Source organism: Centropristis striata, chromosome 11, assembly GCF_030273125.1.
Source record: "Centropristis striata isolate RG_2023a ecotype Rhode Island chromosome 11, C.striata_1.0, whole genome shotgun sequence".
NCBI classification, from domain to species: Eukaryota; Metazoa; Chordata; class Actinopteri; order Perciformes; family Serranidae; genus Centropristis; species Centropristis striata.
This window is the reverse complement of record NC_081527.1, coordinates 36,693,518-36,765,606: the sequence shown is the minus strand read 5'-3', so window position 1 is coordinate 36,765,606 and position 72,089 is coordinate 36,693,518. Positions and strand designations below refer to the sequence as shown.

At 36.3% G+C, this 72,089-nt stretch overlaps 1 protein-coding gene across 1 annotated transcript; it reads right to left on the bottom strand.

The window, feature by feature from the left end:
* Positions 1 to 34,139: 34,139 nt before the first annotated feature.
* On the bottom strand, positions 34,140 to 64,965 carry kiss1ra (KISS1 receptor a). Its single transcript, XM_059343967.1, has 5 exons — positions 63,767 to 64,965; positions 56,263 to 56,387; positions 37,597 to 37,732; positions 36,425 to 36,663; positions 34,140 to 35,402 (listed from the first exon to the last, which is right to left on the bottom strand). Exons 1-5 carry the CDS (start codon positions 64,020 to 64,022, stop codon positions 35,022 to 35,024), a joined length of 1,137 nt encoding a protein of 378 aa, XP_059199950.1. The 5' UTR covers positions 64,023 to 64,965; the 3' UTR covers positions 34,140 to 35,021.
* Positions 64,966 to 72,089: the final 7,124 nt, after the last annotated feature.

The following is a 72,089-nucleotide window of genomic DNA, read 5'->3' as shown; positions in this document are numbered from 1 at the left end:
ACACAATACAGTTTCAGTTAATAATCATTTTTTGTAACCTTAACCCTTAAAACAAAGTCTTAAATCTCAAAAAAAGTTTGCTAGTTTTAATTTAGTATTTATTAGTTTTAGTGTTAGTTTTAGTTTTTTGTAATGGGGTATTTGTTGGGTGGGAGATTAAAAGAGGTCACAGTAAATTTTGCCTTTATTTCCTTTGTCTTATCCATCTTAATTATGTATGAAAAAAAGTTGATAAAGACGAAAACGAAGGACATTTTCACTATAATTTTAGTTAGTTGTGTAACCACACAATACAGTTTCAGTTAATCATCATTTTTTGTAACCTTAACCCTTAAAACAAAGTCTGAAATCTCAAAAAAGCCTTTAAAGAAGTGAGGACCGGCCGGAATGTCCTCACTTTGCAAAAATGTCCTCACTCTTGGATAAAAACGTGTTCCGGTCCTCACTATGTAGGAAGTACAAGAACACACACACACACACACACACACACACACACGCCAGAGTTGTTCCATTCATGCAATTTGTGGCTTGTGTTTTGGAGAGCTGGTAGGGTTTTGTTATTTTCTTCAGGTTAGAACATGGCAGAAGTTTTTTTTCGTTTCACTTCAAGCGCAATTATCTGTCCTGAAAGATAGATTCAGTTTTACTCAGCGAGTCGAGAAATCCACCGCTGAACCTGCCGCCATGACAGTTCCTGACAGTGTGTTTAAATCTGTCCTGGAGAACACTTTTCTTTTCTACCAAACAAGTGGGTTTTTTTTTTTTTTTAATCCGTAAAAGGTTTTTAAAAGTCATTTTTCATCACAGAATTCAAACAGAACTATCTGCTCTGACATGTGTGTTGTTATGATCTCAATACTTTGAATTTGTCGTCAAAGTGTGAAGAGAACGTTTTCTCTCACATCTATCTTAACAAATTGTGTTTCTGCACTGTAAAAAATGTTTGTAGAAATTACAGTAAAACACTGTCAAATTATATCAGAAATAGAGCGTGAAATTAAAAATGTAATATCACCATAGTAGACACTTTTAATTACCGTAAATCAAAGAATAGCACAAAACTTTTACTTTTTTCTGTCATAAATTTTAGAAAACACAGTTTTGCTGTAAAAAATATTAGATTTTTCATTTAAAATGAATGGAGAAATACCATAACGTCACAAGGACATAACTACCCTAAAAATAATAGCAGACCAAAGGACCTAACAAAGGACCTAAAATGACCAAAAGAGTCACAAAACGACCAAAAAAAGCGACAGAAAACGACCAAAAGAGACACAAAACCATCAAAAAAGACACAAAATGACCAAAAGAGACACAAAACTATCAAAAAAGACACAAAATGACCAAAAGAGACACAAAACTAACTTAAAAGACACAAAATTACCAAAAAAAAGACAGAAAACGACCAAAAGAGACATGAAATTATCAAAAAAAAGACACAAAATGACCAAAAAAATACGTAAAATTATCAAATGAGACACAAAATTACCAAAAAGAGACACAATAGGGATAAAATGGCAAGTGATTTTTCAGTCTAAATGACAGATTTAGCTGATATTTACATTTAAATTTACAGTAGAAAACCCCCTCACTGTATTTTTTACGGTAAAGTTCTGGCAACCACAGCTGCCGCTATTTTACCGTAAATTAAACAGAATATTTTTTACAGCAACCACACAGAAGCTCGTGTGTCTTGACTGAGTGTAAAATCAATACTCATCCCTGGAAATTGTGAGATTATCTCCAGAGCTGTGGGCGGTTTGTTCCACGGCGCAGCAGTGTACAAATCAAGCTGCTGTGGTGTCACTATAAAGACTTCGCTTTGATAATAACTGGAGTAAAACGTCTGAAAATGTTGAATTGAACCATTCCGGAGTGAGACATGATGCACTTAGAGGTTAAAAGAAGCTTTTAACGTTGTGAAAATGCCCAGTTCATTACCAGAGACATAGATAGAGATTTAAAAAAAACAACAACCTTGAAATAAATACATATCTCCGAGAAAAAATAAGTAGAAGTTCCTCATCCTCAGTACAACTATGAGAAAAACGCTTTGAATTGAATTGAATTAATCATTTTTTTCCTTCTAAGAGCTGCTTCTTTGTCCATGTGGTATTTCATTAGTAGACTAACTTTATTAAAAATGACTAAAAGAATGTGGCTTTCTTTGCTGCTAATAAACTTCCAATTCTATGTGTGAGGGACAAAAGCTATTTAAAAGCTCTGAACCTCGGTGCAGACCAAGGTTATAATAGTTTTGGATTTTTCATTAGTTTTAGTTTTAATTTCCTTGTGAATTTTTGTTTTCAAATTCAGTTAGTTTTAGTTAGTTTTTAGAGTGAGTTTGATAGTTTTAGTTTAGTTTTTATTTTTTGAAAAAAGGACATTTTCACTATAATTTTAGTTAGTTTTGTAAACACACAATACAGTTTCAGTTAGTTATCGTTTTTTTAAAAACTCTAGTTTTTATCTTTATTTCAGTTAACAAAAATCTTTTTTCAATTCGAGTTTTCGTTATTTCGTTAGTTTTCGTTAACTATAATAACCTCGGTGCAGACTGGACCAAACTCACCTCAACGATGACAAGTTTAAGTTTTATGAAAAAAAATCTGAAACATTATAAAGGGGAAGAAAATGTTTATACAACTTAAATCATTGTTAGATTTAGCCGTAATACGCTTTTACTTATATTAATTTATTTAGTTAAATAAATGTATTTGTCTTTAATTTATATGTACAAATGCTACATATATTAAGTAAAAAAGGCTAGCAAGCAGAAATCAATTTTTTTTAATTATTTAAAAAAAAGAAAAATTCACATTTATTCATGTAAAAAGTTCATAATTACTGAAACAAATTGTTTATAAAAATAGAAAAATATTTTCAGATTTCCTAATAATGATAATTTATCAAGGGCACCGTCTATAATCATCTAATGATCTTTAATAATGGTGTAATTAGACAGATGTGTTAATTTGCTTGCCTTGCCTACTCACCTGCCTTGTTTTCTTGTTTTTTAGTTAATTTATTTTCAGATTTTGTATTTTATTTTATTTATTCATTAATTTATTTATTTATTTACTATTATTATTATTATTTTTTTTTTTTTTTTATGACCTCCATCCTGTCTGGTTTGTTTGATGTTCGTTTGTATGTTGTAAAAATGAAAAGATAATAAAAACTTTGAATTACAAAAAAAAAAAAAATTGGTGTAATTATTTTCACAAACTTGTGAAGTTTAGTAAAGATATATTACCTTAAAAAAACTATAAAACTATAAAATTAAAAATAAAAGTTTTAAAATAATGGGTAACACTTTAAAATAACCATCTAAGTGATGTTTATAGATGGTTTATAAACCAATTATTAACCATTTACAAAATTCTATTCATATTTAATCTTTAAATGTTTTCAAACAATTTCTTAAAGGTTTATGAATCATTTTGTAATCATTTACACACTTAATATGGTGTTAAAATTGTTATAATGAGTGCAAAACTATTAATAAACTGATAATTATAATGTAATTGTTTGTTTATGATAAAGTAACTATCAACTTACATTAATATACCTTCTATTTGGCATTGATAAATTATAGTTCAACATTAATACATTTTCTATTTACCATTCTAAATGGCCTATATACGGTTTAGAAATGGTGATTAAACTTTAATAAACTATCTGCTTACCATTTATAAATGGTCTATTTACCATCTATAAATGATGGTTATTGTAAAGTGTTACCAAATAATGTTTAAATGAATCCAGTTTAAAAGTAAAAATCATTGCAACAAACAGGTACAACTTACTGCTGCTGATCAAAATCACGATAACAAAAAAATTCCAGCAGTGTTTCAGACACTTGATACTGGTGTTCAACCCGCCCTTAAGCCTCTTTACTGACAAAAAAAAAAATCTTTAGATGTGTCTCTTCTGTGTCAGTTCTACCTGAAAGCCGACACCGCGGCCTGGCTGCACGGAGAGCACAACACAAAAAAAAAACGTGTACATGAGGCGATTATCGGGACCACCCTGCTGGATTAAACAGCAGATGGAAATATCTAACAAATTCAGACAAAAATAAACTTTTCCTGCAACTTTACAAACAGGGGAGGAAAACAGAGGGTGCAATTATTGAAGCACATTATTACCCAGGCATGTAGAGAGTGTTAGTAGTAAAAGTGACAGATGGTCTGTGTATGTTTCACCTTGTGTTTCATCAGCTGGGTGCATTCTAACACTTCAGGAGATGATGGGAGGTTGGGCTGGAAAACTGGGGGAAGGAAAATGGCGATATTAGTGCCAACAGGCAGTTGAGTGATAAATTCCACCATGTCTAATAAACGTGCTCTCCAGCTGGCTGAGTAATTTCTTCTGTTGTTTCTAAAAATACGGAAGGTGACAGGGCTGGACACGCCCTGTGAACCTGGTCTCACAGAAATCAATCCGTGGAATAGCCACGGATTCACTCAAATTTCCGTGAAACTGACACGGATTTCGCTACAATGCAAGTTAATATTTGTTCCTATTGGTTTCAGCGGTCAGAACAAAAAACATGGCGGACAGTTCTCTCATTTTTAGTAAAAAAAATCAATATTTTGACTTAGTTTCTGCATAAAAATGGATTTTGATCACATTTCTAGTGAGAAATATATGTTTTATTTTCTAAATATTCACTCAGTGAATGTACATAATCACTTTGTACACTGTAAAAAATAATCTGTTTAATTTACGTTAAAATACCGGCAGCTGTGGTTGCCAGAACTTCACCATAAAAATTACAGTGAGTGGGTTTTCTATTCTAAATTTAAATGTAAATATCAGCAAAAACTGTAATTTAGTCTGAATAATCCTGTTATTTTTAGGGTAATTGTGTCATTCATTCACACATCATGGTATTTCTCCATAAATTTTGCATGAAAATGTTATATTTTACAGCAAAACTGTGTGTTTCTTCCAGTTTATGACAGAAAAAAGTAAAAGTTTTACGCCATTCTTTGATTTACGGTAATTAAAAGTGTCTAATACGGTGATATACAATTTTTCATTTTATGCCCTATTTCTGATGTATTTGACAGAGTTTTACTGTTATTTCTACAAACCTTTTTTACAGTGTATGTTGGAATAGCCACGGGATATGACTGTCATTAACTTGCATTGTAGCGAAATCCGTGTCAGTTTCACGGATTCCTGTGAGACCATGTTGTCCCTGTGCACTTCTAATCAAAGATAGAACATAAAATGTTGGGTGAACTCGGGTAGCGTGTAATACCTGAGCTTTGTCAGGCTTTCACAAAGGTGCAAACACACACACACACACACACACACACACACACACACACACGCCTGATCTGTACCCAGACAGGCGTGTTTGTACTAGACAGAGTGGCTGCATTTTAAGTGTCTCTTGGCACCATCAATAATAATACCTGCCCTGCTCCAGGTGGCTTGGCATGCTCTCCTACACACACACACACACACACACACACACACACACACACACACACACACACACACACACACAGACAATGACTACATGTCCTCAGTGCTGTATGGCAGGTTGACAGCTTCTCGTGACTGCATGCAAAGATCTCCTGAATGTGATCTGTACATTAATAGGTGGTAAACAGTTGTTTTTTCTTTTGTTACATCAGAGTTTTTGTTGCCTTCAGCTGTGCTCTCTGTGCCTGCATGTGTGTGTGTGTGTGTGTGTGTGTGTGTGTGTGAACAGAGTGTATCTCTAAAAGTATGAAACATGCAAATGGGAGGCCATGGGAATTTTTTCTCAACTCTGCCTTCGGTGCTGCGTGACGTGAATGCAGCGCTGCTGATCTTTTATACAGTCGAGTCAAATGAAACACAGCTGGTACCTCACTTTCATTTTTTTAAGAGAATCGCTGGTGAGGAGCATGAAAAAAAATACCACAGCTGACCAGGGACAGGCAGGTTACATGCAAAATATCAAATTTAAAATAATCTTCTTTGGATGAATTACTTAGGTTATAACAAGGTTTATATACATTTAGCTACATCTGTAAGACGCAATAAAATAGATTGCAAACTAGTTCTTACTCGTGTTAGCTTGCTAATATATAACATATTTGAATAAAGAGTATACATAGTAGACTAATGGAATAGGGTCAACACGTTTGACCTGATACTTGAAAAATGCTTAAATTGGCAGAAAATTCGTTATTGAGTGTTTAAGTTAGCATAACCAGGTACATCATATTGAATAATGACGTAAAGATTAAATATCGGAAATTGCTCACCAATATGTAATGCTAATGTAAGACTAAATGACAAAGTAACATTGAACAAAGGTAAATAAAAGGTCTAAATATGACCAGACATAAAGTATGTTATGTATGTTCTGTTGTGTATTAACATTATCTAAATGTTTCCATTTTCAAAATTCAGAATAATTGTAATTGTAATCAAGGTAATGGTTTTCATTTGGTCGCCTGTCAATGGTGTCATATACCTGTTGTGCATGCATAATCTCTCTCTAAATTCACTTTATCTAGTTTCAACCACATTTTTGTGATACACATTTTAAGTCTGGGTCATTTTTCAGGATGTATTTTAACCAGATTAAGCATTTTAGCCATTGGACGCCTGGATCCTAATTTATCAGAGAACCATACTTACTAGAAACAAGGAAGAAAGGTGGAACGACAAAACCATGTAAGGAAGAGCTGTCACAAAGCAAAGAGGACAGAAATGAGTGATTCTATTGATGCCAGTAACATTGAGATACATAGCATATAAGAAAATGTTCAATTTGATTTCAGTTTTTCCGAACAAAGTGTTCATGTAAGCAGCAGCTTTCCCCGAACAGCGTCAAAAAAATAAAATAAGAAAGAACACTATTCAGTGTTTTACCACTTTTAATCACCTGATCCGCTCTCTGCACATAATTTGACTTGATGAAAACTGAAGGAATCCTAAACGGGATCCTGAACAAAATGTTCAAATAAATTAAGTAAATTAATTAAATTAAGTGAAAATACAGTGAAAGGGTCAAAGTTATGAGACCAAACCACTAAACGTCCTCTTTTCTATCTATATAACGTTAAATAAATAACTTTATTAACACACGTTGCCGTGGATACGCATTGTTCTGCTTCTCTCCTGGTGACGGCTCGCCCTGTTAGTGACCTGTCAATCAAAGGTAGCCCCGCCCCAAATCATACGATTCTTTATCTTCTATTTTCTTCTGAATGGGGCCATTATTAGAACTATTGACATCAAATTGTCTTGAAGAAGATTTTTTACTAGCAATTGAGACTATAATGTTTCTGAGGTAATAAATCAAGTGAGAATTTTCTCATTTTGCACTGAAATGAATGGACAGAATCACAGCCAAACTTAGCGCCCCCTGCTGGAATTTTCGGTAGGATGCAGCTTAATAAGGCACTTCCTGGTTTGCCTCCATGCTCAGACACGGAGGTTGCCGCCTGTGTGAAACACCCTTTGCGTACTTTATCACTCTTTATACTAAACTTCCTTTGGACTTCCACCACCAATGGCCACATCGAGCCTCGTAGTTTATAGCAGTAGTTCTCAACCTTTTTGAGTCGTGACCCCCAATTTAACATGCATGTTGTCCGTGACCCCCGCTCACTGAACAGAATCTCACACGCACAGTTCAGATCACCCAAAAAAGAAACAAAATGACCAAAAAAGTAAACAAAATGACCAAAAAGGACACAAATTTACCACAAAATGATCAAAAAAGACACAAAATGACCAAAAAAGACACAAAATGACCAAAAAAGACACAAAATGACCAAAAAAAGACACAAAATGACCAAAAAAAGACATTAAATGACTAAAAAAGAAACAAAATGACCAAAAAAAGGAAACCAAATTACCAAAAAAGACACAAATTGACCACAAAATGATCAAAAAAAGACACAAATTTACCACAAAATGATAAAAAAAGACACAAAATGACCAGAAAAGACTCAAAATGACCAAAAAAAGACACAAAATGACCAAAAAAAGACACAAAATGACAAAAAAGACACAAAATGATCAAAAAAAGACACAAAATTAACAAAAAAAGACATTAAGTGACCAAAAAGACTAAAACAAATGATTTGGCGACCCCCAGAAATCATCTCGCGACCCCAATTGGGGTCCCGACCCCAAGGTTGAGAATAGCTGGATTAAAGCACAGGTCTTTAGGGAATATTTGTAGAATATTTCGAGATATTTGGCAGCCTTTGGCAGAGTGTGGGAGGAACGGGCTGGTTCTGCTGTATAAATAATTAATGTTATTGTGACACCTTCGTCTTGGCGCATTAAAACTCCAGCAGAGAAAAACTTTACGGAGCCCTACCTGTCTGTGAGTAATTAGTAATTATCAGACACATGCACACACACTCTTAGAATAACACTGAGGGAAAATATGCCGCTCTAAAGTTTCGGGGTCACTATTTAATTGCTTGGACTCAGTCTACCATTTAATTGCCTTTACAGCGGAGAGTCGATGGCCTGTTTCGTTTCCGTAATCAAGCTGACATTACGCGTTCAGCCAGCGCTGTTACCTCACCTCTTCATCTGTTTATAAGTGTGTGTGTGAGCTGCAGCGGGGGGGATACAATGTTCATTTTCAGCTCAAATAAACCTGCGAAATGAATACGTCTCTCTCACACCTCTCTTCGCCTGTACGTCATACACACACATATGAAAACACACACACACACACACACTACGTTGTGTTTATGTGCTCCGTATATTTTTAGACCAGAGGCAGGATATTGGGTTTCATTAAATGTCCCAGACCCCTTTCTTTCTTTTCCCTCCTGCCCCAACCACTCCTCCACCTCTCTCTCTCTCTCTCTCTCTCTCTCTCTCTCTCTCTCTCTCATTCATTCCCAGGGGCAAGGTGGTGGTGCTGGTGTGGTTTCCTGCTTGTGTTGTGACGTGAGGCAGTTTCAGCTCTCTGGTAGAAAGGCCTCTTTGTGTCTGACCGTCTCTGCCTTTTCCACCGCTGACAATTATTTTCCCCCTCCAACCTTCAGCTGACAATTTGGTGCATGTGCTAAGCCGCTGTCGTCATTCCTCATCCTATTTGAGAAAGAAAGCTGGGAAAAAGACAGAAAGAAAGAACCTCAGCAGCTGTAAATGTGCAGTGTATTACTGTATTCTTGTAAATTTACAACACAATACAGTTTTGTCAGTAAATTTCTGAGTATTTGCAGTACACTGCAAAACTTTTCAAAAAGTAAACAAAATGACCAAAAAAGACACAAATTTACCACAAAATGATCAAAAAAGACACAAAATGACCAAAAAAAGACACAAAATGACCAAAAAAGACACAAAATGACCAAAAAAAGACACAAAATGACCAAAAAAAGACACAAAATGATCAAAAAAGACACATAATGACCAAAAAAAGACACAAAATGACCAAAAAAGACACAAAATGACCAAAAAAAGGAAACAAAATGACCAAAAAAGACACAAATTTACCACCGCTGACAATTATTTTCCCCCTCCAACCTTCAGCTGACAATTTGGTGCATGTGCTAAGCCGCTGTCGTCATTCCTCATCCTATTTGAAAGAAAGAAAGCTGGGAAAAAGACAGAAAGAAAGAGAGAACCTCAGCAGCTGTAAATGTGCAGTGTATTACTGTGTTCTTGTAAATTTACAACACAATACTGTATACAGTTTTGTCAGTACATTTCTGAGTATTTGCAGTACACTGCAAAACTTTTCAAAAAGTAAACAAAATGACCAAAAAAGACACAAATTTACCACAAAATGACCAAAAAAGACACAAAATGACCAAAAAAAGACACAAAATGACCAAAAAAAGTCACAAAATGACCAAAAAAGACACAAAATGACCAAAAAAAGGAAACAAAATGACCAAAAAAGACACAAATTTACCACCGCTGACAATTATTTTCCCCCTCCAACCTTCAGCTGACAATTTGGTGCATGTGCAAAGCCGCTGTCGTCATTCCTCATCCTATTTGAGAAAGAAAGCTGGGAAAAAGACAGAAAGAAAGAAAGAACCTCAGCAGCTGTAAATGTGCAGTGTATTACTGTATTCTTGTACATTTACAGCACAATACTGTATACAGTTTTGTCGGTAAATTTCTGAGTATTTGCAGTACACTGCAAAACTTTTCAAAAAGTAAACAAAATGACCAAAAAAGACACAAATTTACCACAAAATGATCAAAAAAGACACAAAATGACCAAAAAAAGACACAAAATGACCAAAAAAGACACAAAATGACCAAAAAAAGGAAACAAAATGACCAAAAAAGACACAAATTTACCACAAAATGATCAAAAAAGACACAAAATGACCAGAAAAGACACAAAATGACCAAAAAAAGATACAAAATGACCCAAAAAAGACACAAAATGACCAAAAAAGACACAAAATGACCAAAAAAGACACAAATTTACCGCCAAATGATCAAAAAGACACAAAATGACCATAAAAAGACACAAAATGACCAAAAAAGACACAAAAATGACCAAAAAAAGGAAACAAAATGACCAAAAAAGACACAAATTTACCACAAAATGATCAAAAAAGACACAAAATGACCAAAAAAAGGAAACAAAATTACCAAAAAAGACACAAATTTACCACAAAATGATCAAAAAAGACACAAAATGACCCAAAAAAGACACAAAATGACCAAAAAGACACAAAATTACTACATTACAGTGTAAATTTACAGTAAATTCCTGTAAATAATGGAATTGGAATCAGGAATTGAGTGATTGCTATTGACTATATGACTTAACAGGACAAATGTAGCAAATTGTCTTGCAGCAACACATATAATCTCACACTGCAAGACAGAAAAGACAACAGTGTGATGAAGTTTAATGTTGCAAGCCGCGACATTAAACTTCAACTTAAACTTCTTGAGATGAAGGTGAAAATGTAACACAAATTGTCACAGAATTTCCAAAAAATCAGCTAAAGAGAATTAAATTCTTTGTGCATCTATAGTCTATCTACTACTGTTATGCACAGCTAGCAAAACAGAAGATGGCACAAATTGTCTGTATCTGTTCAATTAATTAAATTACAAGGCGGAAAAATCAGTCTAAATTTGAACCTGGTCTCACAGGAATCCGTGAAATAGCCACGGATTCGCTTAACTCAAAATCCGTGGAATAGCCACGGAATCACTCAAATTTCCGTGAAACTGACACGGATTTCACTACAATGCAAGTTAATATTTTTTCCTATTGGTTTGTTCCAAGTCACGTGACTTTTTAACAAAAAACATGGCGGACAGTTCTCTCATTTTTAGTGAAAAAAATCAATATTTTGACTTAGTTTCTGCATAAAAATGGATTTTGATCACATTTCTAGTGAGAAATATATGTTTTATTTTCTAAATATGCACTCAGTGAATGTACATAATCACTTTGTATGTTGGAATAGCCACGGGATATGACTGGCATTAACTTGAATTGTAGAGAAATCCGTGTCAGTTTCACGGAAATTTGAGTGATTCCGTGGCTATTCCACGGATTTTGAGTTAAGCGAAATCCGTGGCTATTTCACGGATTCCTGTGAGACCAGGTTGCTAAATTTATAGTAATTAACTGGCCTGCAAAGTACTGCCTTTTAAACATTTATTTTATATTTTTTATACACTTCCTTATTGTATTTTAGAAATACAGCGTATTAGTATCAGCTACCAGCAGTAAATGTGCAGTGTATTACTGTATTCTTGTAAATTTACAACATAATACTGTATACAGTTTTGTCAGTAAATTTCTGAGTATTTGCAGTACACTGCAAAACTTTTCAGTGTAAATTTACAGTAAATTCCTGTAAATAATGGAATTCTCTTAAAGCACTTTAATCAGTTTCTCTCAGATTGCATTGCAATATACAGAACTACACTGTGTGGCTTCAATACAGTAGAATATTGTTCATATTTCATTGTAAACTTACATCATTTTTATACTGCATATTCATATTTATTCTGCACTGGAATTCTACTCCTTAATACATACTCCTTCTTTAGACACTTTATTTGTATTTTTACATTACATTTTATTGTATTTTATTGTATTTTTATATTTTATTGCTTGAAGTATGCCTAGGTTGTTCTTTTTATTTAATTATTTAATTGTGTTGTTATTGTCTCTGTGTGTAATGCTGCTGCTACACTGTAATTTCCCAGCTTGGGATAAATAAAGTACATCCATCTATCTATCTATCTATCTATCTATCTATCTATCTATCTATCTATCTATCTATCTATCTATCTATCTATCTATCTATCTATCTATCTATCTATCTATCTATCTATCTATCTATCTATCTATCTATCTATCTATCTATCTATCTATCTATCTATCTATCTCATACCTAGGGCTGGGCGATTTAAAAAATATAGTAATATATATTTCCAAATGTGATATGGAATTACACCATATCTGATATATTGATATCGTTCATTTTTTTTCTTTTTTTTATATAAATGCTGCCCTTACTAGGGTTTGTCATATTTAGTGTTTGTTATTCTTTTCTCATATAAATATATTTCTTTCAGAAAAAGATTTGCCTATTTAATTTCATAGGCAATTTATATTTAAGATATTTTTTTATTTAAATGTGCACTTTATGGAGCTTTGGTTTTAAAACAAAAGGTACTCCTGTTGTTATACAGTATTTATGTTCACTTAAATAAACGATTTCAATAAAACTACTTGTGACATGTCATATTTGGCTTGAACTTTGACTGAACATTTGCTCTCACTTTGCGATAAAAATATCAGGATATATATCGTATATCGATATTCAGCCTAAATATATCGGGATATGACTTTTGGTCCATATTGCCCATCTATCTATCTATCTATCTATCTATCTATCTATCTATCTATCTATCTATCTATCTATCTATCTATCCATCCATCTATCCATCTATCCATCTATCTATCTATCTATCTATCTATCTATCTATCTATCTATCTATCTATCTATCTATCTTATTTTCCCCTCCAACCTTCAGCTGACAATTTGGTGCATGTGCTAAGCCGCTGTCATCATTCCTCATCCTATTTGAGAAAGAAAGCTGGGAAAAAGACAGAAAAAAAGAGAGAACCTCAGAAAGTTCAAAAAGTAAACAAAATGACCAAAAAAGACACAAATTTACCACAAAATGATCAAAAAAGACACAAAATGACCAAAAAAAGACACAAAATGACCAAAAAAAGACACAAAATGACCAAAAAAGACACAAAATGACCAAAAAAAGACACAAAATGACCAAAAAAAGACACAAAATGACCAAAAAAAAGACACAAAATGACCAAAAAAGACACAAAATGACCAAAAAAAGGAAACAAAATGACCAAAAAAGACACAAATTTACCACCGCTGACAATTATTTTCCCCTCCAACCTTCAGCTGACAATTTGGTGCATGTGCTATAAGCCGCTGTCGTCATTCCTCATCCTATTTGAGAAAGAAAGCTGGGAAAAAGACAGAAAGAAAGAAAGAGAGAACCTCAGCAGCTGCACCTTTAATTTTCTCTACTACTTCATGTGTGAATACAGCTCCGGGGGGCTCACAGGCTGGAAACGATCTCAAACACTTTTTTGGTCTGAGGCTTCTTTTCATCAGCTTTATTTGCTGTATTTAACAAGGCCAGGCCACCCAGAATTATATTACTTTTACTTTTATAATTTTTGTTATTTTATGTTTATCGCAAGGCCATCAAGGCGAAGACCACAAGGCAATTTCCATCTCCACACGACAAGAAAAGCATTCTGCATGTAACGCCCCACATTTCAGAATCACCAGCCAGTGTATACAACATGCAACAATCCTCTAAAGCAGAGAAATCTGTCAGTCGAGTCCAGTTGCTCCATTACACACCACTCGCCCCGTCTCATGGGCCCCTGCGAGTCATCTGATGTGGTTTTTGGGGCCAGAGCAGAAGCCTAAGTGTCAACAGTCATACTGGTGTTTCTGTTGTAGTTTGACTATTTTTCTGTCCTCACAAACACACTCGACACACAACCGTTTTGTTTCACAGAGCACGCACAGTTGCCAAGAAAAGCTACCACAGATCATTAGCCGTCTCTGCCAGACATCCAGTTTTTCTCACAGTGATTTGCTGCTTTGCAACCAAAGTGTTTCCCCCCAAAGTGACTCTGGCTCTCTGTCTCCCTCTTCAGGAGCAGCAGCTCTCAGGAGATCATGCCGCTGATATTTGCATTTCTTTTGACAATTCATTTATATAAGGTCGTCTTTTTGTCTGACTGCTTTCCTGTGATGTGCTGCAGAGCTGAAACCTGTGCTGTTAAACAAGCTCCACCACAGTGCTGCCACTCTCATCACAGTGGCAGGAATGGGACTGAAGGATCCCACTGTGAGAAAAGCTTTTCTATTCTTTTTCTTACTTTCACCTGATGCAGCTCAGGAATTGAGTGATTGCTATTGATTTTTGACTTAACAGGACAAATGGCGCGAATTGTCTTGCAGCAACACATATAATCTCACCAACCTGGTCTCACAGAAATCTGTGAAATAGCCACGGATTTCGCTTAACTCAAAATCCGTGGAATAGCCACAGAATCACTCAAATTTCCGTGAAACTGACACGGATTTCGCTACAATGCAAGTTAATGACAGTCATATCCCGTGGCTATTCCAACATACAAAGTGATTATGTACATTCACTGAGTGAATATTTAGAAAATAAAACATATATTTCTCGCTACAAATCAAAATGATCAAAATCCATTTTTATGCAGAAACAAAGTCAAAATATTGATTTTTCACCTAAAAATGAGAGAACTGTCCGCCATGTTTTTTATTCTGACCGCTGGGACCTTGAAAGTCACCTGACTTGGAACAAACCAATAGCCACGGGATATGACTGTCATTAACTTGCATTGTAGAGAAATCCGTGTCAGTTTCACGGAAATTTGAGCGATTCTGTGGCTATTCCACGGATTTTGAGTTAAGCGAAATCCGTGGCTATTTCACGGATTTCTGTGAGACCAGGTTGAATCTCACACTGCAAGACAGAAAAGACAACAGTGTGATGAAGTTTAATGTTGCAAGCCGTGACATTAAACTTCAACTTCAACTTCTTGAGATGAAGGTGAAAATGTAACACAAATTGTCACAGAATTTCCAAAAAATCTGCAAAAGAAAATTGAATTCTTTGTCTACTCTTTGTCTACTACTGTTATGCACAGCCAGAAAAACAGAAGATGGCACAAATTGTCTGTATCTGTTCAATTAACTAAATTACAAGGGGAAAAATCTGTCTAAATTTATAGTAATTAACTGGCCTGCAAAGTACTGCCTTTTTAAAATGTATTTTATATTTTTTATACAGTTCCTCATTGTATTTTAGAAATACAGCGTATTAGTATAAGCTACCAGCAGTAAATGTGCAGTGTATTACTGTATTCTTGTAAATTTACAACACAATACTGTATACAGTTTTGTCAGTACACTGCAAAACTTTTCAGTGTAAATTTACAGTAAATTATTCCTGTAAATAATGGAATTCTCTTAAAGCACTGTAATCAGTTTCTCTCAGATTGCATTGCAATATACAGTACTACACTGTGTGGCATCAATACAGTAGAATATTGTTCATATTTCATTGTAAACTTACATCTATCAGCGTATCTATATCTGTAGTCAGAATGGCTTAAACTTGAAGTCTGTGTGACCTTGATTGAAATTGAAATTAGTTAACTGATCAGAAGTTGCAACATTTATTACAGAAGAGACTCAGTTAAGCTTCAGATTCTTGTTTTGATCACTGAGACACACTAATAGATTTGCTGGAGGTTGTTTTCAAACTGGTTGTGATTGGAAAAACCAGTTTTGGAAAAACTTGGACAAAGTCACGGGCCAACATTGATATTTATTGAAAAAATTGACCTAAACAAGTTCAAACGAAATGGAACAAGCAAAGCTTGATATGACTTAATATTGCAAACATGCAAAATCGAATATCAAATAAAACAAACAAACACATCAATGGCATTTATTTCTTAAATAAAATGTAAATAAAAATCGTATGTCCCTTTATTTTATATGCGGCCTAAATTTAAATTTAACAGTAATCTTTTTCCACAGGCTAAAAATAAATGTAAGAATAAAATAACTATAATAAACCAAATGACTAATAATAATATCCTTCAATGAATGTGCAGCCATTCAAGCCTTGGACTAGCAAGAAAAAGTGCATAAAGACAACTTTAATTGTTGCTCAGTTTGCTCCACACTGATCTACTGTGTTCAAGCCAGAACACCAGCAGAGCATTCTGGGATTTGTAGTATTATTATTGGTATTTCCTCGCGGGCCAAATATAATTATACTGTGGGACAAATTTGGCCCACAGGCCAGAGTTTGACACCTCTGATTTAGGGTGTAAACTGTGTGAAGATTAATTCTTGATAGGTGGTTGCTGCAACAGATATGTCAATATCTGTTGCAGCAACAGATATTGACACATTTCATTCGGATGACAGTTGTGGTGGAGAAAAAAACAAACAGAATCCATACCAGATTTGTTTTTCATCTGATTTCGGCCTCAGGCGTTGGAAAACCTGACAGCATCTTCATGCATTAATTTAACCCTATACAGCCAAGTGTATCATATTAGATACAGTAATTTTTGAGACCTCTACATCATCAAAAACCTGATGTATCTATGTGTTGAAGATAAACAAACTGAGCAACAAATTGCACAAAAATATCAGATGTAGCAAAAATGATATGCAGGTTCCACAAGTGGATCAGTTATTGCTGCATTAAAAAACTTCATATCAGCTGATGTATGATGTTGTGTTATATGGAAAAAATATGTATTTTGCATGTTTGAGGAAAAAGGAAAAGTCAAAGTCTTAATAGGTTAAAAATGTTAGGGTTTATATGTTTTTGTTAGCTCAAGAAAAACAATCTGTGAGCAACAAATTGCACAAAAAGACCTGATGTATCAAATATGATACAAATTAGAATTCATACATGCAATTTATTTATTTTTTTAAATTCGTCAGCAGGTTAATAAGCACTCGGTTTTAAAAAAATAACAATTTTCTGGCAATTATTTCATGGTTCAGGCTTTATAGGGTTAAGGATGGTTGCTGTTTCTGTCCACACAGATCTGATGTTTTCATCTTGCACAGTTCTCTGTCTCTCCGGTGGAGTGAAGGCTTCAGAGTGCTGCGTTATATAAAGTGAACAAAGTCTTTTTGAGACGACAGGCCAGGAGGGGAAACCATTATTGGACAAGTAAAAGAGATCAAATTGCTTTTAACAGTCATTTCAGGTAATTGCTTTGTACTTTATAGCCACTGACACTGAGGCACTCAAGTCCTTGAGGCTTTCATCCTGGACGTATTATACTGCGTTAACATCAGACACAATAAGAGTTTGAACTTTGATTGACTGATTGCCTCGTCTCCTTCACTCACTGATGGATTGCCTGTTGATCAATTCACAAAATGAGCCCTGAGACTCATTTAGCATACTGTCTAAATTAGTAGTTCTCAACCTTTTTGAGTCGCGACCCCCAATTTAACATCCATGTTGTCCGCGACCCCCACTCACTGAACACAATCTCACACGCACAGTTCAGATCACCCAAAAAAGAAGCAAAATGACCAAAAAAGACACAAAATGACCAAAAAAAGATGCAAAATGACCAAAAAAAAAGATACAAAATGACCAAAAAAGACACAAAATTACAAAAAAGACCCAAAATGACCAAAAAAAAAGACCCAAAATGACTAAAAAAACACAAAATGACCAAAAAAAGACATTAAATGACCAAAATGACTAAAACACAGTGGAGACCCCCGCTCACTGAACAGAATGTCACACGCACAGTTCAGATCACCAAAAAAGAAACAAAATGACCAAAAAAGACACAAATTGACCACAGAATGATGAAAAAAGACACAAAATGACCAAAAAAGGAAACAAAACTACCAGAAAAGAGACAATATGACCAAAAAAAGACAGAAAATTACCAAAAAAAGAAACAAAATGACCAAAAAGACAGAAAAAGACTAAAAAAGGACAGAAAATGACCAAAAAAAGGAAACAAAATTACTAAAAAAGACACAAATTGACCACAAAATGATCAAAAAAAGACACAAAAAGACACAATATGACAAAAAAAAAAAGACATTAAGTTACCAAAAAGACTAAAACACATTAACACATGAACACTTTAACACAGTGGAGACAGAGCTGACTTCCAGAATGATTTGGCGACCCCCAGAAATCATCTCGCGACCCCAATTGGGGTCCCGACCCCAAGGTTGAGAACTACTGGTCTAAACAACCCTTCTTACCAGCAGGCACTGGCAGGGAAATAATGGCCATGTCAGAGTGACATTAAAATTAATTTTTAGACTCTATCACACTTACAGTTTATGGCCAAGCAGGAGGTTTTAACCAGGATGGTAAATAGTAGCTCAGGAATCTCTTGCGGCTTCTCCCAGACCGTTTTTCATCATCGTTGTTACATTTTCTAATCTGAAGATTAATTTCCTGAGGGAGCCACACATTCAGCCAGGTGAAATTATTAATCATGTCGAACACTTGGTGTTATATTGAGAGGAGCAGGTTTATGAGAGCTTAAAAGTCTATCAGATAAAACACAACGCCATATTTGGACAGACAGATAAACACTTTGGTAACACTTTACAATAACCCTCATTTATAAATGGTAAACAGATAGTTTATTAATGTTTAATCATCATTTATAAACTGTATATAGGCCTTTTAGAATGGTAAATACGTAATGTATTAATGTTTAACTAACTAAATAATTTATAAATGACAAATAGATGGTATATTAATGTAAGTTTATAGTTACTTTACCATAAAAAATTATAATTAATAGTTTATTAATAGTTTTAGTTGCACTCATTTTAACATTTTTAACAGCATATTAAGTATGTTAATGATTTTTAAATGATTCACATACCTTTGAGAAATTGGTTGAAAACATTTAAAGATTAAATATGTATAGCACTTTGTAAATGGTTAATAATTGTTTATAAACCATCTATAAACATCACTTAGTTGGTTATTGTAAAGTGTTATCAACACTTTTAGTGGCTTTTTGCTTCAATAATAATAATAATAATACATTTTATTTGTAATGCACTTTACATTACAGGAAATCTCAAAGTGCTACAGGTTAAAAGCATAACAGTCTAATTATAAAAAGGATTAAAAAAAAGGGGGAAAAAACAGCTAGAAACAGAAAACATAATCTAAAAACCATCTAGATGGGAGGAACCAAAGGTTTTGCTAAAAAGGAATGTTTTTAGTCCTTTTTTAAAAGTGTCTATAGACTCAACACTGCCTGTAGTCTGCTTGTCTAAAGAGCTGCTGCCTAGGTAACTGAGAGGGAGCTCTGCTTTGACAACAGGTGAGAAATCTCAGTTGAAATGAAGCCCACAGAAACAAGAACGGTGCTATTTGTCTGTCAGGACCACAGACACCCAGACAACAAGTACGGGCGAGTTAAGGAGAGACGACAGGGATGTTGATGTGTGTTATTATTTGTTCGGAAGGAGGAAACGAATGTTAAGGTCATGATCTAATGGGAACACAATGACTTCACACTTCAACACATTATAGAGCTGCGGAGAAAGAAAAAACACGGTTTCTCCATCCATCAGAACACGCACCACAAGATTCATGAACAGTTATCCTGCTATATAATTACAGTATTGTTTTAATGCATACAATGGCACTAAGTTGATGGTACAGTGAATGAATGACATGAATATACGAAGTGCTGAGAGAATGAGAATGTATCTTTTCTATTTACTATTTATTGAGATGAGATGATAAGAATGTATCTTGTCATTTACTATTTATTATGCTTTTTTTCCAGTCCAGTACCTGAGTGCATTGAATTTCGTTGTATTTCTGTGCAATGACAAATAAAATCTAATTTAATCTAATCTTCTTCATAGGGCTGGGCAGACTGTTGACATGATATTGTAATATGAATCTAAATATTGCTTTGGTTTCGAAATTAGAGCCTGGCTGATATGGGATTTTTGAGAAATTTTTTTTTACTGATTTTAGAGGGGAAAAAATTATCGAAAACCAGTATGGTGACTGATATAGTAATGTTTTGAGCTAGAATGAAAAAAGACCTTTTTTATGTGTATTGTGCAACGATTTTTCACTCTGCAAATGTACCCGGAGAGCTACTTTCTCAAACATAAAACTTTATTAATAATTAGGGCCACGGGGAAATCGCACCGAGCACTACTGTTATACTGTGGATTTTTTCTTCTTCCTCTTTCGGACGCAATTTAGTCCTACAACTTGAAGAGTTGCAGGACAAATTATATATCAAAACGTGCGGTTTGATCGGCATCGATGTGCTATTACTTTTCTCTATGGAATACGAATTTTTTCGCGAATAACTGCCCAAAATTTTGCATTGAAATGAATGGGACGGACGGAAAAAAATGAGCGAAAAAGATCAATAATTGGAGATTTTCAAATGTCTACTTCTCCGGCATAATTTCACCTAGAGACTCCATTTAAACTTTAAACAGTAGACACAAGTCTTGTGTATCGGTGTATTAATCCATGTTTCGATAGGTCATATAGTTTTTTATCAATCCCTGTTCAATGACCATGATCCTTTTTGGAGAAATTCTGAGATTATAATGGGTGTGTATTGCACGGAATGTTCGTGTCACAGTATGTGACATCATCGCAAGAGTGTAGAGGGAGAGAAAAAAATTGTCAAAAAATAAATTTGAAAACTGCGCTCCAGGCCGCAAATTCCACTCTACAGAAATAATTTATACATAGTAACGTAGGAAAATTTGTCTTCTCCCTCACAATCCTCTGGTAAAGCTGTCAGAGTTATAGTTTGGGCGTACGACGCACAGATGCATCACCAACACGCACCAACAGCCCCATTGGGTCCCATATTAAAAATGCAGGAAGATTTCTGTAGAAAAGCATATTTAACAGTTTTTTAGATCGCTCTTACAAAGCTATTTCTTCATTTTTCTTTACAAAAAACACATCAAGATTTCCTTTAAACCATAAAAACAGACCTGGAACAAAAGTACACGAAAACATCAATACACATTTTAGACTCTTAATATAAATTGTAGAGAATGGCTTCCTCAGGCATTGTTATAATGGTGTTTTAATCATTTACAGTAAAAGCTAGTAGACGCACTTTTGAGTAAAAGTCCAGAATCCAAAACTTATCACTTTAGATGCCGAGCAGCTTTCAAGGAAAGGAGAGCTCGATTTCAATATTAAAACTGGAGGGCTGAGCAAAAAGACAAATTACTGGCGTACAGAACACTCCAGACAGTCTACTGAAAAGCTACAAAGCAGCAAAACTGATTGAACCTGAGACCCTCTTTTACCACAATTAATCATTCTCCAGCATTATATGTTTGGCTGTGAAAAAATTACACCATCACTGTGAAAACTGGCTCATTCATTGTGCTGCTCTCTATTGATTCATTTCACAAGGTTCAGTCCCAATTTTCCCCAATGTGCTTGATGTGCTTGCAGCACAAAAAGGAGTGGTTCACCCAAGAGAGAATGACCTGAATCTTTAATGAACAGCAAGAGACTGCAAATAATGAAAACCCTCAACAACTCAAACTCCTTTAATAAACTGTTAAAAGAAGCCTGTGATGGAGCAGGTAAAGAAAGAGAAAGGAAAAGAAACAGAGTGGCAGTGAAGAATAGAGTGTACCTCAGCTGAAAATTCACTTTTTGGTTCTTTTTATTCAACAAGCTAGTGATAGCCAGGGTAAAATGCATCATAGCTTTTGTAATGAGTTTTGTATTGTAAACGGGTGTGTGTCATGTTTCAAAAACTGATAGTATTATAATAACAATCTTTTCTGATCAGTTAGCGCCTGAATCTGCAGCGCTTAAAAGCCACTTTCACTTCTTTGTTTAGTTGTCTGAACCACAACCTGATTTTTCCTTTATGAGTTGGTAGAGACCAAATAAATGGCTGAAAGTGAGTGATTATTGGACATTCATTCATCCAGTGGCCAGAAACATGACTCCACAACTGGTGGATGTGTAGAAAAGCTTCAAGTTAGCCATATCAAGAGTAACGCTTCCGCAGGTCATTCATTCCAGCTGCCATAAAACTGTACAACACCAGCACAATCTGAACATTTTTGCATATAATCTGCACTCTGCACATTCTCCACTAAATTTGCACTAAGTTGTATATAGTATATTATTATTATTGTATATTTTGTATATTGTTAAATGTCTTTTCTTAGATTGTTTTTTTTATCTTATCTTAAAAATTGTGTGAAATTTTGCGGCTGTAACTAAGAAATTTCCCCATTGTGGGATTAATGAAATCAAATCTGTCTAATCTAATGTCAACGTTGTATTGAAAACTTATTCCCACTGCCCCTAAGTAGCCAAAGTAAATAAATACATAAAGTTATTACAGATGATAACTGAATATTTAAAATTGAAAAATCTTGGAAATGTATAAATTGGGTGTGACTGAAAAGCTGAGACTATTAAGGTTTCTAAGCAGTTTACAGAACAAAAGTGCCTGCATCCAATCTTACAGAAATCTCCAAATTGTAAAAAAGTTTTAGAGCATGGGTTTTTCTGTGGTGTTCCTCAAGGTTTTGGTGTCTTTATGGAAACCAAAACCTAAAGCTGTCAGAGTTATAGTTTGGGCGTAGGACACACAGATGCGCCACCAACACGCACCAACAGCCCCATTGACCCCCATATTAAAAACGCAGGAAGATTTCTGTAGAAAAGCATATTTAACAGTTTTTTAGATCGCTCTTACAAAGCTATTTCTTCATTTTTCTTCACAAAAAACACATGTAGCTGTTCAGGAAGAACTCAGGACGCTCAAAGTGAAGTCGGATCAATGATAGGTATTATGGTTTCACCAAAAATGCTTTCTGTTCGAGGCCAGAAATTCAAGTCTGTCCACCTCTGTAAAAAAGTTTTAGATACCAAATAACAGCATGGATTTTTCTATGGTGTTCCTCAAGGTTTTGGTGTCTTTATGGAAACCAAAACCTAAAGCTGTCAGAGTTATAGTTTGGGCGTAGGACGCACAGATGTGCCACCAACACGCACCAACAGCCCCATTGACTCCCATATTAAAAACGCAGGAAGATTTCTATAGAAAAGCATATTTAACAGTTTTTTAGATCGCTGTTACAAAGCTATTTCTTCATTTTTCTTCATAAAAAACACATGTAGCTGTTCAGGAAGAACTCAGGACGCTCAAAGTGAAGTCGGATCAATGATAGGTATTATGATTTCACCAAAAATGCTTTCTGTTCAAGGCCAGAAATTCCAGTCTGTCCACCTCTGTAAAAAAGTTTTAGATACCAAATAACAGCATGGATTTTTCTATGGTGTTCCTCAAGGTTTTGGTGTCTTTATGGAAACCCAACCTGTTTGTTTCTTTATTCTGTGGCAGGCAGATTAGGTCTCCAGTTAAAGTGTTGTTACTAATGAAATATCAGATCAAACATGTATTTTAGATAACTGAGTTGAGAACATATCACATTTGTTATCAGCACAATTGAATTGTATGTACATTACTCAGGAAGACGTTGTTGTAAACAAACATTGTGTTTGGTTCTGTACTTTGGGGAATCCAATTTCTTTGTAACTGAACTAATTTATTAGTTTGAACACCTTTGCTCTACTCTTCAGTCAAACCATTGTTGCTGATTTTTAATCACTGTTATTATCATAGCTGTGCTTCTAGATACACAGTGAGAGTACTTAAAGAAATTGCATCATTGTGAAAATATTAGTAATTAGAATTCAACTCTGTCCAGCACTTTGGAGAATCTTCCAGTATAGATTTTCTGTTAGTTGAGGGGGATGCAGCCAACCCTTATGACTGTGTTTTCAGAGCTAAACTGTGCTGCCCATTGGGATGAAAATGGAGCCAAATAGGAACAATTATGGGTTATTTCACGGTCCTGACAGGGTTTAAAAAGCCCCATTTGTAAACGTTTAGTGGTGAAAGATGCTTTCCCTGTAGGTTGTGATTGCAGAGTTATATTAAATAGCTCAAATGTGAAAATAAAAAGGAACACAGCATCACGGAAAATAACAATTTAACTTCGAGGCAACTTCAAATGATCAGTCACACTGTACAGTGGAGTAAAATATGCAGCTTTGGATATAAATTTAATGAACAAATCAACAGAAATATGAAAACAAAGCAGAGGGTAATGAGATTTTAACAGAACAAACACAAATCAGTGGTTGATAGCTTTGTTTCTCATCTAAAACAAACAAGAAACTAATAAAAAGGTGTATTCTGGGAACTGAGGACTTTCCATGCTCAAAGTACTTTTTCTCCTCAATACAGCCGTACACCGAGGAGCTTTCTTTGAGGTGCTTTCTTTGCTTTTACATAATCCTTTAAGTGCATGTACAGGTGTTTGAAGAGCTGTCTTTATGATGATAGTAAAAAAGAGTAGACATCCTTTGAAATCCTCAGTGCTCCATAAATATAGATTGGAATAACCGTTCTAGTTAATCACCATCATACAGATCGCCTGAGGGAAAAGAAGCATGATTAATCCTGAGGTACATCTCAGGAATTTTATATTTTCATTTCATTTGCAGTTAAAAAAGGAGCGACCTTCCTCCGAGCATGAGAACAGCTGGTCACTGCTGTATACACATTTACAACACAGTCAAGACAACGGTCGTGTTGTATATAAGATTAGACGATGATCTAATTCAATTAGATCATTGTCTAATCTCAAACAGCTGGACAAAACACCACACAAATTGAGAAGCAGATTCTCAGATTGGCAGCTGGAGGCTTAGTCACTGTAACAGTGCAAATTCTAGTTATGTGAATGAAAATTATTTAAAAAAAGAGGCCAAATATGGTGCACCGTGTACCAAACAATGAAAAGTAAGCCGGGGTATGCTTGAAACAAACTAACTAACAAACTAACTGTATAATATATAATATAACTGTGTAATATGATTATAGGATAATCACAGCCTTATGAAACTTTACAACCATAAACTAGAGACTTGGAGCATTCAGAGGATGTGCTGCTTCACTATATATACTGACAATAACGAGGGTTTCTCAAAGGATTACTGAACAGAAGTGCTTGCCATCCAAATCGCTGAAAAAACAAAATTCTTGTAGAAATCTCCAAAAAATGTCAAAAGTTTTTAATTCCTTATGAAAACACGGCTTTTTCCTTTTCACACACGACTGCAAACCCGCTGATGACTCTAACATCATCATCACATTTGCAGACGACACCATGGTGTTTGGCCGGATCGCCAACAACAACGAGACGGCCCACAGGGAGGAGGTGGAGAGGCTGGTGACCTGGAGCCCAGACAACAGTCTGGTTCCCAACTCCTACAAAACTTAAGAAATGATTCCAGACTGCAGACGCACTCTCAGAGTGGGAGAGAGGGTGGAGACTGTCCGAGTTTGGGTTTCTGAGTTTCAAATCCCGTATCAGCCACGGCCTGACAGGATCCACCAACACAACAGTGTTGGCCAAGAAAGGCCTTCAGAGGATTCATTTTCTGAGATGCACAACTACCACTACATCAGGGGTGGGCATCCTTTACTAACTAAAGAGCCACTGTTGGCCAAAAAAAACCCCAGAGAAAATCACGGAATGGAGCCACAAATCTTATATTGAGCAAAAATTGAGAAAATTAAACAGCCTAATAAGTCTAAATTAGCCTACCAATATTATTAATAGTCAAATTATGCATGTATTAATAAGATTTTGAAAACTAGTCTATCTCGAGAAACGCAAAACTAAACTCAAAGTTGGCAAAACGTAAAGGTTAAGGCGCCGGGCCGGAGACTTTCGTAAGCTATGAAGCACATTTTAGTTGACTTAAATGTCAAAACTTTTTAAATATTTAAGATTAATATACTTTTTTTTTTTTTTTTTTTACAATTGAAGAATACGAATACTTTTTGGTCTACACCATTGCTTGATTACATTTTTTATGTAAAAATGTATATGTATTTTTTTTGTCTCCGCCACTGGGAGCCCCAGCAGGTGGCCTAAAGAGTCACACGAGGCTCTGGAGCCACAGGTTGACCACCCCTGCACTACATCATTACGTACTGCATTACATTGTAGTACGCGGGCTGCACCCTCAAGAACAAAAAAGTGCTCCAATGCATCATAAAGAGCCCAAAGGATCATTGGATCACAGCTCCCATCCCTGGAAGAGATCTACCAGATCCGCTGCAGCCGCAAAGCTACAAGCATCTGCAAAGACCGACCCCGGACACAGCCTCTTCACCCCACTGCCGTCCAGCTGGACTACAGAGCTCTGCATGCGCACAAGTAGGATGAAGAACAGATGCCCAAATGCTGTCATTTTCTCATATCATAATGTTCTAACCCGCCACCTGGGCAGAGCTTCAGCCGTCATCAGAGACTGTAACCACCTGTTTGCCCTCCTGCCTTCAGGAAAATGCTACAGGTCACACAAATCATGGACAAACAGACTAAAGACAGAGCAGTATGTACCCTAAATTGACAATAACATGTAATTTGCAGTCATCACCACTTCATCTTTTACCTTTGAGCTATTTATTATCTTTTTTTTTAAGATATTTTTTGGCCATTTTTTGGGCTTTATTGATAGGGCAGAGTAAAGGGGGAGAGAGAGGGGAAGACATGCGGGACAGGGCTCTGAGTCGGATTCGAACCCGGGCCGCCCGCTTACAAGGACAATGCCTCTATGGTACGCGCTCTACCAGGTGTGCCACCGGGAACGCCCCAAGCTGTTTATTATTACATATTAAGTCTTTTTTTTTAAGTCTCTTATATATGAGAAACACACATAAATGTCTTTGTATATTTTTTTATTACAATGACAATAAAGGGAATGTAATGTAATGTAATGTAATCTAATCTAATTTAATCTCATCTAATATATTCACTTTAATCACTTTAATTAATTCATAATTATTTAACAGCATCTACCGTTGACCTGCTATCTCCCCCTAAAGACCCCTGTTCCTGTCCCCCAATTCTCTATAAAGTGCAGCTTGCAGATCATCACTCCTGTTTATGTGTACTCAGTGTTCTTCATACAACTCGGCATTAATGGAAAGTTACCAAGAACAATTTTATTTCAGTTATTGTCTTCATTCAACCACAAAGCTAATTGAATCTATACTGGGAGCATGCATAATGGCTAACATTGAGAGGTGAAGCTACAGTCACTGAGTACAGTGAGTATACTTGAGCACCCTGCAGCCTTTATGTTACTAACCTTGTTAGTGAATCAGACCTCCCACATTCTGTCTACTTGAGGTTTATTGCAGGCTTTTTTTTATCTCAACATGGTACTATAGGTGTTTTTCTGACACTACAGTACAAACAACAATGGAGTTTATGTTTGTGTTTGCTACTAAGCGTACAGTGTGGGCAGATCTTCTGTTCAGGAATGATTCATAGTTGTTATTGTCCATTTTGTTTTGTTCTTTCTGCTTCTGAAAAACAGTAATGGGGACTCTTCTTTTGTTAAGATTTCCATTAGGTAGAATATATTATATATTTTATTTTACGCAGATGCAGATGACGCAGAAGAGCACAAAATTAGAAAAATAATAAATGAAATGCACTCATGTCGTGTCTCCCACCATGACATTTGTGGCAATCCCTGACATTTGAAGAGGAAGCTATTCTTTTTATTCTGCAGACGTAGTAGTTGGTGGTCGAATGCTACCAAACTGATTTATGATGAGCAGTTCCTTGTCATCTGTCACAGGTTGGGTTTTTTTAGTGTCATCCTTTGTTTTAGTCGACTAAATCATGTTGTGATGCAGTAGTTCCTTTTGTGTTGAAACAAGACTAATGAAGTCTTCACCACAAATGGGAAGCCACATTTTTCGTGGGACATAAAGCAAAACGTAAATGAAGCAGCATGCAATAATTTTCTAATCCTTTGTGACATATATTCAATTGAAAACTGTACAAAGACAATATATTCAACCTCCTAAAACCTACCTGCCTGCCAGGTAAGGGTTAAATGTTTGTTGTTTTGGTTGGGTTTTAGCCACATGCTAAACAAGCACAACTGCAGAAACGAGAAGATGTTATCTTTCAAATGAAAACCTCATGCATGCTTTTTCTGTTCTTCTGTTAAAGAGCTGTTTTGGTCTAACCAGGCAGGTGGGTTTAAAGAGTTAAATGCTCAAACTAAAATCTTTTGTATCGTAAATATAAACTCTGAGGTCAGAAGTTGATGCATTCTTTTAATAACTTATACTTTCCACAGCGTCCCAACTTCTTTCGAATTAGGGTTGTACAAATAAAGTGCAAAGATTTCGAGGTTCTCTTGTGCATCGCAAAAGCATATTGACCTGCATAGCATTTAAAAAGTTGTTATCTTGTTTCGCAAACAGACCTGACAATGAATGGGCAACAGACTTTTACAAATCGCAACATGATGTCGTTATTTTGGCCGACTTTTGATCCATTTATTGCAAATAAATCACAGCAATATCTGTTTAGTTTGTCATCTCCTGGAGAAGGCGGTGAAAGTCACCGAACTGTGTGCACCTCCAGGTGATGTTATGGATCCAGACGAACCTGGTCTCACAGGAATCCGTGAAATAGCCACAGATTCGCTTAACTCAAAATCCATGGAATAGCCACGGAATCACTCAAATTTCCGTGAAACTGACACGGATTTCGCTACAATGCAAGTTAATGACAGTCATATCCCGTGGCTATTCCATGGATATTTGTTCCTATTGGTTTGTTCCAAGTCACGTGACTTTCAAGGTCCCGGCGGTCAGAACAAAAAACATGGCGGACAGTTCTCTCATTTTTTGTGAAAAAATCAATATTTTGACTAAGTTTCTGCATGAAAATGGATTTTGATCACATTTCTAGCGAGAAATATATGTTTTATTCTCTAAATATTCACTCAGTGAATGTACATAATCACTTTGTATGTTGGAATAGCCACGGGATATGACTGTCATTAACTTGCATTGTAGCGAAATCCGTGTCAGTTTCACGGAAATTTGAGTGATTCCGTGGCTATTCCACGGATTTTGAGTTAAGCGAATCTGTGGCTATTTCACGGATTCCTGTGAGACCAGGTTGATCCAGACACAACAACTTATCTCGGACTTCCAGTCAGGTACAAAGCAGCCATATCTATTATTTCCAACGCGGCTGATGACGGAAGGAAATTCCGGTATTGTTTACACTGGTGCATGTTGCACAAATAAACATGAATGTTTACCAAATTGTGCCCGTACATAAATCTCTCCTGGACTGGCACCACAATTCTACTGCAGACAACTGACTTGCTAAGAAGACAGACTCAGAAAATCAACCACTAAGCAAACAAATCTTTTGTTGTTGTTGTTTAATGGCCAGCAAGAAAGAAAAACATAGTCTCCAGAGGATTCCCAGTACAAATGTCAAACATTAATTGAGCTAACATGAAGCTATGTAGGGTTCAACAATAGCAACATCATTATTTGAAGGATAACGCATGATTGCCACCAACAAATGAGTTTTAAATGGTTCCATTAATCCCTTTGTTCAACAATTAAAGTAAACTTTCTGCAGACATGATTTCACATAACCCTGAGAAATGATCCAGTCATTGTTGCTGGTGAAGTCATTTGGCCTCCCCAAACACTTAATGGTCACTTTGTTTTACTGTTAAAGGTTGAAGCTTTAGTGAAGATATTTCAGACATGTAGTAGAATCACAATGTCAGAAGAGGCGTAGATACAAGAGAATACTTCATGTAAAGCAGGAAACATACATATAATCAATGACTCAGTCCTAATGGATGTACATAACTCTCTGTGGAAGGAGTGCAGCACAATTATCACACATTAAAAAGCAACAATCACTCATTTGCATTAAATTAAGCATGTTGACATCTTTTAGAGAAGCAATTAGATAAAAATAAACGGCGATTAGATGTGACGCACTTCATGTCGTGTCATTTATTTCACGCTGAATTTGCTGATGAAACTGAGTGACATTTCTTTTTGCCTGCTATAATTATATGCAGGGCTTATCACTCCCTGCCAAAATATAGCATTAATTAAATGGATTTAAAGTCAGCGAAAGTAAAAACTTGTTAATTTGTGTGGCTTCAAGGTGCTAAAACTGTGTCCAAGGTTACATATATAATTAGTATCTACGACTGAACTTGTTAGGTAACATCATAAGACATAAATGAAGCAATAGATAAAGTTTAGTCCACTTCCGTTCGCAAAATGTGCCCAAATGTTATTTGGATTATTGAGAGCACTTTGTGTCACCTATTTATAGCTAATTAAGGCAACCAAAAGCACTCTGGTTTTCCTTTCAAGACACTCTGATGTAATTCAAATAAAGCCCTGATGACAGCAAAGATCTAAAATTCAAATGAGAATTGCATTAGCAGATTTTCCATGATATCTGGGTTTTGAATGTCAGTGTGTGGGATGGAGAGGAAAGGACTGCATCCAGGAAGCAGTGAGCTGGCAGGTCTTATATAAACAATGAAAGGCTTTATTTCCATCTCCAGACAGATGATTCCTAAACAAGTTGTCTTTCAAAATACAAGGAGCAGACCATGTGGGTCGCCTCCACCATTTATCCACCTGACAAGACCATATTAGGGTGTTCCTCAAAGATGTGACAACTGATTTCAATAAACAACACCTGGATGTACTGGGTGAAAGTGCATGTGCATGCCTGCACTGCAAAAAAGCCAGCTTGTATTTTTTGGCCTAAAACAGTGATTTAAGTTGGTAAAACTTGGAAATATAAATTATTGACATTTAGGGCAATAATGTAAGTTAGCACAACAAAGGAAGCCAGTTGTCTGCTCAAAAACAAGTTGGTGAGTTGTTGTTACTTATATCTTTAAGTTGGGGTTCACAACAAGGGACAATAGTTCTGATAACTCTTATTTCTTTGTTGTGAAATTCGGTCATTAGCGAAAGCTAGCGGCTAACTGATGCTAGCGGCTAACTGATGCTAGCGGCTCTGCTTGTTACAGCTACAAGAGTAGCCATTAGCGTATCAATGCTAACTCAAAATTGTGGTCACAACATTAGCTGACATTTCATAGCGGCGTTACAATCGTGCCAATTCAGCAAATTGCAGAAGTTAGAAGAAGTAAGGATTAAAAGTTATTACAATGTAAAATTATAAGTTAGTACAATTTACAGTTGAGTTGACAAATCTGAATTCAGAGTTGAGCAAACTCAATAACAAAACTTGGTAACACTTTACAATAACCATCTAAGTGATGTTTATAGATGGTTTATAAACCAATTATTATTAACCATTTACAAAATTCTATACATATTTAATCTTAAAATGGTTTCAAGCAATTTCTTAAAGGTATAAGAATCATTTTGAAATCATTTACATACTAAATATGGTGTTAAAAATGTTATAATGTGTGTAAAGGTATTAATAAAGTAATAATTATGTTTGTTTATGGTAAAGTAATCTATTTGGCATTTATAAATTATAGTTCAACATTATTACATTTTCTATTCACCATTCTAAATGGCCTATATACGGTTTATAAATGATGATTAAACATTAAACTATCTAATTACCATCTATAAATGATGGTTATTGTAAAGTGTTACCCAAAACTTTAAATATTTAGTTTAATTGTCCAACTTAAAATTTTATCGAAGTTTGTTGCCTTGAAATTTTTAGTTCACCCAACTTTTCTTTTTTTGCAGTGTGTGTGCATGTGTGTCCCGTCACTGTGCACATGAACTCACTGGGAAGGTGTGAATGTTTGTGAGTGGGACACAAAAGAAAAGTAAACAGTGTGCATGCTTCACCGGTCCTAACCTCGGCTTCAGCCAGCTTCCACTCATCACATTTGGCAGCAGAAAAACTTTCATTCAGTCGGATGCTGGCTTTGTGTCATTGGATTCTCACCAAAAACAAACTTTAACCCCGTGTTGTCCTGAAGACATAGAGAAGAAACAAACATCCTGCTCTATTTTCAGATGCAGGCTTTCAACACAGTCTGAGACAGACAACAGGGAGGGATTTGCAGAATGGCCTCACAATATTGGGGATGAAAACTAAAATGGTTGTACAACTTTTTTTTGTGTGTGTGTGTTGGTTATTTGGGTGTCTGATCCACCCAACAACCAATGAATGTCATCCAAAGACAGCTAGTTTTGGTAACACTTTACAATAACCATCTAAGTAATGTTTATAGATGGTTTATAAACCAATTATTATTAACCATTTACAAAATTCTATTCATATTTAATCTTTAAATGTTTTCAAGCAATTTCTTAAAGGTATACAAATCATTTTGAAATCATGGTAACACTTTACAATAACCATCATTTATAGATGGTAAAAAGACCATTTATAAATGGTAAACAGATGGTTTATTAATGTTTAATAATCATTTATAAACCGTATATAGGCCATTTAGAATGGTGAATAGAAAATGTAATAATGTTGAACTATAATTTATAAATGCCAAATAGATTACTTTAGCATAAAAAAACATAATTATTCGTTTATTAATAGATTTACACTCATTATAACTTTTTAAACACCATATTAAGTATGTAAATGATTTCAAAATTATTCTTATACCTTTAAGAAATTGCTTGAAAACATTTAAAGATTAAATATGTATAGAATTTTGTAAATGGTTAATAATAATTGGTTTATAAACCATCTATAAACATCACTTAGATGGTTATTGTAAAGTGTTACCGAAATCATTTACATACTTAATATGGTGTTAAAAATGTTATAATGAGTGTAAAGCTATTAATAAAGTAATGATTATTGTTTATGGTAAAGAAATCTATTTGGCATTTATAAATTATAGTTCAACATCATTACATTTTCTATTCACCATTCTAAATGGCCTATATATGGTTTATAAATGATGATTAAACATTAATAAACTACCTGTTTACCATTTATAAATGGTGTATTTACCATCTATAAATGATGGTTATTGTAAAGTGTTACCCTAGTTTTTTTTAAGAAAGAGCGTGACAATTTGGAGAATCTCTCATGTCGGTGTGTTTATGCTGCATGCACGCCACATGAGACGGACTGGCATGTTGAAAACAAGAAAAAAGGGTTGTCAACGAAAGATTTGTCAACTAAAGTTGTCAACGCCACATGAGAAGGAAAGAGAAGACTGTCATGTTAAAGACAACTGAAGAGTTGTCAACTAAACAGGGTTGGCAGCTAAAATGGTTACAGAGTTGGTCATTTCAGAATTAAAAATCTGAGAACACACATTAATTAAAGCTGGAGTGTGGGACTTTTACATAGAAATTAATGTCTGTTATATTCAATTATTTGCCAAAAGAGTTCATGCAAAGCTGAGGAAGAATACTGAAGTTGTGTTGTCAAGCTAGGAGTGGAAAATCCATCAAAATGAGCATCCAAAAAATGGATTTTGGGATCATTCTCACTGGAGGAGGGAAACCAAATTTCCATACTACATGTTATAATGTGGCTAAAATGACATTGTGGCATCAATGTTTGTTTGGTACAACTTGCAATTAACTCAATTTACAAGTTGGAAACTCATGATTACAGTAACTTCAATATCATTTTTATATCTTACCTTAACATAAAGGCTACAAAGCCGGGGAATAAGCTAACCTGTCCCTGTGTAAAGTTAGAAAATACACCTTATATACCTTTGTATATTGTTTGTCTACTATAAAAAGGCCATTTTTATTTCCTTTTTATTATTTAATGCCTTTACATAATTGATAAAGGTTGCAGTTTTATGGAGAGTTATGTGCTGCGACTCTTTCTTGATTAACTTAAACAAATCTGATATTACTTCATGAGCTTTAGAGGTGCTGGTCAGCATATTAGTTTTTAACACAGTTTTTAACTTTGGACATTGCCAGGTGCACAGTAAAAAATAATCTGTTAAATTTACAGTAAATTACCGGTAAATTACCGGCAGCTGTGGTTGCCAGAACTTCCCCGTAAAAAATACAGTGAGTGGGTTTTCTACTGTAAATTTAAATGTAAATATCAGCAAAAACTGTAATTTAGACTGAATAATCCCGTTATAACTTTACAGGAAAATGTTATATTTTTACAGCAAAACTGTGTGTTTCCTACAGTTTATGACAGTAAAAGTTTTGTGTTATTCTTTTTCTTTGATTTTACGCCCTATTTCTGATGCAATTTGACATTGTTTTACTGTAATTTATACAGACATTTTTTACAGTGTGAGCTGTCTCAGACATGAGAGCGGTCACAATCTTCTCATGTTACTCTGCAAAAAAGCAAAAAAAAGTTCTCAAAATGTCCAACTATTCCTTTAACAAATGTTAGCTGTTTCCCAAAATAACACAGAAAGATTTTCTTTTTCTCTCCAGTGATTGGAATAAATGTCAACAACATGAACAAAAACAACATGTCTGCAGGCATCTGTTCTGGTGTATTAACTGTCCATTCAAAATGCACTTTCAGCTTTCAGTCATTCCCAGTATGCATTACTCTCAGAATACATAATATCATCAGCTGTCCAAATGCTGGATAGCTGCATAGCCAGAGCTGCAGACCTTGTCAGCCATGATGTTTCAGGGATTAGAGCTCCTGCTGACAGCTCACACACACAAATGTTCCTCTTTCGTCATGAGATGTGTCGTCTGTTATTTGGCTTTGGTGTTTGCCAGCCCGATGCACGGTGCTGGGCGCCAACGCTGCCTGGCCTTGGCATTCAAAACAGGTAACATATTGTGCCAAACGCTGTTAGTGTCCATCTGTATTATGAGTCTCTGTTTCCCCACATCAATTCATTAATTAGTTGTATTCATTATCATAACTACAATGTGTCTGCCAAGCACAGTCTGTCCTTTCAACGCAGCCAGCTGCTCTATGAAGACTTTGACACAATGAACCCACGGCTGGAAACCGTTCATCATTTTTAATCGTCTCCCTGCAAATACAAATCTTTTTTCAATTTGCTGCATTGTTATTGTTGCCTTCCTCTGCAGCAACGAACTTGATCTCAGCGTTGGCGGTCCTGGAAGCCATGCTGCTGTCTCTGACCTTGTGCTTGAAGAGAAACGGGAAGGTTTTCCTGAAGGACTTTTGGAAAGTGGCTCCCATGAAACCGTAAACTATTGGGTTGACCGAAGAGTTGGCGTAGGACATGCAGTTGGCCCACGTCTTGATCTTGTATGTGGCGTAGTTGGGCTGGTAGTTGGGATAGAAAGACTGAAAGAGGGCAAAGATCTGGATGGGACCCCAGCAGATGGCGAAGAGGAGGACGATGACGACCACCATCTTGGAGACTTTGCTCCTGATGCTTATCGTTCTCTCAGACAGCAGGTTGACCTGCGGAGGGAAACATGAGAGGAGTTTGCTGAAGGTGTGTTCAGACCAAGGTTATTTCAGTTAACGAAAACTAACGAAATAACGAAAACTAGAATTGAAAAAACATTTTCGTTAACTGAAATAAAAATAAAAACGGGAGTTTTTTAAAAAACGATAACGAACTGAAACTGTATTGTGTGGTTACATAACTAACTAAAATTATAGTGAAAATGTCCTTAGTTTTCGTCTTTGACAACTTTTTTCAAACATAAACCTTTTTGGTTGATATGAAATCTATTTCATCTATCTGGTTTTATGACTTAGTAAATTTATTGGGGCTGAGATGGATCAGAATCAAAATTTTTTGGCGACCCCCAGAAATCATCTCGCGACCCCAAATTCAATCCATACAGTTACACAAACACAAACTCATAACGCCTTCAATTGTTTTAGCCAGTTGTGGAGAGTGTAATTAAGCTGAAATATCACCCTTTGAGTTGATTTAACAAACCTTTAAGCAAACAGTTGCCAGTTTGGGTTAGTCTGGCAACTTGATTAATCTTCTTGAAGCGCTGTTTTTGGTCTCCACCAACTCTTGGAGGACATATTTAGCTCTTGAGCTGCTAAATTCACCTCTGTGTCCACCAGCTAGTTGCTAAATGTACCTGAGTGTGATGAGCAGGTAGTGCACAGTTGTTTTTTATAGATCTTTTTCACTAAACACAGACGTCTGCTGCTGTTAAACACTATAAAGGGTGAGGGTTTACCAAGACATTGAAGTCACAGGCTGTAAAACTAAAACAACGAACAAAAAGACATGAAAAGCTCCAAGTTAACTGCAGAGTTTGGTTATAAGTCTCATTAAAGGAAGGTGCTTTTAAAGACACGTTCAGAGGCAGTCAACATCAAAGAAAGATAATAAATATTAGAAAGGGACAGGTAGTGCCACAGGCTTTTTAACTTTTAATTAGCTGACAATTAGGAGCAAGGCCTTGCAGTCAATTAATTACAGTAAATATGCACAAAACAAACTCTGTCCATACCTGATAGTTGTTGTCTACAGGCTCCACAGTGGGCTGGCCCACTCTCTTCACCATCAGAGTGTAGCAGAAGGAGATAGTGAGAACAGGCAGCAGGTAGGCAGCAATAAACTGGTAGAGGATGAAAGCCCTCTCATGAGTCTTTGAGGGGAATCTCTCCATGCAGTACTGCCTCGGGCCGTACCAATAGCCCTCCTCCAGACGCTGGTACATTAAAATCGGGGTGGAGAGGATGAAGGAGCCTGGGAAGAGAAGAAAATCAGATTATGCACACACACTCAAAAAAAGAATTAAGCCAAAAACGTGGACTTTATGTAATTTAATTACATGTAAATTTTCCATGTAATTTTGTCACATACGTTGAATGTAAAAGGTCAAATTAAATGCAATGTTTTTCTTTCATTTAAAAGTAATATAGATAAATTAAATAACTTTAATGCAAATTTCTACATAAACTTAATGTGTAAATTTACTTAAAGTTTATGTATACTTGTACATAAACCTTATGAGTTCATTCAATATTACATATAAAGTTAAAGAGGCATAAAGTCCATACAAAGTAAAGCTTATTAAGATCATAACTCATATACAACAACTTCCTTACTTACTACTAATAAGCAATAATTCTGAGGTTATTGAGGGAAAACTCTTAGTTAATGTCTTACTGGTTGTATAATAAGGCCATGTAGAATAAGGCATTAATAACTACTTAATAATGACTAATTGAGAGCCAATATGTTACTTATTTGCATGCTAATAAGCAACTAATTAATGTTGAATATGTGTTCCCTAAACAGTAATCTGTTGCCCCAATTTGGTGCTTAAACTCATAAGGTTTATGTAAAAGTATACATAAACTTTAAGTAAATTTACACATTCGGTTTATGTAGAAATTTGCATTAACGTTATTTAATTTATCTATATTACTTTCAAATGAAAGAAAAACATTGCATTTAATTTGACCTTTTACATTCAACGTATGTAACAAAATGACATGGAAAATTTACATGTAATTAAATTACATAAAGTCCACATTTTTGGCTTAATTATTTTTTTGAGTGCAGTTTCCCTACTTTATATACAATTGGTCCTAATTATTAATTAGCTTTGTGTTGAATTAATTGAAAGACTAGATGTGCTCAAAGGAAAATTTCCATGAAACTAACAGGACGTACCGATCCAAATGCAGATGCTGACGATCATGGCGACTCTCGGCGTGCGGTGGCGGAGAGATTTCAGAGGGTAGACTGTGACGTAACAGCGGTCCCCGCTCATGGCGGTCAGAGTGATACAGGTGGCTTGGACAGTCACCTGGGAAGACAGTCAATCAAATCCATAATGCACAAACACACACTTGGACCTTTTTTTGTCCAACTCTGTCCACAAGTAATTACATTTTTATTCTGTTTTTTTGCAAGAGCAGAATGTGTTTGGGAGAAACGATTTATCAACGTAATGCAGAAATATTGTATACAGTTGTGACGAAGAGCACATCGTCACCTGGCTTGCACACCTGGCACCACGCACTTTAGACTGAGTGTGCAACCTGGTCTCACAGAAATCCGTGAAATAGTCACGGATTCGCTTAACTCAAAATCCGTGGAATAGCCACGGAATCACTCAAATTTCCGTGAAACTGACACGGATTTCGCTACAATGCAAGTTAATGACAGTCATATCCCGTGGCTATTCCAACATACAAAGTGATTATGTACATTCACTGAGTGAATATTTAGAAAATAAAACATATATTTCTCGCTAGAAATGTGATCAAAATCAATTTTTATGCAGAAACTAAGTCAAAATATTGATTTTTTTCACTAAAAATGAGAGAACTGTCCGCCATGTTTTTTGTTCTGACCGCCGGGACCTTGAAAGTCACGTGACTTGGAACAAACCAATAGGAACAAATATCCATGGAATAGCCACGGGAAATGACTGGCATTAACTTGCATTGTAGCAAAATCCGTGTCAGTTTCACGGAAATTTGAGTGATTCCGTGGCTATTCCACGGATTTTGAGTTAAGCAAATCCGTGGCTATTTCACGGATTCCTGTGAGACCAGGTTGGAATTTTCTTTGTTAGCGGATGTAAATGGGGTGTATATAGAGTATTGATGAGGTTTGGGTGAATGCAGAAATAAAATGGTGGGTTCAGCATGTTGTTAGGCAGTGGATCCCGGTAGATGGAATCTCCCTCAGTCATTAGCTGGGACACCCTATAAATAGGCGCCATTTTAACAACCGGGGTGGCTTTTTGTACTGAGGACTCTATGCTGTCATGGTTGAATAAAGAATTGTCTCTGTGACCCACCGCAAACCTGCCTTGGATCATTCTTTGCTGTACTATCCAGCCGTAATTGTGGTCATTCTCACAATAGTATATATCTGCCAAGTTGCAAAATGTTCCTACCCAAGTTAAGGTAAAGATCGTGGTCTTAGTTTTTATTGCAAATGTCACAACCTTTTCCGAACCTCTTGTCGCCTATATAAGTCTAACCACATCCAATAGGCTCAAGATGTATATCCCAGCCTCCATCCCCCTAAAATACATTGGCAGGTAACATAAAGCCCTGGGAAAGTGCTGGGACCCCTGCTATTCGCTATCTACACCACCTCTCTGGGTGAGGTTATCCGCTCACATGGCTTTTCCTACCACTGCTATGCAGATGACACTCAGCTCTATCTGTCATTTCCTCCTGATGACCCATCGGTCTCTGCTCGGGTCTCTGACTGCCTCTCTGACATGGAGCCACTTGGATGAAGGCACATCACCTCCAGCTGAACCTTTCAAAAACTGAACTGCTGGTCCTCCCTGCTAAACCCACAATACACCACAACATCAACATCAAGATTGACTCCCTGTGTCTTTCACCCACCAAGGTGGTGCGAAACTTAGGGGTGATGATTGATGACCAACTCACCTTTTCCAGTCATGTCGCCTCGGTTACCCGGTCATGCCGCTTTGCACTTTACAACATCAGAAAAATCAGACCTTACCTAACTCAACATGCCACTCAACTCCTGACACAAGCTGTTGTCATCTCAAAACTTGACTACTGTAATGCCCTCCTGACAGGCCTGCCAGCCTGCACAGTAAAACCGCTTCAGATGATCCAGAACGCGGCGCGTCTGGTCTACATCCAGCCAAAAAGGTCACATGTCACTCCGCTGCTCATTGAGCTCCACTGGCTACCTGTTGCAGCATCTAATTTAAATCTCTAATGCTGCCTACAAAGTAGTCTCCGGTACTGCTCCTACCTACCTGAACCTGATTCAGACATATGCTACCTCACGACCGCTGCGCTCTTCCAATGAACGGCGCCTGGCTCTGGCCCCCGTTGGTCCAAGGCAATCCAGACTCTTTGCATTTCTTGTTCCCCGCTGGTGGAACACACTACCAGTTCCTACCAGAGCAGGGGCGTCCCTCTCTACCTTTAAAACCTCCTGAAGACCTTCAGCTCTTCAGAGAGCATCTTCTCTCCTAGACCACATGATAAGTCTACTCCTCAAAGAATTGTCACTAGCACTTATTGATGCACTAATAGCTCTTATTGCACTATACCTTGATTGTTTGCTTTTTACTCTTCCTGTAAGTCGCTTTGGATAAAAGCGTCTGCTAAATGACTAAATGTAAATGTAAAGCCCAGAATGCCATCTATTTAAACTGTTTTAGAAAAGCTACGTGTGAACCTGCATCACATTATCCAGGTCTCACAGACAGACATTACTGAGAAGATGAAGAATGCAACCAAAGATCCCATAGATACAGAGCTAGTATAGATTATATGCCTCAGTCCTGCTTTTCCCATCTGTCTCTCTGTCTCTCTGTCCGCCCTTTCAGCCACATTCTCTCTTTCCCTGCATCTCCATTCTTCATCCATCCACCAGATGAGCCCACACTTCCCCACCTGTCTCAGTCACCTGACCAGCTGTTTCCACTTCCAGCCTGCAGTATATAATCGGCACATTTCCATTCATTACCTACCAGGTTGTCAGTGCTGCTTATGTCATTGTGTGCCAGTCATCTGAATCTGATCTTAGATCTGAATACTTGTTCCACCACTGCTCATACAGAAGTCCATATAATAACTAATGAGAACGTATGCATGGTTCATAAGATTTCTTATGAAATATGACTGTTTTAAATAACGTTTGGGTTAAAATAAGTTGTTCAACACTTAACTTTAAATTAACAATCTAGACTTTTGGCTAACGGGACAAAACAGCTGTCTCTTTGGTCAAAGTCCTGTATTTTCTGACCCATTCAACCACTGCAGCTACCTCCCCATGTGGACTTTGGCAATCTTTATACTCAGTTGCCTCACTTCCTCCTTTCTCGCTTCATACTAACTATGGCCACTAGAGCAGTAGTTCTCAACCTTTTTGAGTCGCGACCCCCAATTTAACATGCATGTTGTCCGCGACCCCCGCTCACTGAACAGAATTTCACATGCACAGTTCAGATCACCCAAAAAAGAGACAAAATGACAAAAAAGGAAACAAAATGATCAAAAAAAGACACAAAATGACCAAAAAAAGACACAAAATGACCAAAAAAGACACAATATGACTAAAAAAACACAATATCTGCACTTTTCTCTTGCCTGTTACTGACCTGGGCTGCAGTGGAATTTTATTTTGTAAAGTAACTTCCGGTTTTATTTTGAAAAGTAACTTCCCGTTTTCTGAATTGGTTTTCCTCTGAAACAGAGTGATTTCTTGTTCATAGTTTTCTGGGTAGCTTCTTTATTTTTCTTAAAATCTTTAAGTCAGAGTCATTTTTGTAGTGTTGTTTTCCTCCTTTTGGAGCGTTTTCTTTTTGTAAATTTTGTAACATAGATAAGAGTAGAATATTTCATAGCCTGTGTGCTTTTCCTCTTCGGAGTGATTTTGTTTTGTTTTATACATTTTCATCTAGTATTCCTGATCAGATCAGAGTAGATATTTGTCCTCCTTCGGGAGCGCTTTAGGTTCTGTGTTTGTTTTTGTGTTCTTTGTGCACTGCAAAAAATGTCTGTAGATTTTTTACGGTGAAAAACTGCTAAACCATGACAGTAAAAGACCGTAAAATGATAAATGAGTTAATTCAGTTTCAGTAACAATGAAACACTGTAAATGTATATATCAGCCAAAACATTATTTTTTAAATTTTTATTTATTTTTTAAATACATTACTCCACTGTAAAATACACTGGCACAGTGTTTGTAGCAAAAAATATGATGTACATACCATCATTTTTGCATTCATTTTTTGTAAAAATATTTTTTCTCTCTGTTAAATGTACTAAACACCATATCTCCAACAGAAATAAACTGTAATATTTAATGGTAAAATCTTTAATTTATGCAGCATTTATAAAGTATTTTCTTGTCAGTTACATGGCAGAACAAAGTTTCTTTTGATGGAAAAACGTTTTATTTATACGGTAAAATATGGACTAAAATGGCAACCTTAAACGTGAAATCAACAGTGCTAATATCATTATACCGTAATGTTACAAAAAGTTGCACCGTATTTATTACGGTAAAGTTCTGGCAACCACAGCTGCCAGTTTTTTACCGTAAAAACAAAAGTCTTTTTTTTACAGTGTGTGTCTTCGGACCTTCTAGATGTTCATAGCCTGTTTATTTATCATTCTGTCTAAGAGAAATCTATTCAGATAAATAAAGTTATTTATATTTAGTCATTACTGATGCCTATCTGCATCTGAGTCCTCCTTTTTGCCCGAGCCTGACAAAAAGAAAAGAAAATGTCTTCCTTACCAATTTCCTTTGACCTGAATGGAAAATGTCACACGATTAAGGAAAAATATGAGGGAGATGTCATAAGGACTTCAAAATAGACAACCAGGTTATTCTGCTACAGCAGGAGGTATTGATGTGTTGCTGTAATGTTCTGAAGATCCACTAATACAAGAACATCTTGACCCTGTTGGTCCTCACCAGGCATGACCTGGTGACATGAAAATGTTCCATTATTACTAAAGTTGAACTGAAATAAAAAAGGAATAAAGGCTGCCAGTCACAAGTGACACGATAAGGACTAGTCGACTGAAGTGCACCTCTCTTGGTTTTTTGATTTTCCTGTTAGTTGCAACAGCCTGATCCTCACTACTGTCTTAGTAAATGTCTCTATATTCCACCTCCCTGCCTTGTGTACATTTGCTACATATTTGATATATTGGTCCAGGGAACAGTTTTAAGTTCGCTCTCACAACCCAAGTCTGTTTGGTTAGTCCGAATTAGAGTGAAATTTAAACTTCTGGTTTGTTTTGTATTTAGTCTGATTTGCTTTCACAGTGCAGAAATGTAAGCGGACAAAATAAAAAAAGATTAGCGTAGGGGCGTGTATGACGGTGGAGGGCTTGAAATATACTTGCAGTATTATTTCTTTTTGGCTGGAAAGTTGGCGGTGGAAAATGTGAACATGGACTTAACAAAGATACACGGAGGTGAATACACTTGAAAAAAAAATATAACAAATTATTGCCTTAATCTGACTATAACTGGACAACTGAAGTGCATGTAAATGTGTTACTCCGATTAGGACACCCAGATAATGCGATTGGAAGGCATGTATGACAAGACAACGCATGCTCCATCCTCCGCGCTGACGTATGACCCCGGAACAAAAACATTAAAAAAAAACGGTCGCATTAGCCGGCCGCACATTAACCGATAGCACGGGGGGGGGCAACCTTTACTAACTAAAGAGCCACTGTTGGCCAAAATCGCGGAATGGAGCCACAAACCTTATATTGAGCCTAAAATGAAAATGAAACAGCCTAATAAGTCTAAATTAGCCTACCAACATTATTGATAGTCATATTGATTGGCATTTATTAATATGATTTTAAAAACTAGTCTATATCGGGGAACTGAAAACTAAACTCAAAGTTGGCAAAACTTAAAGGTTAAGGCGCCGGGCCGGAGACTTACATAAACTATGAAGCACATTTTAGTTGACTTAAATGTCAAAACTTTTTTAAAATATGCTGTAAAAAGGCTATACAATTTTACAATTGAGGAATACAAATAGCTTTTGGTCTACACCATTGATAAATGAACATTTTAATGTAAAAATATCAATATAATTTTTTTTGTCTTAGCCATGGGAGCCACTGCAGGCGACCTAAAGAGTCACATGAGGCTCTGTAGCCTCGGGTTGGCCACCCATGCGATAGCACATTAGCCGGTCAGTAGCGACCAGGTAGCGATGGCACAAAGTGTTGAACTGTTGAAACGACACATATCTCCACCCAGTGTTGAGGAGGAGGACATGTTCCCGTCAGCTATTCGATTTTCTCAGTTGCATGTAAACTGGGACAAGGACAGAAGTCCTATTAGACGCCAATATCGATTTTTAAGCATAGCTCGATTAAACTGTGCATGTTAACGCACTGACTGTGAAATAATGCTGTCAAAGTTTTTTTGAACCTTGAGTCTGTACTGATTGTGCACATGAATCCTTTCTTCTCCAGTTGATCTGATGTCTTGATTGTTTTTGTGGACTTTATTCAGCATCTCCTGTATGTGTTTTTTTGAGATGTCAAGCAGATATCGGACAGCAAGTCAGTCTTGCTGTCGTGTTGCATCTCATAAAACGTGCGTGCAGCCAACAATCTGCTGTATTTTGGTTCATTTCCTGTACTTGGGCCAGATGACATTCACAGTGCAATCAAATCGCACTAGGGTTTGTTTGGAAAGAAAACAGACATGAACCCCTCTTGCAAGTGGCCTCGGACCCGGTTGATTTAGTCCAGTACAATTTAAATTGACTAAACTTTGGGTTGTGAAAGCGTCCGAAAAAGAAAAATCCCTCTTTCTAAAGTGACCTTGAATTTTCAGTTGAAATGAACATTTTCTAGGCATTTCTCTCCTGTCTGATGGCCACATATCCCGGCTGAAGGTATGATGCAATATAAATTGGAGCAGCATTTCTTGTCCTGTGCGGCCAGCCTCATAATTAATCAGCCCTCATTTAGAGGCTTAAGCTTAGCTTTTTTTTCTCTTTTGTCCTCTCTCCCCAACTTGTCTGAGATTTTTGTTAATGAGTGCTTTTAAAGTGAAGAGCATGCAGGAAGAGCGAGGGATGCAGAGGAACGGGAAGTGGAGCGGAGGCTGCATTTGAGATAAGTCTTTTTAATTAGCATATGAACAAATCATTCAACTTGATTTTAAATGGGGTTCAATGATGCTTGATTCAATTAAACTCTGGCGCATCAGAGGAATGATAATTTAAGGGCAAAATGTGGAATTTACAATAAAAATGCTCAGGGACTTGCAGAACACTGCTACAGAAAGCTCAGCAGTCATTATGTTCTACATTACAAAGCACCGTGACCAGAGAAGTTCTACTGTTGTTTGTGTACATTGATTTTCACCAGATGAAACAAGCCGAATGCGTCTTTTATCCTCCTCACAAAGATTTTCTTCCTTTCAACATACCCGGGCATCTGATTGACTACTGTGTTGTATACATATATATACACTACCGGTCAAAAGTTTTAGAACACCCCAATTTTTCCAGTTTTTTATTGAAATTCAAGCAAATGAACAGCTTGAAAGGGTACAAAGGTAAGTGGTGAACTGCCAGAGGTAAATAAAAAAAGGTAAGCTTAACCAAAACTGGAAAATAATGTACATTTCAGAATTATACAAGTAGGCCTTTTTCAGGGAACAAGAAATGGGTTAACAACTTAACTCTATGGAGTCTTGGGCTATTTTGTCCATTTTTTTAATTCTTTTCATGTCTTGGTAAGTCATTTTGTGTCTTTTTTTGGTCATTTTGTGTCTTTTTTTAGTCATTTTGTGTCTTTTGGTGTCTTTTTTTGGTCATTTTGTGTCTTTTTTAAGTCATTTTGTGTCTTTTGGTGTCTTTTTTTGTCATTTTGTGTCTTTTTTTTGATCATTTTGTATCTTTTTTAGTCATTTAGTCCAACATAAAATGTGATTTTGAATCTTTTTTTTACTTTCAAAACACTATCATGCTCAATAAAGAATTTTAAATGTTGCAAATGTGCATTAATTTCAGAGTACACTGAGACATTAAACTGCATCATTTTCAATTAAATTCTGGAAAAGTTGGTGTGTTCTAAAACTTTTGACCAGTAGTGTATATAACACATTTGTCCCTCGGGTTTATTCAAATTGCTTAAACATGTATAACTCTGCCGTTAACTACAAAATATGTGCTGCATAGGGTGACAAATGAGAGGTCACAAGTTCTCCCTCTGCTCTTCTACAAAGAGCATGTAATTATGTCCCTCTTTTGTCGAGGTATCTGCCTCTTTCTCTCTCCACCTCTCATCTGTCACTGTGGAGCCATCACCCATTACCCTCCTGAGGTTTGGAGCAGCACATCAGAGTTTCAAAGGACGTGATGAGAGAGACAGAAAGGGGTCGCGGTGAGTTCAGTGTGACGCCGCTGAGCAAGTGCTACTGCTATCCTTTAATTTATAAGAAGCCTGGTGCATCAGGACCATGTTGATGCATAGTTTGTATTCAGAGGAATGGGCTTGGATATGCAAAGAGAATATATTTATGTTCATTTTTTTCTTCACATGTTGTTTTGTTAGATCAGGGGTGTCAAACTCAAATACACAATGGGCCAAAATTTAAAACTTGAATAAAATCGCGGGCCAACATTGAACAAATAAACCTTTTAATATATACCAAACATGTTTTGCTTTAACATTAAATATGGAACCAGCAACGCTTATAAACATTCAATATATAACTAAATAGTGCAGACATGCAAAATCAAATTTCAAATAAAAAACACATCAATGTCATTAATTTATTAAAGAAAAATTAAATAAAAATCGTTTTCCTTTCCTTTTCTATTTGCATCCTTCTGATTTAAATATCAAAATATAGTTTTTCAACAGGTTAATACATTTAAAAATAAAATAACAATAATAAATCTAGTATTATCGGTAAATGCGCCGTATAATACCGGCGGGTCAGCTTTTATAGTACAATAATAATATAATAATTTGGTATTGCCTTGCGGGCCAAATAAAATTACACTGCGGGCCAAATTTGGCCCGCGGGCCAGAGTTTGACACCCCTGCGTTAGATGAAGAAAAATGAAGAAAAATGATTCATTATTTTTCACGAAAGATTTTCGTAAAGACAATAGCCTTGGGTGACACGATATAGCTTATTTTTTTTTGTTTTAAAAACTGTTTTTAATAATTTCTTTGGATTGAAAAAATAACCACTTGAGTGATTGAGAAAATAACCACTCGTTATAACCAAGGTCTGCAGAAGACCATCTCTGAACACAAATCATGTGCAACCTTGATGCAGAAGACCACAACACCATGAATTTGCTATTTCTAAATATTTATTAGTAATGCCTGTCGACATTTTTTTTTTTTTTGGTTGCCAAAAGAATGATTTTGATGAATTGGAAGACACGTAAGAGAAATTGTTTTTCAAAAGAATCATGGTTACTTTAATTTTTTGATCTCCTTGGAATGGAGCGAATGACCGATTTGATGAATGATGATAATTTTGGAATAAATTGGGAACAAGCCTTGAACGAGCCTTGCTCTGCAGCCCTGTAAGAGCCCACTGTCACGTTGTCAACTTGTTTCCATGTAAATTAACTTGAAAAAGATTATGAAATTCACATTATTTTGAAAAGAACAATTAGTGTTTGTAATTTGATTTTGTATATGAGTGTATGTGTTTGTATGCGTGTCTTGTGGTGTTTGTTGTGGTTTGTTATGTCTGATCTATTATACTGTGGTTGTTTGTGGTTGTATTGTGTCTATCTTATGTTGTATAATAATAAAAATGTTAATAAAAGATAAATTTAAGAAAAAAGTAATGCCTGTCGACAGGTCCACCTCCCAGCTGAATAAGGCTAAGCTCCACAGTCTACCTTAAAAGGAAGCAGTTGTCATATTGTATTTTTTGTTGTTTTTGGTAAATAATTGACAGCAGAACAAAGAAAAGCTAACGGAGACAACAAAATATAGTCAATAGGGGCTCTATGTTTTTCTTTTGATCTTTTACCATTACTGATCAACAGTTCAACATATGCATCTTATGATTTATTCAGGCCACCGCTTTAAATATTAATTAATAGAAATCTATTTGGATCTATATATCTGTATTAATCACTTCCTTCCTCTCTTCTTAATCACCAGCCACTGCGGGAGCTTCTGTAATTTCTCATCATAACACCAGTGATCAAAACTGTACAACTGCAAAGACAGAAAAGCTTCTCGTCTCTTCCATTTGCTGAAGAGAAAAGGTAATTGGGTGACAAGAAAAAAAACAACAAATGAAGTGAGATGTAGCACCTCGCTATAATACAGTTTGTGCTCTCTTCCTGCTCAGAACGCATTTAAAATTGTTCTGACAGGAACAAATGCAAGTGGCTTCTGGGTAAATTAAACAAGAAACAACTAATTATTGCTTCTTTTTCTCCTTTAAAAAGAAAAACTTTAAAGTTGCTTTTCTTCTTCTGTCGTTAAATCGGGGACAGAAGGCAGGCTTTATATCTTGCCTACAAACTGGAATTCATTTTCTTTTTCAAGTAACACCTGTTTCAATTACTGCTGAATTTGAGATTTCTTGCAGCAAAAAAAAACAAAAAGAGAAAAAAACAGGTGTACTGGAAAACACTTTCTTTGCATAACTGTTAACAAACTTTACTTACATCAAGACCTTAGAGAAAATCAAAGAAAGCTAGTTGCAATATTGTTGCAATAAACAATGTAGTCATTTTTTTGTAAATAGAGCATATTACTGTCTGATAGCCAATTACTATGAATTAAGCGCTGTCTTCACTGTAACCTCAGTAATTTTAATAAACCATATACTGAATGAGTTAGTTAAATAAAATACAGCCATTAAAATGTGGACAAGAATAGAAAATATCATAGATATATATATCATATATTTTATGGGAAATGGCAAGCTACCTACAAATATTGCCCAGAATGCATTGTTTTCTACAGTATAATACCTTTTTAATGGAAAACAGTATGTTCCTGTCACAATTTGGCTGTTTTCTTACAGCAATTTTTTACAGTGCATCCTTTGAGTTTGTAGCATGTCAAGCTTCCATCTGAGCTCTTATTACTGGAGAACAGAAGTAGTTTTAAAAAACAACTGAGAAAGATGTCTTTAGAAAGGTGAATGTATAGAGTCTGACTTCTTGTTGCTTTTTGTTTTTGTTTTGCTGTGTTTGTTAGCTTTTGTTTTTCTGTTTCATATAAGCCAGGTATTGATTTTGTATCTTTTAAAAACTGTTTTTAATAATTTATTTGAATTGTAATCGGTATTCCACTTTTTGGTAAATTATTGAATTTAATATTGTAGATTTTTTTTAATAATAACTGCCAGAGATTCTAGATTCAGTGTAACTTGGTGGACGTCACACAATATATATATATTTTTTTATGTAAATGCTACAGATGCGTATGTGTGTGTGTGGGTGTGGATGTGTGTGAAAGTGTGTGTGTACTTTGTATTTATAAGTGTTTGTATATATATATGGATATTTCAGGGTGAAAAAAGGAGGAAAAGTTATGTGGAATTGGGATCAGGCATTTGTAGAGGTGAATTAAAGGAGTAGAAGTAAAAAGTAAGCCGAAAAATAATTACTCCAGTAGAGTATAGATATAGCCAAAATTTCTACTTAAGTAAGGTAACAAAGTATTTGTACCTCTGACCGTCATACCCAATTTATGCAATTCACAGGCTGTTTTGGGACCCCAGTGTGCAGAAACATTCACTGCATTACAAAAATTACATAGTTTCTGTCCCAAAGTGGGCATGTCTGTTAAGGGGAGACTTGTTAAATCCATAGAACTCCTTTTCATTCAGATATCTTGAGGTCAGAGGTCAAGGGACCCATTCGAGTGGCTATGTCAGCATTTCCATCTGTAAAGTTTAAAGCGTTATTTTGCCCCTTTCACGACAAGATTTCATGTCACGGTTGGACCCCATTCTTATGTCTTCTATTCCTTCTTGATGCCATTACCTTCACTATAGCATTAGCATTGAGCCCACTACAGTCTGTGATAGATAAAGCTAGTCCAGCGGGCAGATTTATTATTGTATATAGTTGTAAAAGTGTTAAAAAAAAAAATTGTAAAGCCTCTTGAATTCCCTCTACAGCAGGGGTGGGCAATTAATTTTCCCAAGGGGCCACATGACCAATACCACGAAGGTTGCAGGGGCCGGACCAAAACTCTGAACTAAATTCTGCTCAATGTTAATGTAATCGCTTTATAAAATACAGTAAATTATCTGGTTTTGAGCTGCTACTGATAAGAATACATGTTATGATAAGACTGTTAATGTGGAGTAAATCAAATACAGCAGTAAAAACTATATCACTTTAACATTTATTTTAAACACAGCTGTAAATGTCCTTTAGTAAGCTTCCTATTTTTGTTTTTAAAATTATATAGCTTGTTTTTCATGTTTGTACATTTTCAAGATGTTTAACGATGTTGTGATGCTTTTATTTTGAAAAGGTGCCGTCCAGTGTGAAACAGGTGCTTTCATTTTGAAAGATAGTCCAGCGGGCAGATTTATTATTGTATATAGTTGTAAAAGTGTAAAAAAAACTGTAAAGCCTCTTGAATCCCCTCTACAGGCTGCAGAACTCATTATATCAAAAAAGTAAAGTCTGTCTGGAGGACAAACGGTTGGCTTATTAAAAACACGGTTTGGCCCTCCACTTGCATGAATATTGTAAAATGCATGTTGAGGGTTAGATTTCTGCAGCTCAATGTTGTTTTGCAGAATACAGAAATAGTCAGTGGTGTCAAACATAATTGATGGATGTGTGTTTGGCACTCGCTGTCACTGGAGCTGACTCTGTCACTCATTTGCCCTATTGCCTCGGAATAAACAAAACCCAGATGCTGTGTCGATTCAGTATACGAGTAAATTAATCATCAGTTTAAAAATTCATGTTAGTTAATTAGTTGTGTCAAAACTGCACCACAGCTTCTAGCATTCATTCTGTTGACTGCTTTGTTTTTTAAGTCTCCTGTCACTCCCTCCTGGCCTGCAGTAACCCGTCGTCCCATCACCTGACACTTCCCTCATTAGTCCTGCACTATATTTATATATACAGTACATATCTATTTTTGTCAGATTGTCTAGTTCGCATTCCCCCCTAGAATTGTTCCAGCCATTGTTCTGTTCTGACTGCACGATCCACCGATCCATGATTTAATTTTGCCTGCGCCTGTTTTTAATATTCAAAGTTCAGGTAAAGTAAAATCTGAGATTTGCATTAAAAAACATACAAAATAATACCAATTTTTTTACATTTTTTTCCTAATTCAAATATGTGTTTTTAATAACACGTTTCTGTGGTGTGGAAATTTTAGATCACCTTTTTATTTTTGCTTTACCCGGAGTTTGAGTAAACGTGTCTAGTCATCTGAGAGAAAGCAAGCACTGCAAAAAAAATAAAAGTTGGGTGAACTCAAAATTTCAAGGCAACAAACTTCGATAAAATTTTAAGTTGGACAATTAAACTAAATATTTAAAGTTTTGTTTTTGATTTTGCTCAACTCTGAATTCAGATTTTTGTCAACTCAACTGTAAATTGTACTAACTTATAATTTTACCTTGTAATAACTTTTAATCCTTACTTCTGCTAACTTCTGCAATTTGCTGAATTGGCACGATTGTAACGCCGCTATGAAATGTCAGCTAATGTTGCGACCACAATTTTGAGTTAGCATTGATACGCTAATGGCTACTCTTGTAGCTGTAACAAGCAGCGCCGCTAGCATCAGTTAGCCGCTAGCATCAGTTAGCCGCTAGCATCAGTTAGCCGCTAGCTTTCGCTAATGACTGAATTTCACCGCTTTCCCGCATTTCACAACAAAGAAATAAGAGTTATCAGAACTATTGTCCCTTGTTGTGAACCCCAACTTAAAGATATAAGTTGAGCAGACTCAAAAACAAAACTTAAAATAATTAGTTTAATTGTCCAACTTAAAATGTTATCGAAGTTTGTTGCCTTGAAATTTTGAGTTCACCCAACTTTTCTTTTTTTTGCAGTGTAGATGTAAACTACAACTTGGCTGGTTGGCAGAGGCGTGCAAGCCAGTTTTTGTTTGTTTTCTTTTTTCAAGAACTGTCTACCCCAGCTTTAACCTGTCTGCATGTGAGTCATGTTTGGGCTCAGGTGTTCTTGTTTTTTTGTCTGAGCCATTGCAAGACGAACTTCAGACGAACTCAGGATCAGAGGCAGAAAGCAGATCAGTTGGGAAAATGTTATAATATTTTGAGCTGCGTTGAACAAAAATTGCAGCAAATTTAAATGAGCGTGGAGTGAACACAACCCCGTCATCATAACACAGGTTGGAAAAATGATACAAGAACAAGAAGATAACTTCTTCTACGCTCCATTATAAGATCAAAAACAACAAAAATAGATGCAAAAATGACCAAAGATGACACAAAATTATCAAAATAGACACAAATTGATCAAAAATACATGTAAAAATTACCAAACAACCAAAAAATAGATGCAAAAATGACCAAAATAGATGCAAAAATGACCAAAAAATGACACAAAATTGAATAGCCTGTATTTATTAATTAATTAATAACACGTCTTTATTGTGTGGGGGAAAAAAAATGTAATTGTGTCATTATCAGACCGCCATTACATTTTTCATCTCGCGCACCCCCTAGCAGCAGCTCACGCACCCCCAGGGGTCCACGCACCACACTTTGGGAATCCCTGATTTAGACAGTTTTAAAGGACTAGTTTGGACTTTAATAGATTATTTGCTTTCTTGTTGAGATTGAGATGAGAAGAGACTATTCACAAACATCTAAAATCTGTCCAGCAGCTCCTCTGAAGCTGGTCTGTGAGAGGAAAATGAGTCCTGAAAGCAAACCTTTAGGTGTCAAATTTGAAGGTAGTGGCTGAGACTTCAGTATTGATCAACAAATCTATTAGTCCGTCGGTTGTTCCCTGCTGCAGTACAATCAATTGTACTATATGGAGTGGTAGCATGGTGGTTTAATCTGTCATGTCATGCTGCTCTAACCGAGACTGATGATGGATGTAAACACAGCCGGTATGGTTCACTTCACCTGCCGTTTCCCTTTGGTTGTTTTCATTTAAGTGTGGAAATGATGAGACAAATGTGTGACTGAGGCAGAAAGAGCGGTCAGCCTCATTAGAATCATTAAAAGCTAATTAACCTTTTCTCCTGCATGTGCAATTACAAATGGTGGCAGTTTCCTCAGCAGGGACTAATTCAACTGTTTTAATATACAAGTAGTGTTGGAATGGTAGAATGAAACAGACAGAAAATCAGACAAAGCTTGTGTTAAAATAATTGATTATTTTCTATATTGGTAAATGATTTTATGCTTGATTTCTGCTTCTCTGTTGTCTGTCTCTGTGAGTGATGCAGGTCACTATCAAAGGTCAAACCTTGAGTGTAATATCTCTCTCTATGCATTTATATTTATCAGGCAATATGATTTTGATACAATGATTATGTTTGTGTGTTAATGTTATAACATATATTTCATTGTCTGTTTCATATTTTTTAGACTTTTTGAATCTATGTGAGACAGTGAAAATCCTTTGGCTCTGTAAAACATACTATCTTTGTAAGACATAACAAGGCAGGAGGTTTTTGTTGAATGTTCTGGAGAAGATGACGTGCCATAGTATTGATTAAAACTGGCGAATCAGTGGATCAAGAAGGCGGGACTTCCTGGAGGAAATCGACCAGCATGTTTTGTAAACAAATGTTAGTATTTTAATGGGTTCAGGGAGAGTCGTGGTTCAGACTTCACAAACTGAAACACGTCCGTTTGTATTCAGGGACATGAGTTTTTGAACCTGGAGAATCTCTGTAAAGTGCACATTTTTTGACGTATTGTAATAAAACTTTGTTAAACTGAGAACTCGGACGTCTCCAGCTCTTCATTTCCCCATCAACGAACTGCGCAGAAAAATGGTGAGGTTTTTTCTGTTGGTGACAGATTATCAATTTTCAAGGTTTCCTCATGCAATTTTTCTAACACTTGACAGACAATTGCTTTTCAAAAAAGAGAAGGTTGGGGTTCAATTGCTATCCTCAGGAGTCACTGTTTCACTCACTAAAGGGTACTGGACTCCATGACCAGAAACTAAATCACGTCTCTGTGTTTTCAATTAAAAAATGCTTTTAGCCTTCCTGCACGCCCGCCCGCCTCTGTTCATGGCCTGCCTCTCAGAAGACTAACTCTTTTGTGCTCGAATTAGTCATGAACATCTTGACATTCTGCCTTCAAAAGACAATTTCTTGACGGATCGTCTCCTCCTACCTTCTCGCTTCATAATTAACAGGCAGCACTCTGAACCCAGTCTCCAAACACGATGGGAAATAATTGAAATTACCTCATGTTTTAGTCAAGCGTCGTTTTCTAAAGGACTGTTTTTTTTCTTTTCTTCTAGTGACACTGTGTTGGTCTTGACAGGTTGCTTATTAACTGCATAGGAGCTGTGGCAAAACCTGCACTTCTTCCAGCTCTTAGTGACAGTGTAGCTTTGTCAAGCTGCTTGGGTCTGGGTGGCAATTGAGCGTATTTATAGTATTCAGCACTTATTAGTGCATGACAAGTGTAATTACAGTGTAGCAGAGCAACGTGGTTATTTAATGCCTGAGCTCCATTTTAATAGGCTATTCTCTTTGAATAAGCTGCATGCAGCCTGGTCCATATTTTCATATTAACAAAGGATCAAATTAATTAATGCATGAGAAAGTGCTTGTTTTGGTTCAGTTTAACCACTCTCACCAGGACGTTGGTTTTCAGTTAAAAAGCCACTGTTCACGACCCGTTCAACACTTGACTGACCAGAGTTACAAGAACATAAAGGTGCTCTTAGCAGCTAAAGATCCAGATATTTTCCTCAGGAGTTGGTGATATTATAGCAAAGTTAAAATTAGATTGAATAAATTGGAATTAAGCCTCTCTCAAGATGCATGTAAAGTCTCTGCAAACCAGTGCAGAGGAGGATATTATGGGTAATGGAGAGGCTCAAAGAGGAGCTGATAAACACGCCTCCTGAACAAAAGTTGACTGATTCAACTTCTGTTGGACGGCAAGTTCAAAATGAAGACAAAAACACCTAACAGCACTCTGTTAGCATCACTGTGAGGTTTGACTGCCTGTTGGAGCGGATGGCTGCTACAGTTACTGGAAGAGACCACAGCACACTGTGGCCAGTCAACCTCCACTTGTTTTCCGGGTGCTAAGCGTTACGGTAAGAACGTGCTAGACCCGCCTTCAAAATAAAAGCAAACACATATAGCAGGGGTCACCAACTACATTTGTCGGAGGGCCAGAACCTTGGGGGTCGGACCCTCAAATAAAATGAAATAAAAAACAAATTTTGGCATAACATTATTATGTAATGTTTATTTATTGTTCATATTTTTTCATGTCATTACAAAACTGAAGGCATTTTTAGCCTTTATGAGTCACATTTTATTTGATGTGCAATCATTATTTGTTCTACAAGCTTGTTGTTGAGACTTTGAAATAAAAACCAACCATGTTACGTAATGGCATGAGGAAAAGTTACGTTAAAAAACCCCAAAAAAAACAAGTACTGTGTGAAACAATAAATGTTAATTTAAACAGTGCAGCGAGTTTGTCCTCATTAAATAGAGACATGGTGGGGATTACTGATAGTTAAGAATCTCAGTTGTCGTTGCTGTTTTCAGCTGCTTTAATTGTGCGAACCACATTATATTTTCTCCTTAATTTACAATTTTGGAATCCAGTCACGGGCTGGATTGGACAGTTTGGCGGGCGGGATTCGTCCCGCGGGCCGCCAGTTGATGATCACTGACATATAGCTTTCAAAATAAGAGCACGACTGTCTAAATATGATGCCTTAAATAAAACAGAATAACCCTTTTTCTCCTTTAGAACAATTCATTAAAATATGCAATGATTAAGATGGAATAGTGGCATTTGAATGTGCGAGAGGCCACCAGGCAAAAAATTTCTCCGTGGGAGCATGCAGCCGGACCCCCCTACTTTGTTCAGGTCCCCGTTATAGTACACTGGTTGCTTGTTTTGCAGCCGAGTGTCATTTTTTATATTTATAAATTGCTGATTGATATTTACACACTCACACCATCCAGTGGGGAAATAACCCTTTACCCCCGCTGCTGAAAAAATCCTACAGGAAACACTGTCATCCCATTAGTTGTGCATTGGTCAGCGACAAACAAGGAGCTAACGCTAACGCTAACTCCATCTTGATGCTCCTTTCAGTGCTGGCTAACTCATGAGTCAGATGGTGGCATCCATCCTAAATATTTCTTCCAAATTTGTTACAACTCGTAGTATTGTTTTCTTCACAGTCAACAGCTGCTGTTGTTTGTGCTTCTCTGTCTCTTTTTTCTGCTGTGTGAATTAAATTTCTTTCATTTTTTCACTCCTTTGAAAAACCAGCAAAAAAATCCAACAGTGGCTCTTTGTGGTTTGAAGCTTTCTTTGAGACCTTTCTTTCAGAAGTATTGGCTGTGACCTCCTTAAATGGATTTAAGTGATTGCTTTCCCTATTTACGTTTGAGTTATGAAATTGGTGCACATTTTGCTGCTCCTGCTGAAGGGCACCTGATCGTCCTGAATGTCAGTAACTTTATTGGATTAGAATAATTATGGTTTACTCAACTCAAGAGCAAATCTGATAAAGCTCTTTTTTCTGTTCTTTTTGTTGAAAGCACAGCAAAATCTTTTGTGTGTGAAGAGCAGATTTCTGAGACAGGAAGAAATGTAATTATGAATGTGAAAAAAACTGAATAAACATGTTCTTACCTGCTGTAGAAAAGCAACAAATTTGCACATGAAATTGCCGAAGATCCATCCGGGGAGAGGATAGAGGGTCGCGGTGAAGGGGACGCAGCACACCAGGAAGATGATGTCAGTGGCTGCCAGGTTGGCTGAACAGAGAGAAAACAGCATGAAGTACAGGTTGTCTGCAGCAGATAGGTTATCTAAAGATGTGTCAGGGAAATAAAACACAGATTCCTCATAGATTTTTACCCATTGAAGCCTAAAACGCCTGTAAAACCTCTGGGCGATTTTAAAATAAGCCCTTAAAACCTGAAGTTTTTCTGGAAATTCAACAGAAGTGTCAACGCTTCTACTAAATAATAGATTTTTTTTTTAGAAATGAAATTCAAAAAGTATTTGAGAGCTCATACAAATACTACAAAACGACGTATCCGCTTTCCAGGCTTCAGTGGGTTAAGAGAAACATCTAAACATCAGTCCACCATCATCAATATGTATATTTTGTAACTTAAATATATATATATATATATATATATATATATATATATATATATATACACTACCGGTCAAAAGTTTTAGAACACACCAACTTTTCCAGAATTTCATTGAAAATTATGCAGTTTAATGTCTCAGTGTACTCTGAAATTAATGCACATTTGCAACATTTAAAATTCTTTATTGAGCATGATAGTGTTTTGAAAGTAAAAAAAAGATTCAAAATCACATTTTATGTTGGACTAAAGGACTAAAAAAAGACACAAAATGACCAAAAAAAGACACAAAATGACAAAAGAAGACACCAAAAGACACAAAATGACTAAAAAAAAGACACAAAATTACCAAAAAAAGACACCAAAAGGCACAAAATGACCAAAAAAAAGACACAAAATGACCAAAAAAAGACACAAAATTACTAAAAAAAAGACACAAAATTACCAAAAAAAGACATAAAATGACCAAAAATAGACACAAAATGACCAAAAAAAGACACAAAATGACAACAAAAGACACCAAAAGACACAAAATGACTAAAAAAAGAAACAAAATGACCAAAAAAAAGACACAAAATGACTTACAAAGACATGAAAAGAATTAAAAAATGGACAAAATAGCCCAAGACTCCATAGAGTTAAGTTGTTAACCCATTTCTTGTTCCCTGAAAAAGGCCTACTTGTATAATTCTGAAATGTACATTATTTTCCAGTTTTGGTTAAGCTTACCTTTTTTTATTTACCTCTGGCAGTTCACCACTTACCTTTGTACCCTTTCAAGCTGTTCATTTGACTTGAACTGCTTGAATTTCAATAAAAAACTGGAAAAATTGGGGTGTTCTAAAACTTTTGACCGGTAGTGTATATATATATATATATATATATATATATATATATACACTGTATGTTCTCTTGGGGGACTTCATTCTGGCCACCAGTGGAGTCGCCCCCTGCTGGCCATCTGCATTTGCTTCACTTTTCAGATCTGGAGGTTAATGCAAAAATTCAGTTTTCTTTGTCTACTTGTAAACACTGATAACTGAGTTTCTGAAAATTTACTTTTGTATATATCATCTGTTTTCAGTAACCTCAAATGCACAAGGACAAAATGCACAGAAAACAGTTAAACTATCCTAGTGAACGTGTGGACGAGGCCTTAATCCTCTCAGTAGCTGCAGCTCTGCACCACATCCAAAAATTAAACTTGCAGCCAAACTACTGAGAGATTCTAAATGTGACTTTGTTGAGATTGTGCTGATTGTTGCATGGACTCTGGCATGAACTCCTCCAACCAGTGTCAAATAATGTGAAGATCAATTCTACATTACAGCATGGAAAACTCTTTGGAACTTCCTAAATAAATCATAATTTACTGGGAGTTTACATAACAACAAGCAGCATCCGCACGATCTTGTGTTAATCCTGTGCAGTTAATTCTTCCTTCCTGGAGATTATAATGTTTACTGATGATGATTGTCTCTGTCTCCACCACAGGATTGTGTTGTAATGTAAATCTAAGAGCGTAGTGCAGATCCAGCATGTTTTCTTGATGATTTTGCTTAGAAAAACTGTTGATTGACTGACAAGAGGTCGTACAGAACTCCTACACACACACTTACGAAACAAAATGCTTAATTTCAATCCACTTTACCTGCCGAGTATCTTTAATAAGAACACACAAAAACACATGCAGTGTAAAAAATGTCTGTAGATTTTACAGTGAAAAACTGCTAAACCATGACAGTAAAAGACTGTAAAATGATAAATGAGTTAATTCAGTTTCAGTAACAATGAAACACCGTAAATGTTTATATCAGCCAAAACAGTATGTTTTACTTCTTTTTAAAAAAAAAAAATACATTACACTACTGTAATATTCACTGGCACTGGTGTTTGTGTCAAAAATATACTGTTATATATAAACAAACTTGAATATCATGAATAAAGATGAAAGTGGCAAAAGACAAAAACTCAAATTTCTGAGAAAAATAAATTCTTTAAGATTAAAACCAGTACATTTACGAGTAAAAAATAAAAATATTTTCTGAGATTTTAGATGCAAATTTAAGTGAAAGCAACTGATATTCTGAGATAAAGTTTTAATGTGTAAGCCATCACTGTCATTTTTGCATTTATCTTTTGTAAAAAAATACTTTTTCTAACTGTTAAATGTTCTAAACACAATATCTCTAACAAAAATATACTGTCATATTTAATAGTAAAATCTTATGAAGTATTTTCTTGTCAATTATATGGCAGAACAGAGTTTCTTTTGATGGAAAAACTCTTTATTTACACTGTAAAAAAAATGAATAAAATGGCAATCTTAAACCTAGCCAATATCTTTTTACCGTAATATTAAAAAAAGTTGCACTGTATTTATTACGGTAAAGTTCTGGCAACCACACACTGTAAGACTTTGCTGTAAATTTACAGTCAAATTCTAACAGTAACTTGCTGTATTATGATTGTACAGTATATTGCTGTGAAAACAATGCATTGTGGGAGTTATCATGATTGCTCAGGCATTCCAATGATAAAAATTATATATTTTTTTTCCAGGAATTTACTGTTTTCAGCTGAGCATGTCAGGAAAATAAAGTCATTATTTTCGAAAAGAAGACAGGTTTTATTTTATTTCTTTTTTGTCTGGGCTGAAATAATCACAATGTGATGTTTTTCCAGCAATCCCAATAATAGAGTTTTCATGGATTAGTTGTAACATAATTTAGAGTTAAACATTTAAATGTCACGCCATTTTTTTTCTGCGTTACGAGACAGTTTGTCAGTAAACGGACCTGTATTTCTATAATACAGTATAGGTACTGTAAGTTTTGCAGTAACTTACTGGCGAAACTGCTGCCAGTAATTTACTGTAATTTTACAGTAAAAAGTTTTACAGTGCAGCGGCTGGTTTTTTTACCGTAAAAACAACAGTTTGTTTTTTTACAGTGTGCATGTTTAGCAGAGGTTGGAGCGTTGGCAGTCTAATCTTGCTTTCCCGTTATTCTATTCAACGTGTCATTGTGATAAATGCACCACACTCTGTTCTCTATTTGTTTCACTATCTGATCTAATCATGTTATAGCTCGGCCATTATATGGAAGGGAGGGCTGGGCAGATGGTGCAGGCCTCTAATCTAATGTTGCTGAATATTAAACTGATTTAATGCTCTCGCCTGAATGTTATCCAAGATCAACCATGTCACATGTGGTGCAATATGTAAACAAAGATACAAATTGCTTCTACAGCAAGGGTCTCAAACTCGCGGCCCGCGGGCCAATTGCGGCCCTCGTCACGATATTTTGTGGCCCCCACCTTGATATGAAAGTTTAATGTGAGTTTTATATGAATGACACTTTACTGTGTTGTGTGTGGAAGGTCCCTTTTATTACTTTTTTGGGGTAATTTTGTATCTTTTTAAAATCATTTTGTGTCTTTTTTAAATAAATGTGTGTATTTTTTAAATAATTCTGTCTCTTTTTTTTGGTAATTTTGTGTCTTTTTTGTCATTCTGTGTCCTTTTTGGGTCATTTTGTGTCTTTTTTGGTAATTCTGTGTCTTTTTTTGGTCATTTTGTTTTTTTTAAGTCATTCAGTTTTTTCTGTCAATTTGTGTCTTCTTTGGTCATTTTGTGTCTTTTTTGTGTCATTTTGTGTCTTTTTTTAAATAATTTTGTGTCTTTTTTGGTAATTCTGTGTATTATTATTCGGTCATTTTGTGTATTATTATTCGGTCATTTTGTGTCTTTTTTGTCATTTTTTGTCTTTTTTTAAAATTCTGTCTTTTTTTGGTAATTTTTATACTGCCTGCAGCGGCCCCCAGCTAATTTGAGTTTGAGACCCCTGCATTAGAGGGACTTAAATTAGAAGCTTGTTCTACACTTGGTTTAATATTTTAGTGAAGGTGGGATTCCTTTTGGATGGAGTTTTATATAAATGACACTTTACTGCAGGGGTCTCAAACTCAAATTACCTGGGGGCCGCTGGAGGCAGTATCAAAATGACCAAAAAAAGACACAGAATTACCATAAAAGACACAAAATTATTTTAAAAAAGACAAAATGACCCAAAAAAGACACAAAATGACTGAAAAAAACACTAAATTACTTAAAGACACAAAAATGACAAAAAAGACACAGAATTACCATAAAAGACACAAAATTATTTTTAAAAAAAAGACACAAAATGACCAAAAAAAGACACAGAATTACCAAAAAGTAACAAAATTATTTTTTTTTAAAGACACAAAATTATTAAAAAAGACACACAATTATTAAAAAAGACACAAAATTACAAAAAAAAGACACAAAATTACCAAGAAAAGTAATTAAAGGGACCTTCCACACACAACACGGTAAAGTGCCATTCATATAAAACTCACATTAAACTTCCATATCAAGGTGGGGGCCACAAATATCGTCACGTGGGCCGCAATTGGCCCGCGGGCCGCGAGTTAGAGACCCCTGCTTCACTGTGTTGTGTGTGGAAGGTCCCTTTTATTACTTTTTTGGGGTAATTTTGTCTTTTTTAAATAATTTTGTCTCTTTTGGTAATTGTGTGTCTTTTTTAAGTAATTTAGTTTTTTTCTGTCATTTTGTGTCTTTTTGGTCACTTTGTGTATTTTTTGGGTCATTTTGTGTATTTTTTTGGTCATTTGGTGTCTTTTTAACGTAATTATTTTAACGTAATGTAGTGTTTTTTCAGTCATTTTGTCTTTTTCTGTAATTTTGTGTCTTTTTTTGGTCATTTTGATACTGCCTCCAGCAGCCCCCAGGTAATTTGAGTTTGAGACCCCTGTTCTACAGTAAATCACAGAATGGAAACAGATGAGCTCAATTTCATACAGGTGGCACTATGTGGCATGCGTTTACATTATTTTATAGGTTTTATAAATTCGACGTGAACCAATCAATCACCTTTGCAATTCTTCCAGAGTGACATCTGATGTCAAGGCTCTACCAGATGTGCCAAAATCGACTTCTACAACCAAAATCAATCACAGGATTCAAGTCAGTGCACTGAAAACCAGAGGAGACGTGAGGCAGGAGGGTGATTGATGCACTCCTTCGATTCCTCAATTTAATTGATACACCTGAGATGAATGAAACCCTGCAGACAAAAGTCTGAGTGGATATAAAAAAGGAGCAAAAATATATAGTAAGACATTTTTTTTGCACTTGGCTAAGGGGAAATTGGTGTATCATCAAATACAAGTGCAGAAAATAAGAAAATGGGCCCGAGGCTACCACCTCTTCTTCATAAGAATGAGAAACAGACTTTATTGTTGTCTCTTTACATTGCCCTCTCTTTTTGAGTCTCTCTGTAGTCATTTTGTATCACTTTGCAATTGTTTTGTGGCTATTGGTAGCAATTCTGTCTCCCTCTCTAGTTGTTTGTGTCTCTTTGTGGTTGTTCTGCACATTTTCATAGTCAGTGTTTCGTTTCGTTTCGTCTCTGTTTATTTCGGTCAATACATGTCATCGAAACAAACCAGAAAAAACAAAAACAAAACATTGATCAAAGTAAACAACATGTAAACAGAGAGAGAAAACTGATAATAGACATTTGGACCGAAAAGGCTGAAGCAGCTTATTAAGCCTTATTACCCTGTTACAACTCAAGTGAGTTTAAAAATTAGAAATGTACAATCTGTTATTTATCAACAAAAGAAATAAGCAGTCACAAAAGAGAGAAAAGAAAGAAGCTTATTAGCTCCTTACTCTAACTTATATAAATCAATCATCCTATTTTTAAGTAATTTTTTGAATAAGTTAATGGTATTGCAAGTTTTCAAGTCTTTCTCCAATTTATTCCATAAATTAACAGCTGTTACCGTGGTGCATCGTGATTTGGTGTTGGTTCTGGTTTTTAACTTTTTAAATATACACACCCCTCTGAAATTATAATGGCTTTGTCTTAGATTGAACATTTTCTGAATACAGTCAGTCAGTGTGTGTCCCTTTGCAGTTGTTTTATGGTCTTCTGTGGTCATTTTGAGTCTCCTTCATTGGTTTGTGTAAAGCCAGAGAAGCCCCTGACTCTCAGGGTCAGCAATCCTTCCGTGCATGACACATGTGACGTAAACGTCCACTGAAGAGACGTGAAATGATGACGATGTGACTGTAAATGGTCTTGTTGCATTGTTGCATCTCCTCATTTGCATGAAAACTGAAGATTTCTCTCATATTTTTCTTAAGAAAAAAATAAATTGCAGATAATAGCAACAAATTTCTCAATAATGTCATTCAGTTTTTAATGTTGATTTCTGTGATTTCATGAATCCCATACGCATCATTCACAGGATAGCCAAGCCTCTGTAAAAAGGCGGAAACAAATTCATTTTTTTTAATTTTGGAAACACCATCATGGCTTCCAAAACGACCCCAGCAGATTCCACCTTTTAAGATTTTGTTGTTTTTAAAAAAAATTCAGGACACATCTGAACTTCTACATCTGCATTTTATGATGAAAGGGATAATAGCAACACATTTCTCAATAATAATAATAATAATAGTTTTTAATGTTGATTACTGTGATTTCATGAATCCCATTCGCATCATTCACAGTATAGCCAAGCCTCTGTAAAAAGGCGGAAACAAATTCATTTTTTTTTTTATTTTGGAAACACCATCATGGCTTCCAAAACGACCCCAGCAGATTCCTACCTTTTTTTAAAAAAAAATTCAGGACACATCTGAACTTCTGCATCTGCATTTCATGATGAAAGCGAAGCCTGTAATTAACGTGGACATGTTCACACGTAGATTAGCTAAATGGAAAGTGAGTGAAATTACACTCGGCTATCTCAAACCATTGAAGTTCTTTTGAACCCACTGCTGGCATGCACAGCAGCGTTCCTCGATACATGAAAGAGATGAAGACATGCATGAAATATAACATACATTTGAAGTTGATCCTCTGGGAGTTCATGAGTTCAGAACCCACTGATGTCCAGCGCATGCTGTGTTTAAATCTAGTTGGTTTTTTTTATCTGCTCACTCGTAATGTCTCTTATCATTTTTTCCCTCTTACCTATGTAGAAGTTGGTTGCCGTCCTCATCTGTCTGTGTTTGGAGATGACATAAATCACCAGAGAGTTGCCCACGAGTCCCACCAGCATGATGAGGGAGAAGAAGAGGGGCACCAGCCAGGCGTCTGTGAGGAAGGGATGCTGATCTCCTTCGTCCTCCTCGTGTTCATCTCGCCGTCTTCCCAGAGAGAAGTTTCCCTCCGAGCTGTTGATCCAGACACGCTCGGTGGAGTTCCAGAGCTCCTCGGAGGAATACATGGTGACAGGACGGGATGGATGATTGAGAGTGAGGCGGGATAAAGAGCGCGGGGGAGAGATGGTAATTAGGAGAGAGAAAGAGCGGTGCGTGTTCAGTCCTGGATGTCCTCAGGCTAGTATAGGAGAGACGAATTAATGGTCGAAAATAGTAGAAGAGGAGAGAAAAATAATGGGGAGAGGGAAAAAATCAGGTAAGGGAGATGCATGAGTGCATGGTGCAAGGAAAGACGATGGAGAATAGGTGAAGAAATGTCTGAAAATAAAAGAAATGGAGCCGGGAAAATTAAATGGGTATTACAGGAGGAGGTTTGTGAATGAAAAGGTGAATTTGTGGAGGAGACGGAGTGAAATGGGGGACAGGCAGGACCCCCCAAGTTGCAGAGAAGTGTTCATTTCAATGCACGTCCAAGGCACGGAAGAATAGAAAGCGAACAAAAGAGAAGAAAGTGCTTCTTTTCTTCAGATCATGTTGCCCTTCTGCTGCCACTCAGAGCTTAGAAGCATGCTGTGTTTCTCACTCGCGAGATAAACAAGCCCCCTATAGCAGCCCTGGGGATTTTTCACAGCATGCAGAGTTATTATTTAGAGGCACACAGATGTCTTCTATGAGCCCGATCATCAAATAAGCAAAGGCAAACAATCCACTGTCCTCGCAGCTCCCTCTCCTTGACTTCACCTCTCTTTCTTCCACTGCTTCCCTCCTCTGGAGTGAGCTTCAAGCATTTTTTAATCACCCTGTGTCTTAACCTTCCATTCAAGAGTCACTTGATTCACAGAAAGAGGACACAGGCTTGTGTAGGAGTTGATATTTGCTCTATAACCTATAATCAAAAGTATGCCTGCCAAAATGGATTCATGCGTTGGTCATTCTCCAGGCACGGCTCAGTCGTCTGTAATGTAGCCTTGACTTTACTGGAGCAGAGACGGAGATGCTGCCGGCTTTATAGTACGAGCATGAGCGAGGACACACAGACGCAGTGGGGAGAGAGGAGCGCACACACACTTACACACTTACAGTGTGTGTGAGTGCACGTGGGCTACAGCCTGATTCTGGGATAAAACGCTGATGTCAGGGTCTCCTAGCAACGTTATCCCTCACTCCATCTTTTTGTAAGAATTTGCCAAAAGGGAAAAATGCTCTCCCTCTATCTCCTCTCTTTCTGCTCCATGTGGAATTACAGCGACGCAACTGCTGCAGCTGAAATATATAACATAACTCTACACAGAGAGGACACAGAGGGAATAGCAACAGTACCATTGTCAGGTAGAGGGTTCGGCTGTGCTCAGTGGCGGTTCTAGACCAGTTTTACTGTGGGGGCCAAGCAGGGGCCAGTGTTTAATCAGTGCTGCACATTAAAAAACGGCAAAGATGATATTTAAGCATTCAAAATCTTTATTTTAGCTTATTTAAAAAATGTAATTTAAGTGTATTTGGAAGATACAAATACATTGATTGAAACAATGAGACTTACCAACAATAACAATGATTTTTGCACGACAATGGCATTTCTCATTTTTGTGCACAATTACTTTTTTTTTATTTTGAAAGTGCAGTACAGTGAGAATGATCTTTTTTTATATATACACAAGCTTTTATTGCACAATTAAACTATTATACAATGTACACATTCTGGGTTCCTTTTGTGTACAATGAGATATTGTTCAAACAAAAAGCAGGTAAGAATTGTTCCGTCGTCCATTGTTATAAAATGTTAATTTTATTATTAATTTGACACAGGGGCCACAGCAGGGGCCAAGGGCTTCTTCACAGGGGCAGTGGCCCCTGTAGGCCCCTGTGTAGAACCGCCACTGGCTGTGCTGTATGTGCCAATAAATCCCAGTATAAAGCATTAAAACATCACCAAAAGGGCGTTCTTAATGATATATTCATGATATAGAGCAGGGATGGGCAACTTAAATGCTGCAGGGGGCCACAATTTTTCATGGACACTACCACAGGGCCACATATAGGAGCGTGCACTTAACCATATATGATGAAACTGCAATTTTAAATATGTTTACAGTGCAGTAACTTAACATATTTCATGCTCAAATGCATGTTTAACAGTATAAATAGGAATACAAAAGGGTTGAAGCAAATAAAAAATAACCACTTACTGTGATTTCTTTTTTTTCAGTGCAAGAACAGTAGACCAACATTAATTGCAAGAAGTAATTTTGTGCATTTTTACACTGCACTTTTAAGATTTCATGCTCAAATGCATGTAGTTGTACTGAGGGCCACTTCAAGTGAGAGTGCGGGCCGTATGTGGCCCCCGGGCCTCCAGTTGCCCAACCCCAACTTAAATATATAAGTAACAACAACTCACCAACTTGTTTTTGAGCAGACAACTGGCTTCCTTTGTTGTGCTAACTTACATTATTGCCCTAAATTTCAGTAATTTATATTTCCAAGTTTTACCAACTTAAATCACTGTTTTAGGCCAAAAAATACAAGTTGGCTTTTTTGCAGTGCTGCAGTTTCATATTGGCGTCTAAAACGCTTCACCACAGCTTAAAATGAGACATATCTCATACTAAATGTCCAAAAAACTGGAAAAAAAAACCTCTCACAACATCAAATAGATGTTTTGTGTGTTAAACTTTACTGTAAACAGCACGACAACCATTGATAACTTCATCCAAACAGAAACTAATGAGCTGCTCCCCAATGCAAATCAACTTATTTACATATGTACATTATGCACACACTACTACTAGGCCAGCATGTACTGCCAGATGCAAGAACTGCTGCCACAAGCCAAGGCAACAGATGCCTTGAGCTCGAAGCCTTACAAAATCCCAGAGGGAAGGAGGAGAACTCATGCCAGCTCTCCAGATGCAAAGATGCGAATGGAAAAAAGGAGGATTGATCTCGTATCCGGGACAAATGATGTCCACCTAGTGAATTCTTTATGTGCCTTCAGGCAGGATCCTACACCACAGGTGGTGATGGACACAGGCAGCCTCACTTCTCTCAGCCTCTTGGAAGGAGTCGGTGTCAGAAAGTCTTGACTGACAGCAACTCCAGCTCCCACAAATCCAGAGGCTCTAATATGGCCTTCTTCAGTGCATTGTGAACCAAATCCTGGTACATTATTGCATGTTTTTGACAGCTTCCTACACATCTCGCAGAAACTTTAATTGCTATTTCCCTCAAAACTACCGTATTTTCCGGACTATAAGTCGCTCCAGAGTACAAGTCGCACCAGCCATAAAATGCATAATAAAGAAGAAAAAAAAAACATTTATAAGTCGCACTGGAGTATAAGTCGCATTTTTGGGGGAAATTTATTTGATAAAATCCAACACCAAGAACAGACATGTCATCTTGAAAGGCAATTTAAAATAAAAATAGAATAGAGGCAACAACAGGCTGAATAATTGTACGGTATGCTTACGTTACATGACACAACTGAGAACGTGCCTGGTATGTTAACATAACATATTAAGAGTTATTCAGATAACTATAGCATAAATAACATGCTAAGAAGTTTACCAAACCATCCGTGTCACTCCAAATAACTAAAATCCAATGAAATCTTCATCCTCGGTGTCACTTTTAAACAACTCCGCTAACTCCGGAGGTAGAAGATGCGGCGCTTCTTCTTCTACGTCGCTTACGTCAGACTCATCCTCATACTCGGCCTAGAGCGCCCTCTGGCGGTTTAGTGTGAAAATAACATGTGAAATGATATACCGGTAATAATGTGTTAATAATTTCACACATAAGTCGCTCCAGAGTATAAGTCGCACCCCCGGCCTAACTATGAAAAAAACTGCGACTTATAGTCCGGAAAATACGGTACTGAGAATCTAAAGGTACTTTCACCATGAAAAGCAGACACCAGAGGACATAAATAAACACATGATGCTGTGATTATCCTGACCTGCAATTAGCCACATGGCTGCATGCTGGAGAATAACTTGTTTTTGTCTCGCTTCAGTGAGTTGATGCCCAGGCTGGTGATGTTCCTGTTTAATCAAGAATTCAATTCACAGCAAAATGACTTTTTATATTGCAAACAAGGCCTGTGTGGTGATATGATGACTGAAAAAACATGCAATCTAACTGTCACCCATGCATGACTAGACGGTCTGTTGCACCTCATATAGATTTCACCCGTCACACTAATCTACACATGCTTAATTTGATGTATATGATAGCAAGGTGGGCTTAAATGACTAGTGGGCTGTTTGGCTGCTGTCACTTATGGAAATCTCAGAGATCCTCTTGTTTTTCCCCTTCCTGTCTGTCTGTCTCTGTTTATTTTTTTGGCCTAAAACAGTGACTTAAGTTGGTAAAACTTGGAAATATAAATTATTGACATTTAGGGCAATAATGTAAGTTAGCACAACAAAGGAAGCCAGTTGTCTGCTCAAAAACAAGTTGGTGAGTTGTTGTTACTTATATCTTTAAGTTGGGGTTCACAACAAGGGACAATAGTTCTGATAACTCTTATTTCTTTGTTGGGAAATGCAGGAAAGCGGTGAAATTCGGTCATTAGCGAAAGCTAGCAGCTAACTGATGCTAGCGTCTAACTCAGGGATCTCAAACTCAAATTACCTGGGGGCCGTTAGAGGCAGTATCAAAATGACCAAAGAAAGACACAAAATTGAAAAAAGACACAAAATAATTAAAAAAAAGACACAAAATTACCAAAAAAAACACAAAATTACCAAAAAACTTAATTTAAAGAGACCTTCCACACACAACACGGTAAAGTGCCATTCATATAAAACTCACATTAAACTTTGATATCAAGGTGGGGGCCACAAAATATCGTCACGAGGGCCACGATTGGCCCACGGGCCGCGAGTTTGAGACCCCTGGTCTAACTGATGCTAGAGGCTAACTGATGCTAGCGTCTAACTGATGCTAGAGGCCAACTGATGCTAGAGGCTAACTGATGCTAGCGTCTAACTGATGCTAGAGGCTAACTGATGCTAGCGTCTAACTGATGCTAGAGGCCAACTGATGCTAGAGGCTAACTGATGCTAGCGGCTAACTGATGCTAGCGGCGCTGCTTGTTACAGCTACAAGAGTAGCCATTAGCGTATCAATGCTAACTCAAAATTGTGGTCACAACATTAGCTGACATTTCATAGCGGCGTTACAATCGTGCCAATTCAGCACATTGCAGAAGTTAGCAGAAGTAAGGATTAAAAGTTATTACAATGTAAAATTATAAGTTAGTACAACTTACAGTTGAGTTGACAAAAATCTGAATTCACAGTTGAGCAGACTCAAAAACAAAACTTAAAATATTTAGTTTAATTGTCCAACTGAAAATTGTATCGAAGTTTGTTGCCTTGAAATTTTGAGTTCACCCAACTTTTCTTTTTTTGCAGTGCTTGCTTTCTCTCAGATGACTAGACACGTTTACTCAAAGTCCGGGTAAAGCAAAAATATAAAGGTGATCTGAGTTTTCCACACCACAGAAACGTGTTATTAAAAACACATATTTGAATTAGGAAAAAAATGTAAAAAATGTGGTATTATTTTGTTAGTTTTTTAATGCAAATCTCAGATTTGTTGCCTTGAAATTTTGAGTTCACCCAACTTTTCTTTTTTTGCAGTGTGTTTATACTCCAGGCTGAGATATTTCTAGTGATTATTTGTCTGTGTTACTAGCTTCTGTATCCCAGGATCATCATGGTCCTCCTGTTTGTTTCACCTCCTTGCCTGCCAGCAGTCTCTGCGCCTCCTCCCTCCCTCTGCTCGCCATGTTTCTCCCTCTCTCCCTGCTCATGCCAGCCAGTCACCATCATCTCTATTCTTCCCTGCTGGCACCGGATTCCCATTTCCCCGTCATCAGCCTCCCATCCTCATCCTCCGATACAATAAAATCTCTTTTTTCTTACCACCGCCGCCCTGTCTGTGTCCTGTCTTTGTGTACAAAAATCTGTTCAGAACGGCGTCCAAGCCTCCTGCAGCGTCGCCACCTTGTCCTGTGGCAGCGCCATATCTAACAGCTCAATGCTCTCAGGAGCTGCAGCCCAAAATCTCAGCAGTCCGACAATAAGTCATAATAAATCATGCCAAGCTGGGAGTTTCCATTAAATATATCCAACAAAGGTGGGATTTCTGCAGTGGAGAACCGTGACAATTTATTGTGTTTCATCAAGTTTGTTAATCTTGTTTATGTTCATGTTTAGTGTTTCATGTTTTATGTCATGCCTTAGTTTAGTTTCATGTGTAGCTCTTGTCTCCCTTTCTCTTGTTGCCAGTTCATCTTTTCAAGTACGTTTGTCTCAGCCAGGTTATTCATATTATCAGGTTTGATCGAAGTTTGTGTTAGATTATATATCCTCCTTTGATCCTCATTGTGAGTGGATTACTATTAGCCTTCACTGAAGGGTTCCCCTCTGGGTTTCTGGTCTTTTTGGTAATTTTGTGTCTTTTTTGGTAATTTTGTGTCTTTTTTTTGGTAATTTTGTGTCTTTTTTTGGTAATTTTGTTTCCTTTTTTGGTCAATTTTGGTATATTTTTAAATCATTTTGTGTTCAATTTGTGTCTTTTTTTTGTCATTTTGTGTCTTTTTTTATCATTTTGTGGTCATTTTGTGCCTTTTTTGGTAATTTTGTGTCTTTTTTTAGTAATTTGTCTCTTTTTTGGTAATTTTGTGTCCTTTTTTTTTGTAATTTTGTGCCTTTTTTTAATCATTTTGTGGTCAATTTGTGCCTTTTTTGGTCATTTTTTGTCATTTTTTTGGTCATTTTGTGTCTTTTTTGTCATTTTGTGTCTATTTTTGATCACTTTGTATCTTTTTTTAGTCATTTTGTGTGTTTTTTGGTTATTTTGTGTATATTTTGGTCAATTTGTGTCTTTTTTTGGTCATTTAGTGTCTTTTTTTAGTCATTTTGTGTCTTTTTGTGGTCATTTTGTGTCTTTTTTCAGTCATTTTGTGTCTTTTTGTGGTCATTTTGTTTCTTTTTTGGGTGATCTGAACTGTGCGTGTAAGATCGTGTTCAGTGAGCGGGGTCGCGGACAACATGCATGTCAGCAGTCGGACAATAAGTCATGCCAAGCTGGGAGTTTCCATTAAATACTATCCAACAAAGGTGGGATTTCTGCAGTGGCGAACCGTGACAATTTATTGTGTTTCGTCAAGTTTGTTAATCTTGTTTATGTTCATGTTTAGTGTTTCATGTTTTATGTCATGCCTTAGTTTAGTTTCATGTGTAGTCCTTGTTGTCATGAGCACTTTATGTTTACACTGTAAACAATTGTCTTGTAAATTAACAATAAAATACTGGCAGCAGGGTTGCCAGCATTCTACTGTTCATTTTACAGTTCCTCTACTGTTATCTACTTTACAGTATGTTACTGTGATAAAACCACATACTGACTTACAGAACAATCCTGCATTTCATTGATTTTTACAGTAGACTAAAACACAGTATAGTGCTGAAGTAGTTGCAATATTGTTGCAGTATACAATGCAGACACTTTTTGTAAATAGAGCATATTACTGTCTTTTTTTGGTCAATTTGTGTCTTTTTTTTAATCATTTTATGGTCAATTTGTGTCTCTTTTTGTTATTTTTTGTCTTTTTTGGGCTTTTTGTGTCTTTTTTATCATTTTGTGGTCATTAATGGCCTTTTTTGGTAATTTTGTGTCCTTTTTTGGGTCATTTTGTGCCTTTTTTTAACCATTTTGTGGTCAATTTGTGCCTTTTTTGTTAATTTTTTGTCACTTTTTTGTTAATTTTGTGTATTTTTTGGTCATTTTGTGTCTTTTTTGGTCATTTTGTGTCTATTTTTGATCACTTTGTGTCTTTTTTTAGTCATTTTGTGTGTTTTTTGGTTATTTTGTGTATATTTTGGTCAATTTGTGTCTTTTTTTTAGTCATTTTGTGTCTTCTTTTAGTCATTTTGTGACTTTTTGTGGTCATTTTGTTTCCTTTTTTAACTGTGTGTGTGAGATTGTGTTCAGTGAGCGGGGGTCGCGGACAACATGCATGTTAAATTGGGGGTCGTGACTCAAAAAGGTTGAGAACTACTGCTCTAAAGCCTAATGAAACAGACATTCATGGTCTGTACTGTAAATGTATGTATATTAAC

Excerpts from the sequence above, each read along its gene's own strand:
- kiss1ra (XM_059343967.1), bottom strand. The coding sequence starts at position 64,022 with ATGTATTCCTCCGAGGAGCTCTGGAACTCCACCGAGCGTGTCTGGATC. Across the intron at positions 56,388-63,766 it reads GGCAACCAACTTCTACATAG|CCAACCTGGCAGCCACTGAC; the intron begins GTAAGAGGGAAA and ends CTCTCTGTTCAG. Across the intron at positions 37,733-56,262 it reads TTGTTGCTTTTCTACAGCAG|GTGACTGTCCAAGCCACCTG; the intron begins GTAAGAACATGT and ends CTGTCTTCCCAG.